A 60104-nucleotide genomic window follows, 5' to 3' on the forward strand; every position below is an offset into this window, starting at 1 on the left:
GGGCGGTGGAGCGGAAGGAATGGAGGGCGGAACAGACACATGCTCAGGAACAGACACATGCTCCGGCACAGGCACAGACACTTGCTCCGGCACAGGCACAGAGACATGCTCCGGCACAGGCACAGACACATGCTCCGGCACAGGCACAGACACAGGCTCCGGCACAGACACAGGCTCCGGCACAGACACAGGCTCCGGCACAGACACAGGCTCCGGCACAGACACAGGCTCCGGCACAGACACAGGCTCCGGCACAGACACAGGCTCCGGCACAGACACAGGCTCCGGCACAGACACAGGCTCTGGCACAGACACAGGAACAGACACCGGCTCAGGAACAGGAACAGACACCGGCTCAGACACCGGAACAGACACCGGCTCAGGAACCGGCTCAGGAACAGGAACAGACACCGGCTCAGGAACCGGCTCAGACACCGGCTCAGGAACTGGCTCAGGAACAGACACCGGCTCAGGAACCGGAACAGACACCGGCTCAGGGACAGGAACAGACACCGGCTCAGGGACAGGAACAGACACCGGCTCCGGCACAGACACAGGAACAGACACCGGCTCCGGCACAGACACAGGAACAGACACCGGCTCAGGGACAGGAACAGACACCGGCTCAGGGACAGGAACAGACACCGGCTCAGGGACAGGAACAGACACCGGCTCAGGGACAGGAACAGACACCGGCTCAGGGACAGGAACAGACACAGGCTCCGGCACAGACACAGGAACAGACACCGGCTCAGGGACAGGAACAGACACCGGCTCAGGGACAGGAACAGACACCGGCTCAGGGACAGGAACAGACACAGGCTCCGGCACAGACACAGGAACAGACACCGGCTCAGGGACAGGAACAGACACCGGCTCAGGGACAGGAACAGACACCGGCTCAGGGACAGGAACAGACACCGGCTCAGGGACAGGAACAGACACAGGCTCCGGCACAGAAAAAGGAACAGACACCAGCTCAGGGACAGGAACAGACACCGGCTCAGGGACAGGAACAGACACCGGCTCAGGGACCGGTTCAGGAACAGGAACAGACACCGGCTGAGGAACAGGAAGACACGAAGAGACTCAGGCTCGGCAGGGCTGACGCGAAGAGACTCCGGCTCGGCAGGCATGACACGAAGAGACTCAGGCTCGGCAATGCTGACGTGGAGCGCAGGCTCGGCAGGGCTGACGTGGACGGACTCAGACTTGGCAGGTACTGTGGGGTTGCAGGGCTCCTTGTCCGCCAAACCCACAGTAAAAGCTGAATCGCTCAATTGCAGGGCCAAGTTCATATACTGTCCAAGAGTCCAATGAGGATTGTGCAGAGGCATGCTTGAACCGAGCGGTTTAGATAATCCTCCCCGAAAAATATCATTAAGCATACCTCTTCCATGCAGGTCAGGTGAGCCAGCTCCAAAAAGTCAATTACATAATTCTCCATTGATCGATCTCCTTGACGGAGACGAATAAGTCTCACTGCTAGATCCATGTTGGTGAAGTTTTCTGTCACGAACCGCTCTGAGACACGAAGGTGAGATCCAATTGCAGCTTTATTAAAGGGCAATCCAGACACGTAATCCAATAAACAGGCAATGGGTCAAAACACAGGTAGACAGTCTAAACAAACAAAACAAAACAAAACAAAACAAAACAAAGCAAAACAAGACAGGCAGGGGTCAGAGGCAAGAGAATAATCCAAAGAACAGGCAAGAAATCCAAGAAACAAGAAAACCAGGAAAACATTCAGCATTGCAGTGTGACACTAAACAAAACTTCACAATGATAGAATGAACGAACAAGGAATAAATAGGCTGAAACTGACAAGGTGATGAGATACAGGTGAATGAAATACAGGTGAATACAATCAGTGATGATGAGTCCGGGCAGTGAGTTATGGGAAATGTAGTCTGTGAGTGAACAAGATAGTCTGGTGTGGAGTGCCCTCTGGTGGCTCTCATGGGCACTCCAGCTGGTGACCGTTACAGTAAAGCAGTAGGATTCGAAATACAAACAACTTGTTTAGTCGGTTCAGAGTCGATTCTTTCTTTTGGGAGACAATAACTTTATTTATCGTGCACTTTCGACTTTTCAACTTTGCAGAATGTTTACATTCACAAACAGCTATATTACACACTGCTTGAAGGGGAAAACAATATTTGAAAAGCCATAATAGGGACACTTTAAAAAAAAGCCCTAGGCCCTGTCTGGAGCCCTAGGCACTGCTTATACTGTTTTCTAGGCAACTTAACAGATCAGCCTTGTTTCCAGAGTGTAGTTCATCATGAGAGAGTGATGGAAGGTAGGCCTGATTTTCGTGTTTGAAGAAGTTTTCTAGGTTCCCATCACGGGTCTGACAGGTGATGTAGAGTGTGGAAAACAGTCATTTTTCAGTGAGTTTTGTCTTGGACTGTCCTCTTATTGGAGCTGTTGTAATAAGAGAGAGATTGTTCCTTTTCAAAGTGGTGGTGATGGGTTTTGTGCCCTGCATCTCTGTAACAAAGAGTTTGTACTGCTCTTGGCCCATCCTCTCTGCAACCCGAACAGCATCCACAACAGCTTGGTCTGCTAATTCTCTTGAGTCCAGCTTCAGAAGGTTGTTGCTGTCCTCTACGAAGGGGTTCCCATTTCCTCAATCACATCAACCAATTTTTGGCCTATTCATGATGTCTGTTTTCAGAGACACCCTTATTGCTGAACTCCATGGCATTTTCAAACTCATCAGTTAGACGAGACATTTCTGGTCCAGCACAGTCCAGCGACAGAGGGAATCCTGCTTTTGCATCAGACCAACTGCTCCTCAATCTCCCTTCATTGTAGCACTGTTTTGCTCATACGCTTGTGATTACATGAAAAATGCTTAATTTCATTCTGCATCTTCTCAGATACTGTGATTTCAGCTTTTGACTGCAGCTGAAGATTCAGAACGCGTGCATCAGTGTGACGTCACAGAGATTGAGCTTCATCTCTTCATGAGGGAAATAACTGGTACAACATCTAAAACCCCTGTCAAAAAATAAATAAATTTCTCTTTAATTTGTTTTTGTGTCTAAGCCCTTGTTATACTGTTAAGTTGATTGTAAATTGAATGCCATATTATATTTTAGGTCCTCTTAACCTCTTCATATTCGCTGGTCATGTTTTACCTGGTTTGATTTTAGGGCGACTAACCTTATAGTTTAGAACTGGGGCATTTAGCATTAAGGACCCACAGGGGACCTCATGAAGCTGGAAGGTGGGGGGCGCCCTAGATTCAGGGTTCCTACACATTTTCCATTTCAAAATTCCATACTTTTCCTGACTCAAATTTCCAAACCTCTCAGGTTTTATTAGAAATTTTCAGAAATTTTCAGACCATATTTAAAAAGTGCCCCCTATAATGCTTTTTCAAATATTCTGGTAACACTTTAAAATACGGATCCTTCGTTAATGAATAACTACACAGGAACAAATGAGTAACACAATATTAACAATCTAGTAAATACAGTTAACTAACAAGTAACTCTGATTAACGAATTAGTAAGTAATAGCACACAGATTTAAGTGGTAGTTCACTATTAACTAATCAATAACTACTATTTTTTAATACTTCACAGAGAACTACTGAATTTTTTTACAGATTTAAGTGGTAGTTCACTAATAACTAATCAATAACTACTATTTTTCAATACTTCCCAGAGAAATAATGAAAAAAATTCACAATTCATGCAAAACTAATTAATAACTAATGCAGGACAAATTACTAGCACTAGATTAACATTACTGCTAGATACTGTACACTAATTATAAATATGTAATAGCGTAGCAGACTTATGATTTGGGAAAGCTGTCAATAATTAGCCTATGCACTGCTGTCTTTTAGAGAACTATTCATAAACTAAATAATTTTTAAGAATTGTTTTTATAAATGCACTTGTCTGGAACACTTACCCTGTGGCCGATTTTCCGGCATTCCTCTGGACTGGCTTTGAATAACTAGACTCATCATGGTGAGTACTGGAACATACTGAGTCATCAGCCATCCAAATACCAGTTATTTTATTATAGCTTGAGTCATTTGAGACACTTGAGTCATTACTAGTTAGTTAACATGATCTTCACTTTAGAATACGGATCCAAATAGGGGTATGTAGTAACACTTGAGTCATTACTAGTTAGTTAACATGATCTTCACTTTAGAATACGGATCCAAATAATTAGTAGTTCCTATAGAGGTATGTAGTAACACTTGAGTCATTACTAGTTAGTTAACATGATCTTCACTTTAGAATACGGATCCAAATAGGGGTATGTAGTAACACTTGAGTCATTACTAGTTAGTTAACATGATCTTCACTTTAGAATACGGATCCAAATAATTAGTAGTTCCTATAGAGGTATGTAGTAACACTTGAGTCATTACTAGTTAGTTAACATGATCTTCACTTTAGAATACGGATCCAAATAATTTGTAAGTCCTATAAAAGTATGCATTAACACTTGAGTCATTACTAGTTATCATGATTCCATGCTGTAGTTACTAATGAAGAGTCAACCCGAAAGGGTAGAATCATCTAATCATTCACAGGATATATATACACACACATATTTATATATATATATATATATATATATATATATATATATATATATATATATACATATGAACAAAGAGACATACATAAAAACAATTTTGAGAGGTAGGTTAAATAATAAAATAACTGGTATTTGGATGGCTGATGACTCAGTATGTTCCAGTACTCACCATGATGAGTCTAGTTATTCAAAGCCAGTCCAGAGGAATGCCGGAAAATCGGCCACAGGGTAAGTGTTCCAGACAAGTGCATTTATAAAAACAATTTTTAAAAATTATTTAGTTTATGAATAGTTCTCTAAAAGACAGCAGTGCATAGGCTAATTATTGACAGCTTTCCCAAATCATAAGTCTGCTACGCTATTACATATTGATAATTAGTGTACAGTATCTAGCAGTAATGTTAATCTAGTGCTAGTAATTTTTCCTGCATTAGTTATTAAGTTTTGCATGAATTGTGAATTTTTTTCATTATTTCTCTGGGAAGTATTAAAAAATTGTAGTTATTGATTAGTTATTAGTGAACTACCACTTAAATCTGTAAAAAATTCAGTAGTTCTCTGGGAAGTATTAAAAAATAGTAGTTATTGATTAGTTAATAGTGAACTACCACTTAAATCTGTGTGCTATTACTTACTAATTCGTTAATCAGAGTTACTTGTTAGTTAACTGTAGTTACTAGATTGTTAACATTGTGTTACTCATTTGTTCCTGTGTAGTTATTCATTAACGAAGGATCCGTATTTTAAAGTGTTACCAATATTCTCTTTCATGCAGCTTTCTGCAAAGTTGAAAGAGCATGCGATAAATAAAGTAGTTTTTTCTCAAAAGAGAGAATTGACTCTGAACCGCCTTAACGAGTCAGCAGGAATTTAAATCTTACTTACATGACGACTACACGTCACTGGGTAACACATTTGCCTAATGCCCACCTATGTTTTATGTTGTCCGCCCGCAAACAACTTGACCCGCCCTCAAACGCTGTAGCTGGTTTGTGTTGTGTATGTCGAGAGGACGCTGTTTTCTGCTCTGCAAAAGCAAATTCTCTTTGTAAACCCTTTCAAAGGATGAGGATGTGAAGAGTCTGGTTAAAATTACCACAGCGATACAACAGCAGTATAACCTTTTGACGAATGCTTCTAAAATCTCCATGAGGTCTAAATGAGGTTTACACTTCTTTACAGTGTGTAATCGCTGAGGACTGAGGAAGCCTCCGGAGCTGAAGTTCAGTTATGGTAATAGGTGTTTAGCTTCCGACAGGCGCTGTAAGCGGTTGACCAATCACAACAGACTGGGCCATCTGGCCAATCAGAGCAGAGCAGGCAGTGGGAAGGAGGGATTTAAAGAGACTTAATCATCGGATGATTAGTTTGAGAATCATTGAAAAATGTGGTGATGTACAATGTATATTTTAAGAAAATTAAAGTGTTTGTTGTAGGAGAACTCCAAAGCAAAATTAGTATTTTCACCCCCAAAAACTGTTTTTAAGACAGTTTTTCATATCCTTTGCTGTAGTGTCAGTAGGAAATATCAGGTTACATTTCCAAACATTTATTTTGCCATTGTAATAATCCAGTGAGATTTTTATATGCATAAGGAGTCTGACAACAGCCGGTAATCCAGACAAAGATCTGATCTCACCTTCATCAAGTCCATCTGGGATTACATGAAGAAACAGAAAAAAACTACTAAGTCCAGAAGAACTGTGGCAACGTCTCCAAGACGCTTGAAACTTTCCTACAAAGCTACATGAAAAGCTATGTGCAAGTGTACCTGGACAACAGCTGTTTTAAACGCAAAGGGTGGCCACACCAAATATTGATTTGATTCAGTTAATAGAAGCTAATTGATAAATCAAATCTATTTATGACATTATTTTGGAAAGCATCCTTACTTTACAGCATTTTTACACAAGTGCCTAAAATGTCTCACAGTGCTGTAGCTTTGCAGGAAGGTTTCTTCAAGCATCTTGGAGACATTGCTGTAGTTCTTCTGGATTTAGTCTGTCTAAAACAATTTTTTTGGGGGTGAAAATACTAAAGTGCCTTAGACTTTTGCACAGTAGTGTATAAATACAGACTTTTGCATGCACACAAGAAACTTTTTCGTTACCTCGAGGAACTATTCACATGCGCACAGGATTTTTTTGCATGCTTACAATTTACAACTACACATTCAATTTCTAGTTTTATATACTACAACCCATGTCCTTTGTGCATCCCTGCCAGCTTACTATGAAGAAAAAGAAAGCAAATATGCACATGAATTAATAGAAATCTAGGCCATTCGCTCAAAATTTGACTTTCCTTAGAGTAATACCTCTAATATCAAGGCCTAATGTCCAATTTAATGTATCCTCTGTGGCAGAGGAGAAACCATGGCACAATATGGTTTTGTGCATTGTCCTATTTGCCAAATTTAAGGGTCTATCAAAAGACTGTTTTAACAGACTCTATGGCAGCCAAGAAACCACACCATGAAATGGGCTGATGGTGCAATAGGTGGCTCAGTGTGCATGGTCTATGCTAAGTTTAATGTTTTCTCATGCGCACACAAAAGTCTGCATATTTTTTATTTTTGCAAAGATCCTTTTAGTGGCTCTGTAATAGTGTAAAGAATATCATAAGAAACCCATGCATTTCATTTTTGCATAATTAAGTTGTGTTTGACAATCACTAAACAGCTGCCATGAAAACACAATTATAATTGTGTGTTCATTAAATTCTTAATTTATAGAACACTAAATATGGGCAATAGTCTGGAAATGCAAATATTTTTCCATACCTAGAAATCGCACACTGCAAGTCCCATACTTTTCTAAACTGCGTAGAAACCCTGTAGATTGCAACCAATATTTTCTTTCCAAAAATATTCACCCATGCCTACATTTACATTATACATGTGACATTCAACAAATCAAAGAGTACCATGGGGTTTGTACTTGAGCCAGAATACCATGTAAAGATCATGGTGAATTCCAGGATCATGATGCATATTTTAATAAGACAAAACAAAGAGTTACTTACAATCCAGTGTAGAAAACAAATGTCTTCTAGTGTTTGTCAATGAAGCTGCTGTGTGCGCTTGCTTAAACCCCTTCCCTGATATCATTAAATGCCAGTCTACTAACCATATCCTCAAACGTTGCTATACAATATACACATTTATTTGATTGTCCACAATTCACATGCCTTAATTCAATGCTTTATTAATTTGAGGAGTGTTTCAGAGAAAATTGAGATTGAATTTCAGAACAGTTTTGTAAAGATAAGATCAGAAAATGTAGTACAAACAAAGTCAATATGGATCAGGATAACAGGATCTCACAAATATAGGTCTTTGAGATTGAACAGGATGCATCGTTCCAGCAACGGTTAGCTGTATGGTGGAATAATGAAATCAGTTGATCATTACAGTGGTGTTCAACTTAAGGCATAGTGAAATCCAAACAAGTCATTTAATGTTACTGTATGATATGAAATTATAGGATTGCAAATTAGTTAAATGAGTGCACTCACAGGTCCAGTTGATCTCCAAACAGTTCTCAGGACCACCTGCATTGTTAGGTTCTCCAGAGCACCAGTTGGTATAGTCATAGACAGTTCCATCACTCCACAACCACTCTCCGTCCTAATAAGTGAAGAGAATGAATACAAAAAGTGCACTACTGTAGTCAGACGTAAGCCAATTAAGTTCAGCTTTGAAGTCAAACCATCTTCATTAGAAACTTTGCCTTTGATTGAAGCAGAAATTTCAGTTTAGACAAACAAATAGGTTTCTTTAGGGCACAAAAGTTTAACTTACTTGTACAGCATCATGAGCACCAACCCAAGTTTTTCTGGAAGAAGGCACCAGACTCAGCAGGAAATTATTCTCTGGTTGATCATGCACAGATGCGAGATTCGCACCAAAAGATTGACAGTTTCTCTGAAGAGACAGATTTGTCATTACATCTTATCTTTTTAGTAGAAAGCAGAAATGACTTTAAACATTTTAGTAATTTGCAAACAAAGAAACATTCCCACTTATATTAAGAGTATTTAATCTAAACTAACATTTAAATTAATCATTTGAGTCAGTAAACTTACATTGTACTTCCAATTTTTCCTTTTTAAATGCAAGCAATTAATACAGCTGTAATTAGATCTAGGATTACTCTGTTGACCCAGTGTTAACCCACCCTTAAACCTAACCATAAAACCTGTCCCTAACCTTACCCATATCCCAACTCAATAGCAGCAAAAGTGTTTAACAATACATTGTACCAAACTATTTAGATGTAGTTAAAGACACCTAATATAAGGTGTTGTCCAAATAACCTTGTTGTATAATACATTACCTCTGCTGTGATCCAGGGAACCGATTGAGAGAAGTACTTGTAGCACCGGCGTCCAAAATTTCTCCATCCACGTGGACATCTTCCTAAATCACGTGTGGATTCACTACCTAAATGTGGATTTTGTAATATTTAGCATTTTTATTTTATGTTAATTATATGCCAAAAAAGAATGTGTACTTTAACACTGAAAATCCTTCATTAATCATGCAAATATCAGTAAGTGGAATCTTGTACACTCCCATATTGCACTTAAACTGGCAAGGGTTTTTACAATTAAATGTTTTGGTTACCATCTGCATTCCCCATGGAGAAGATAACAAAAAGAAGCAGAAGACTTCTCAGCATTGCCATGATGAACCTGAAATGAACCTAAAAATGAATAAAGCTGGTAAAGTTAAATGTCTGCACTCAAATGCTGCACACTGTGGAATCTCAGTGTATTTTAAAGACAAAGCAAATGTTATTCAGTAGATTTCTGTTCCAAAAACTCACCTTACTTTTCAGATTGTTGTCTTCAGAATCTCAGAGAAAATGTTTGTTAAGTTCCAGAAAGAGCCCTGCGTTTTTAACTTACTTTACTAATTGGGCCTCATTTATCAATCTAACGTAGATCTGAGCGCAGAAATCATCTTAGGACAGGGTTCAGGTGTGATTCACTGAAACACTCGAATACAGCCAATCGAATGATCGGACGTTGATAAATGTGGCGCTAAAAACGTCATTTGAATATCATGCCCCTAAAAATTCACGGTTTAGAAACCCTAACTTCCTCATTATCTTCACCTGGAATGTTCCCATGACAACTCAGCACGGTGTCCATCAGCTGTTCTTAAAACAGAAATGTCTTAACACAACTGTTGCAAATAAATATAGCCATAATTTTATTTTATATATGCGTTATGTGTGTGTGAGAGAGAGAGTGTGTAGGCCTATTTCTCTGCTCTCAACTTTAAAACTTGCAACAGCATGTGAATATCTGGCACATTTACATGATGGAGTAAAGTGCTCATGTTAATTAACCCGAGCTTCAACTTTCCAGATTGTTCCAAAGAGATAGGCTAATGTCAGTTTGGTTTTGGGTTTTGTTTCTTGTTTCCAAATCATATATTGCTGAATAGGTGTTTATGAGTTATGACTAGGCAATCAAGTCAATATGAATCAAGTCATAATCAGTTATGAATCAAGTCAAGTCACATTTATTTATATAGCGCTTTTTACAATACAGATTGTTTCAAAGCAGCTTTACAGAGATAACAGGAAAATAATGCAACAAAGTTTGTTTCCAGAAGAAAATAGCGTTACAGTCCAGTTTAAGTAAGCTCAGTGATGTTTCATTTTTGTTGTAAAAAAGTTATTAATTTAGTTAATTTATATATATAATATAGCCGCTCTGGAGAAAACCGTGATGTCATAGTCCAGCTCAGTTCTCATATGGCTTTTGGTTAATGTGTTAAAGGGATAATTGTTTGGTTTGCATCAACATGTTGGGAATGATTTCTTGTTAAATTAATCTTTAATGCATTAAATAACTTGAATGAACACAAACAGTTTGTGTGAAGGCATGGAATTGGACTAGTTCTGGTGCAGCTTCCATGTTTTAAGCGACACTGCCACAAAAAAAACTACTAAGTCCAGAAGAACTGTGGCAACGTCTCCAAGACGCTTGAAACTTTCCTACAAAGCTACATGAAAAGCTATGTGCAAGTGTACCTGGAAAACAGCTGTTTTAAACGCAAAGGGTGGCCACACCAAATATTGATTTGATTCAGTTAATAGAAGCTAATTGATAAATCAAATCTATTTATGACATTATTTTGGAAAGCATCCTTACTTTACAGCATTTTTACACAAGTGCCTAAAATGTCTCACAGTGCTGTAGCTTTGCAGGAAGGTTTCTTCAAGCATCTTGGAGACATTGCTGTAGTTCTTCTGGATTTAGTCTGTCTAAAACAATTTTTTTGGGGGTGAAAATACTAAAGTGCCTTAGACTTTTGCACAGTAGTGTAGAAATACAGACTTTTGCATGCACACAAGAAACTTTTTCGTTACCTCGAGGAACTATTCACATGCGCACAGGATTTTTTTGCATGCTTACAATTTACAACTACACATTCAATTTCTAGTTTTATATAGGCTACTACAACCCATGTCCTTTGTGCATCCCTGCCAGCTTACTATGAAGAAAAAGAAAGCAAATATGCACATGAATTAATAGAAATCTAGGCCCATTCGCTCAAAATTTGACTTTCCTTAGAGTAATACCTCTAATATCAAGGCCTAATGTCCAATTGAATGTATCCTCTGTGGCGGAGGAGAAACCATGGCACAATATGGTTTTGTGCATTGTCCTATTTGCCAAATTTAAGGGTCTATCAAAAGACTGTTTTAACAGACTCTATGGCAGCCAAGAAACCACACCATGAAATGGGCTGATGGTGCAATAGGTGGCTCAGTGTGCATGGTCTATGCTAAGTTTAATGTTTTCTCATGCGCACACAAAAGTCTGCATATTTTTTATTTTTGCAAAGATCCTTTTAGTGGCTCTGTAATAGTGTAAAGAATATCATAAGAAACCCATGCATTTCATTTTTGCATAATTAAGTTGTGTTTGACAATCACTAAACAGCTGCCATGAAAACACAATTATAAGTGTTCATTAAATTCTTAATTTATAGAACACTAAATATGGCCAATAGTCTGGAAATGCAAATATTTTTCCATACCTAGAAATCACACACTGCAAGTCCCATACTTTTCTAAACTGCGTAGAAACCCTGTAGATTGCAACCAATATTTTCTTTCCAAAAATATTCACCCATGCCTACATTTACATTATACATGTGACATTCAACAAATCAAAGAGTACCATGGGGTTTGTACTTCAGCCAGAATACCATGTAAAGATCATGGTGAATTCCAGGATCATGATACATATTTTAAGACAAAACAAAGAGTTACTTACAATCCAGTGTAGAAAACAAATGTCTTCGTGTTTGTCAATGAAGCTGCTGTGTGCGCTTGCTTAAACCCCTTCCCTGATATCATTAAATGCCAGTCTACTAACCATATCCTCAAACGTTGCTATACAATATACACATTTATTTGATTGTCCACAATTCACATGCCTTAATTCAATGCTTTATTAATTTGAGGAGTGTTTCAGAGAAAATTGATATCGAATTTCAGAACAGTTTTGTAAAGATAAGATCAGAAAATGTAGTACAAACAAAGTCAATATGGATCAGGATAACGGGATCTCACAAATATAGGTCTTTGAGATTGAACAGGATGCATCGTTCCAGCAACGGTTAGCTGTATGGTGGAATAATGAAATCAGTTGATCATTACAGTGGTGTTCAACTTAAGGCATAGTGAAATCCAAACAAGTCATTTAATGTTACTGTATGATATGAAATTATAGGATTGCAAATTAGTTAAATGAGTGCACTCACAGGTCCAGTTGATCTCCAAACAGTTCTCAGGACCACCAGCATTGTTAGGTTCTCCAGAGCACCAGTTGGTATAGTCATACACAGTTCCATCACTCCACAACCACTCTCCGTCCTAATAAGGGCAGAGAATGAATACAAAAAGTGCACTACTGTAGTCAGACGTAAGCCAATTAAGGTCAGCTTTGAAGTCAAACCATCTTCATTAGAAACTTTGCCTTTGATTAAAGCAGAAATTTCAGTTTAGACAAACAAATAGGTTTCTTTAGGGCACAAAAGTTTAACTTACTTGTACAGCATCATGAGCACCAACCCAAGTTTTTCTGGAAGAAGGCACCAGACTCAGCAGGAAATTATTCTCTGGTTGATCATGCACAGATGCGAGATTCGCACCAAAAGATTGACAGTTTCTCTGAAGAGACAGATTTGTCATTACATCTTATCTTTTTAGTAGAAAGCAGAAATGACTTTAAACATTTTAGTAATTTGCAAACAAAGAAACATTCCCACTTATATTAAGAGTATTTAATCTATACTAACATTTAAATTAATCATTTGAGTCAGTAAACTTACATTGTACTTCCAATTTTTCCTTTTTAAATGCAAGCAATTAATACACCTGTAATTAGATCTAAGATTACTCTGTTGACCCAGTGTTAACCCACCCTTAAACCTAACCATACCATAAAACCTGTCCCTAACCTTACCCATATCCCAACTCAATAGCAGCAAAAGTGTTTAATACATTGTACCAAACTATTTAGATGTAGTTAGAGACACGTAATATAAGGTGTTGTCCAAATAACCTTGTTGTATAATACATTACCTCTGCTGTGATCCAGGGAACCGATTGAGAGAAGTACTTGTAGCACCGGCGTCCAAAATTTCTCCATCCACGTGGACATCTTCCTAAAGCACGTGCGGATTCACTACCTAAATGTGGATTTTGTAATATTTAGCATTTTTATTTTATGTTAATTATATGCCAAAAAAGAATGTGTACTTTAACACTGAAAATCCTTCATTAATCATGCAAATATCAGTAAGTGGAATCTTGTACATTCCCATATTGCACTTAAACTGGCAAGGGTTTTTACAATTAAATGTTTCGGTTACCATCTGAATTCCCCATGGAGAAGATAACAAAAAGAAGCAGAAGACTACTCAGCATTGCCATAATGAACCTGAAATGAACCTAAAAATAAATAAAGCAGGTAAAGTTAAATGTCTGCACTCAAATGCTGCACACTGTGGAATCTCAGTGTATTTTAAAGACAAAGCAAATGTTATTCAGTAGATTTCTGTTCCAAAAACTCACCTTACTTTTCAGATTGTTGTCTTCAGAATCTCAGAGAAAATGTTTGTTAAGTTCCAGAAAGAGCCCTGCGTTTTTAACTTACTTTACTAATTGGGCCTCATTTATCAATCTAACGTAGATCTGAGCGCAGAAATCATCTTAGGACAGGGTTCAGGTGTGATTCACTGAAACATTTGAATACAGCCAATCGAATGATCGGACGTTGATAAATGTGGCGCTAAAAACGCCATTTGAATATCATGCCCCTAAAAATTCACGGTTTAGAAACCCTAACTTCCTCATTATCTTCACCTGGAATGTTCCCATGACAACTCAGCACGGTGTCCATCAGCTGTTCTTAAAACAGAAATGTCTTAACACAACTGTTGCAAATAAATATAGCCATAATTTTATTTTATATATGCGTTATATGTGTGTGTGTGAGAGAGAGAGTGTGTAGGCCTATTTCTCTGCTCTCAACTTTAAAACTTGCAACAACATGTGAATATCTGGCACATTTACATGATGGAGTAAAGTGCTCATGTTAATTAACCCGCGCTTCAACTTTCCGGATTGTTCCAAAGAGATAGGCTAATGTCAGTTTGGTTTTGGGTTTTGTTTCTTGTTTCCAAATCATATATTGCTGAATAGGTGTTTATGAGTTATGACTAGGCTGCTATATGAATCAAGTCAAGTCACATTTATTTATATAGCGCTTTTTACAATACAGATTGTTTCAAAGCAGCTTTACAGAGATAACAGGAAAATAATGCAACAAAGTTTGTTTCCAGAAGAAAATAGCGTTACAGTCCAGTTTAAGTAAGCTCAGTGATGTTTCATTTTTGTTGTAAAAAAGTTATTAATTTAGTTAATTTATATATATAATATAGCCGCTCTGGAGAAAACCGTGATGTCATAGTCCAGCTCAGTTCTCATATGGCTTTTGGTTAATGTGTTAAAGGGAAAATTGTTTGGTTTGCATCAACATGTTGGGAATGATTTCTTGTTAAATTAATCTTTAATGCATTAAATAACTTGAATGAACACAAACAGTTTGTGTGAAGGCATGGAATTGGACTAGTTCTGGTGCAGCTTCCACGTTTTAACTGCCACAAAAAAAAACAAAAAAAAACAAACAAACAAACACAATACTCACATTTCCATTGTATATCTCATTCCACAAAACAAAACATGCAAATTAAGAAAATAATATTAATCTACATGTTTCATTCCACAAAACAAGCTCTGCAACTTAATGAAATAATATAAAATAATATAAACCTACTAAATTCTTATTATAAAGATTTATATATTATATACAGTCCGAGCGCAAGTCCGATGATGATACATTGGAGGAACGAGTTATTCAACCCGAACCTCCATTGCAAGGACAACTTGAGCAGGACGTTTCTCAGTGATACGCTGCTCAGTTATGGAACATTATGAGATGTTGCAGCTGTAATTCCTCACCATCAGCATTAACAAGTGTATGTCCATCAACAAACCCATGTGTATATTTCTAATTTATTGCAGTGCACATGCGGGAACTGTATCAATAACGGTGCCCAGCACTAATGTGAATCTTGCTCCATCTTTACTCAGAGGAGTAAGAGCGACAGACAATCTGCATTAATAGACACAGTTTTAGGTAATTGTGATATACCTAATCACGACTGATTAGCAGTTCTAAGCATTTCAGTAAGACAGTAATAACGTTAGTTATTGGACGATTATTGTGAGTTGCACAATATAAAACACAAAATTACGTATGTGGGCGGAGCCGCTGATCAGTTTCCAGCTGCAGCTGATCAATGCGCCTGCTGCAGCCGATTTACACACCCTATTTAAGCCTGTTTCACACGGGACGATTTTAAAATTGTCGGCTGATTTTCCAAATCTGAGAGAGCCCACACACGGCAATAAAAAAACATGGGTCTAACAGTTTTGGTTGTAGGCCTACAGTGTGTGGTGCACAGCCACACGGCAAAATCGACACATCACACACGAACCGATTTGACTCCTGAGCATTCCCCAGGGGGGCAGCGTTTCATATTATGTTGAAGCTTCCCTGGCGCCGCCATTGGCTATCAGACCATCACCTGCTGTTAGTGTCACAGGTTGACTCAGTATTTTGTTTGTTTTTGATCAGAGACATTTGGGCCTTACTGTGTGCAGTGTTATGTGTGATGGTGTTTACTGTGTGCATTAATATATTGGCACTCTGAATTGTAGTGGTTATCTACTGTGCATGTGCATCAAATTTGTAGTGGGTTTTGTTATTTCTTAATCTGCCCTGCTTGATTCTTTATAGACACCCATTTATGAACAAACCTGGCAACCCGTTTCCTGTTTTATTACTATGCCCATATTTGGACTGTGCTTCCTCCCCTGCTAATGAGACTTCATTAATTCATTAGAACTCGTCACCATGCCCCACCTTTCTGCCCATATTTGGACGACACTTCCTGTGATTTAAGTAACTTTATTATTGCCTCTGCATTGCTGCTGATGATGGCAATTAGTGACTAATTGTCTAACAGCTGGCCATGCCTAGTTTGAAGGAGATAAAAACTGGTTCTTTGGAACAGAGAGGGTTGGCTTGGTGACTGCTGATCTGCTGCCATTGTGTCCAATGCACTTCCCTGCTCTGCAAATGAAGCCCAGGTTCCCAGGCATCTCTATTTGACCACCGGGATACTGCAGCTGGATTTTCTCAACGCTCTCTAATATTGCCTAAAGGGCCGTAATTATATTTTATTACCACACATTGTGAATGTGTGTCCATTTTCTGTGGTGTTGGTGTTCATTGTGGTCGTTTGCTTTTAGCCCCAGCAATACCTATCTTATGGTTCCAGTGGCTGGCAGCGTCCTGAAGACTGTGGCTATCCTCGAACCTCCCTCAACGCTCTCTGATGTTGCCTGAAGGGCCGTAATTATATTTGATCGTACTACAGTGTAAGTGTGACCTGCTATCTGTGATGTTGGTGGTCATTCTTGGTGCTCTCTTCTAGCCTCTGGATTATTCATCTTGGGCTCCTGGGCCCAAGGTTGCTGTGAAGACTGCCTTGGTTACACCGGAATCTCCCTCAACGTCGATGTTTGCCGCTGAGAGTACCGTAACTTTCTCCTGTGGGTCGGACGACTGCTGTGACCTTCTGGACGTGTCCACTTGACTTTTTGGAGGGAGGACAGCTGGAGCGAACTGCTGGAGCGAACTGCTGTGAAGCCACCAAACCTTAACCTTTCTAAATGGCTTCAGAGACATCATTTTAGAGAACTTTCCCCTACGTAACACTATTTCTAGTTAGTACTTGCTGTCCCAATAAAGACTTTGTTGTATCCACACATTGACTGTCTGTTTTGTTCCTGTGGCTGGGACCTGATTTATTCTATTTAGCGTTGGTCACTAGGTGACATTAGCATCCCATTGACTCCCATTCATTTTGGCGTCACTTTGACAGCGAATAACTTTACATCTGAGGTGTTTAAAGACTCCATTTGTCCATTATTTATTTCTAAAGAAACACGAAAATGTATAAAAGGCTCCATTACCTTGTATCTTACGTTATGGCCCCGTAGAAGCAGTTTTTGTAAAAATAGGCTAACGATTGCGTCATACCAACGCGACTCTCTGTCGGCTGTCGCACAGTAGAGAGATTACCGTATGGACAGGAGGAGAAGCTCGCGCGCAATCGGGGGGACGTGGAGGCAAAATGGCAAAGTAATTAAACAGAATACTTAGCAAAAGTTTCTCCTGCTCCAAGCTCATGGACACCTCCTACTCACACTCTCCGTCTCTGCAAGTTTCGGAAGGGAATGATTCAGATTTCGCTTGGCACAGCTACTAGAAGACAGACGGGTTGCTCACGTCACATCTACGTCGTCAAGCTCAGTGTGAGTCTGCGCAGTACGCTCGACCATCATGAAGTTAGTGCTTCTAATTGACTTCACTTGCCTCCGTTGAATCCAATGGGGTCGCTGTGTCAAGTTTATGAGCATTCCCAGGTCAGACAGGAAATCTCGCAAAATCCCTCGAGATCAAACGTGACTTCAGAGTAAACAATCATGTCGGATGAAGAGGATGCAGTGGCGATAGTTTGTAGTTTGTTTTTAACAAAGGCTGCGTGCTCGTTTGTTCCCGGGGGACACCACACATGAGGAGAAATCGGGCCCAAAAAATCCCCGATTTGAGATCGGAGCGGTCCCGACGTCCTTCCGAGCAGACGAGAGCAGTCTTAACACACCACACACGGCAGGAATATCTGATCAGATTATTTTACGATAATCGTGGCATCCTTAAGATTGTCGGAAGGGGTGAATCGGGGCTAAAATCGGCCTAATTATCCTGCCGTGTGAACCAGGCTTTAGTCTCTCTGTTGTCACCTTGTCTTTGTTCGAGAGTTGTTGGATGTTCTGTGTGTTCCTGCCTGTTCCCGTGTTATCCTGCCTGTTTCCAGTGTGTTCCTGCCTTCATCTGAGCCTGTGTATTCGTCATCGTCCTGCACTCTGATCACCCGCGCCATTTCCTGGTTTCCAGTTTGTGTTTGTCATCTTCATCACCATCTTTCACCACCGGAGTTCTGGGCTGTCCCCAGCGTCCCTGTGCTGCCAAGTGTTATCTCTGGACATTATATCATTCATCGCTCACACCATCTCTGACCAGCTCTTCTTAATAAATATCTGTTTACACTTGCAATTGAATCTCTTCATCATTTCATCACACATACTTACAGGTTGTGATTCTGAAGAGCAAGCTGGTCCAAATAAACTTGGTACTGACCCATATTTCAAGAGCAAGCGTTTTGCAAATCCCGCATTGAAATCAGAATGAAGTTTGAGGGCTGGTCAAGTTGTTCGTGGGCGGACAACATACAACATAGGCGGGAATTATGCAAATATTTTTTTCTAGTGACGTACAGTAGAACCGTAAAGCAGTAGGATTCGAAATACAAACAACTTGTTTAGTCGGTTCAGAGTCGATTCTTTCTTTTGGGAGACAATAACTTTATTTATCGTGCACTTTCAACTTTATAACTTTGCAGAATGTTTACATTCACAAACAGCTTTATTACACACTGCTTGAAGGGGAAAACAATATTTGAAAAGCCATAATAGGGACACTTTAAAAAAAAGCCCTAGGCCCTGTCTGGAGCCCTAGGCACTGCTTATACTGTTTTCTAGGCAACTTAACAGATCAGCCTTGTTTCCAGAGCGTAGTCCACCATGAGAGAGTGATGGAAGGTAGGCCTGATTTTCGTGTTTGAAGAAGTTTTCTAGGTTCCCATCACGGGTCTGACAGGTGATGTAGAGTGTGGAAAACAGTCATTTTTCAGTGAGTTTTGTCTTGGACTGTCCTCTTATTGGAGCTGTTTTAATAAGAGAGAGATTGTTCCTTTTCAAAGGGGTGGTGATGGGTTTCGTGCCCTGCATCTCTGTAACAAAGAGTTTGTACTGCTCTTGGCCCATCCTCTCTGCAACCCGAACAGCATCCACAACAGCTTGGTCTGCTAATTCTCTTGAGTCCAGCTTCAGAAGGTTGTTGCTGTCCTCTACGAAGGGGTTCCCATTTCCTCGATCACATCAACCAATTTTTGGCCTTATTCTTGATGTCTGTTTTCAGAGACACCCTTATTGCTGAACTCCATGGCATTTTCAAACTCATCAGTTAGACAAGACACTTCTGGTCCAGCACAGTCCAACGACAGAGGGAATCCTGCTTTTGCATCAGATCAACTGCTCCTCAATCTCCCTTCATTGTAGCACTGTTTTGCTCATGCGCTTGTGATTGTTAATTAAGAGTACATGAAAAATGCTTAATTTCATTCTGTGTCTTCTCAGATACTGTGATTTCATTGTAATCCTTCTCACAATGTCATTGAATTAACCATTAACTATTCACCTGAACGGTTTATGATGCTGTATATGGTATCATTGTAATCATTCACCAACATAGGGGTAGACATCACATTTTACATGTTATCATGTTTGAATCGGGAGATATGATACAAAATACTAAATTTGGTCAAGGCGGAAAGCAAAATGGCCGCCACAACACGTTTTTGCGATGGCTCCATTTGTGAAAATGTTCAGGGCCACAAACTGTATAACTGTACCAAGATTCATGCTTTTATGAAAAAGTGAACATCATTTTCACATATCACCTGGACTAAAATACAAATGTACCATTTTGAGCTGATATAGGCTATTTATTAAAGAGTGTGGTTGTAGTTTCACTTCTAAAAACATTGAACATTAGTTTAAACAACAGTTCATGCAAATGTAGGGTTTTAAAGGTTAGAATGGCACATCCTACATAAAAAATGGCCTAGTTATGGACTTTTTAGCTGCAAATAAAGACATTTGAAATTGAAACCGTGACTGCAGCTGAAGATTCAGAACGCGTGCGTCAGTGTGACGTTACAGAGATTGAGCTTCATCTCTTCACGAGGGAAATAACTGGTACAACATCTAAAACCCCTGTCAAAAAAAAAAAAAAAAAAAAAAAAAATTTTTTTATATAACAATTTATATAATATTTTCCAAATACCCTTGTGATAATCTTGTATCCCTTGCTGGTTTGCTGTTTAGAAGGTTATTTTTTTGAGCCTGTGCAGATATGGTTTATTTTTTATTTCTGTTTAATTTGTTTTTGTGTCTAAGCCCTTGTTATACTGTTAAGTTGATTGTAAATTGAATGCCATATTATATTTTAGGTCCTCTTAACCTGGTTTGATTTTAGGGCGACCAACCTTATAGTTTAGAACTGGGGCATTTAGCATTAGGGACCCACAGGGGACCTCATGAAGCTGGAAGGTGGGGGGCGCCCTAGATTCAGGGTTCCTACACATTTTCCATTTCAAAATTCCATACTTTTCCAGACTAAAATTTCCAAACCTCTCTGTAGATTTTCAGACCATATTTAAAGTGCCCCCTATTATGCTTTTTCAAATATTCTCTTTCATGCAGCTTTCTGCAAAGTTATGAAGACGAAAGAGCATGCGATAAATAAAGTTGTTTTTTTCTCAAAAGAGAGAATTGACTCTGAACCGCCTAAACGAGTCAGCAGGAATTTGAATCTTACTTCCATGACGGCTACACGTCACTGGGTAACACATTTGCCTAATGCCCACCTAAGATTTATGTTGTCCGCCCGCAAACATCTTGACCCGCCCTCAAACGCTGTAGCTGGTTTGTGTTGTGTATGTCGAGAGGACGCTGTTTTCTGCTCTGCAAAAGCAAATTCTCTTTGTAAACCCTTTCAAAGGATGAGGATGTGAAGAGTCTGGTTAAAATTACCACAGCGATACAACAGCAGTATAACCTTTTGACGAATGCTTCTAAAATTTCCTCTTCTAAAATGAGGTTTACACTTCTTTACAGTGTGTAATCGCTGAGGACTGAGGAAGCCTCCGGAGCTGAAGTTCAGTTATGGTAATGGGTGTTTAGCTTCCGACAGGCGCTGTAAGCGGTTGACCAATCACAACAGACTGGGCCATCTGGCCAATCAGAGCAGAGCAGGCAGTGGGAAGGAGGGATTTAAAGAGACTTAATCATCGGATGATTAGTTTGAGAATCATTGAAAAATGTGGTGATGTACAATGTATATTTTAAGAAAATTAAAGTGTTTGTTGTAGGAGAACTCCAAAGCAAAATTAGTATTTTCACCCCCAAAAACTGTTTTTAAGACAGTTTTTCATATCCTTTGCTGTAGTGTCAGTAGGAAATATCAGGTTACATTTCCAAAGATTTATTTTGCCATTGTAATAATCCAGTGAGATTTTTATATGCATAAGGAGTCTGACAACAGCCGGTAATCCAGACAAAGATCTGATCTCACCTTCATCAAGTCCATCTGGGATTACATGAAGAAACAGAAAAAAACTACTAAGTCCAGAAGAACTGTGGCAACGTCTCCAAGACGCTTGAAACTTTCCTACAAAGCTACATGAAAAGCTATGTGCAAGTGTACCTGGACAACAGCTGTTTTAAACGCAAAGGGTGGCCACACCAAATATTGATTTGATTCAGTTAATAGAAGCTAACTGATCAATCAAATCTATTTATGACATTATTTTGGAAAGCATCCTTACTTTACAGCATTTTTACACAAGTGCCTAAAATGTCTCACAGTGCTGTAGCTTTGCAGGAAGGTTTCTTCAAGCATCTTGGAGACATTGCTGTAGTTCTTCTGGATTTAGTCTGTCTAAAACAATTTTTTGGGGGGTGAAAATACTAAAGTGCCTTAGACTTTTGCACAGTAGTGTATAAATACAGACTTTTGCATGCACACAAGAAACTTTTTCGTTACCTCGAGGAACTATTCACATGCGCACAGGATTTTTTTGCATGGTTACAATTTACAACTACACATTCAATTTCTAGTTTTATATACTACAACCCATGTCCTTTGTGCATCCCTGCCAGCTTACTATGAAGAAAAAGAAAGCAAATATGCACATGAATTAATAGAAATCTAGGCCCATTCGCTCAAAATTTGACTTTCCTTAGAGTAATACCTCTAATATCAAGGCCTAATGTCCAATTGAATGTATCCTCTGTGGCGGAGGAGAAACCATGGCACAATATGGTTTTGTGCATTGTCCTATTTGCCAAATTTAAGGGTCTATCAAAAGACTGTTTTAACAGACTCTATGGCAGCCAAGAAACCACACCATGAAATGGGCTGATGGTGCAATAGGTGGCTCAGTGTGCATGGTCTATGCTAAGTTGAATGTTTTTTCATGCGCACACAAAAGGCTGGATATTTTTTATTTTTGCAAAGATCCTTTTAGTGGCTCTGTAATAGTGTAAAGAATATCATAAGAAACCCATGCATTTCATTTTTGCATAATTAAGTTGTGTTTGACAATCACTAAACAGCTGCCATGAAAACACAATTATAAGTGTGTTCATTAAATTCTTAATTTATAGAACACTAAATATGGGCAATAGTCTGGAAATGCAAATATACTTGCACACTGCAAGTCCCATACTTTTCTAAACCCTGTAGATTGCAACCAATATTTTCTTTCCAAAAATATTCACCTATGCCTACATTTACATTATACATGTGACATTCAACAAATCAAAGAGTAACATGGGGTTTGTACTTGAGCCAGAATACCATGTAAAGATCATGGTGAATTCCAGGATCATGATACATATTTTATTAAGACAAAACAAAGAGTTACTTACAATCCAGTGTAGAAAACAAATGTCTTCTAGTGTTTGTCAATGAAGCTGCTGTGTGCGCTTGCTTAAACCCCTTCCCTGATATCATTAAATGCCAGTCTACTAACCATATCCTCAAACGTTGCTATACAATATACACATTTATTTGATTGTCCACAATTCACATGCCTTAATTCAATGCTTTATTAATTTGAGGAGTGTTTCAGAGAAAATTGATATCGAATTTCAGAACAGTTTTGTAAAGATAAGATCAGAAAATGTAGTACAAACAAAGTCAATATGGATCAGGATAACGGGATCTCACAAATATAGGTCTTTGAGATTGAACAGGATGCATCGTTCCAGCAACGGTTAGCTGTATGGTGGAATAATGAAATCAGTTGATCATTACAGTGGTGTTCAACTTAAGGCATAGTGAAATCCAAACAAGTCATTTAATGTTACTGTATGATATGAAATTATAGGATTGCAAATTAGTTAAATGAGTGCACTCACAGGTCCAGTTGATCTCCAAACAGTTCTCAGGACCACCAGCATTGTTAGGTTCTCCAGAGCACCAGTTGGTATAGTCATACACAGTTCCATCACTCCACAACCACTCTCCGTCCTAATAAGGGCAGAGAATGAATACAAAAAGTGCACTACTGTAGTCAGACGTAAGCCAATTAAGGTCAGCTTTGAAGTCAAACCATCTTCATTAGAAACTTTGCCTTTGATTAAAGCAGAAATTTCAGTTTAGACAAACAAATAGGTTTCTTTAGGGCACAAAAGTTTAACTTACTTGTACAGCATCATGAGCACCAACCCAAGTTTTTCTGGAAGAAGGCACCAGACTCAGCAGGAAATTATTCTCTGGTTGATCATGCACAGATGCGAGATTCGCACCAAAAGATTGACAGTTTCTCTGAAGAGACAGATTTGTCATTACATCTTATCTTTTTAGTAGAAAGCAGAAATGACTTTAAACATTTTAGTAATTTGCAAACAAAGAAACATTCCCACTTATATTAAGAGTATTTAATCTAAACTAACATTTAAATTAATCATTTGAGTCAGTAAACTTACATTGTACTTCCAATTTTTCCTTTTTAAATGCAAGCAATTAATACAGCTGTAATTAGATCTAAGATTACTCTGTTGACCCAGTGTTAACCCACCCTTAAACCTAACCATAAAACCTGTCCCTAACCTTACCCATATCCCAACTCAATAGCAGCAAAAGTGTTTAACAATACATTGTACCAAACTATTTAGATGTAGTTAAAGACACCTAATATAAGGTGTTGTCCAAATAACCTTGTTGTATAATACATTACCTCTGCTGTGATCCAGGGAACCGATTGAGAGAAGTACTTGTAGCACCGGCGTCCAAAATTTCTCCATCCACGTGGACATCTTCCTAAAGCACGTGCGGATTCACTACCTAAATGTGGATTTTGTAATATTTAGCATTTTTATTTTATGTTAATTATATGCCAAAAAAGAATGTGTACTTTAACACTGAAAATCCTTCATTAATCATGCAAATATCAGTAAGTGGAATCTTGTACATTCCCATATTGCACTTAAACTGGCAAGGGTTTTTACAATTAAATGTTTCGGTTACCATCTGAATTCCCCATGGAGAAGATAACAAAAAGAAGCAGAAGACTACTCAGCATTGCCATAATGAACCTGAAATGAACCTAAAAATAAATAAAGCAGGTAAAGTTAAATGTCTGCACTCAAATGCTGCACACTGTGGAATCTCAGTGTATTTTAAAGACAAAGCAAATGTTATTCAGTAGATTTCTGTTCCAAAAACTCACCTTACTTTTCAGATTGTTGTCTTCAGAATCTCAGAGAAAATGTTTGTTAAGTTCCAGAAAGAGCCCTGCGTTTTTAACTTACTTTACTAATTGGGCCTCATTTATCAATCTAACGTAGATCTGAGCGCAGAAATCATCTTAGGACAGGGTTCAGGTGTGATTCACTGAAACATTTGAATACAGCCAATCGAATGATCGGACGTTGATAAATGTGGCGCTAAAAACGCCATTTGAATATCATGCCCCTAAAAATTCACGGTTTAGAAACCCTAACTTCCTCATTATCTTCACCTGGAATGTTCCCATGACAACTCAGCACGGTGTCCATCAGCTGTTCTTAAAACAGAAATGTCTTAACACAACTGTTGCAAATAAATATAGCCATAATTTTATTTTATATATGCGTTATATGTGTGTGTGTGAGAGAGAGAGTGTGTAGGCCTATTTCTCTGCTCTCAACTTTAAAACTTGCAACAACATGTGAATATCTGGCACATTTACATGATGGAGTAAAGTGCTCATGTTATTAACCTTCAACTTTCCGGATTGTTCCAAAGAGATAGGCTAATGTCAGTTTGGTTTTGGGTTTTGTTTCTTGTTTCCAAATCATATATTGCTGAATAGGTGTTTATGAGTTATGACTAGGCTGCTATATGAATCAAGTCAAGTCACATTTATTTATATAGCGCTTTTTACAATACAGATTGTTTCAAAGCAGCTTTACAGAGATAACAGGAAAATAATGCAACAAAGTTTGTTTCCAGAAGAAAATAGCGTTACAGTCCAGTTTAAGTAAGCTCAGTGATGTTTCATTTTTGTTGTAAAAAAGTTATTAATTTAGTTAATTTATATATATAATATAGCCGCTCTGGAGAAAACCGTGATGTCATAGTCCAGCTCAGTTCTCATATGGCTTTTGGTTAATGTGTTAAAGGGAAAATTGTTTGGTTTGCATCAACATGTTGGGAATGATTTCTTGTTAAATTAATCTTTAATGCATTAAATAACTTGAATGAACACAAACAGTTTGTGTGAAGGCATGGAATTGGACTAGTTCTGGTGCAGCTTCCACGTTTTAACTGCCACAAAAAAAACAAAAAACAAACAAACAAACACAATACTCACATTTCCATTGTATATCTCATTCCACAAAACAAAACATGCAAATTAAGAAAATAATATTAATCTACATGTTTCATTCCACAAAACAAGCTCTGCAACTTAATGAAATAATATAAAATAATATAAACCTACTAAATTCTTATTATAAAGATTTATATATTATATACAGTCCGAGCGCAAGTCCGATGATGATACATTGGAGGAACGAGTTATTCAACCCAAACCTCCATTGCAAGGACAACTTGAGCAGGACGTTTCTCAGTGATACGCTGCTCAGTTATGGAACATTATGAGATGTTGCAGCTGTAATTCCTCACCATCAGCATTAACAAGTGTATGTCCATCAACAAACCCATGTGTATATTTCTAATTTATTGCAGTGCACATGCGGGAACTGTATCAATAACGGTGCCCAGCACTAATGTGAATCTTGCTCCATCTTTACTCAGAGGAGTAAGAGCGACAGACAATCTGCATTAATAGACACAGTTTTAGGTAATTGTGATATACCTAATCACGACTGATTAGCAGTTCTAAGCATTTCAGTAAGACAGTAATAACGTTAGTTATTGGACGATTATTGTGAGTTGCACAATATAAAACACAAAATTACGTATGTGGGCGGAGCCGCTGATCAGTTTCCAGCTGCAGCTGATCAATGCGCCTGCTGCAGCCGATTTACACACCCTATTTAAGCCTGTTTCACACGGGACGATTTTAAAATTGTCGGCTGATTTTCCAAATCTGAGAGAGCCCACACACGGCAATAAAAAAACATGGGTCTAACAGTTTTGGTTGTAGGCCTACAGTGTGTGGTGCACAGCCACACGGCAAAATCGACACATCACACACGAACCGATTTGACTCCTGAGCATTCCCCAGGGGGGCAGCGTTTCATATTATGTTGAAGCTTCCCTGGCGCCGCCATTGGCTATCAGACCATCACCTGCTGTTAGTGTCACAGGTTGACTCAGTATTTTGTTTGTTTTTGATCAGAGACATTTGGGCCTTACTGTGTGCAGTGTTATGTGTGATGGTGTTTACTGTGTGCATTAATATATTGGCACTCTGAATTGTAGTGGTTATCTACTGTGCATGTGCATCAAATTTGTAGTGGGTTTTGTTATTTCTTAATCTGCCCTGCTTGATTCTTTATAGACACCCATTTATGAACAAACCTGGCAACCCGTTTCCTGTTTTATTACTATGCCCATATTTGGACTGTGCTTCCTCCCCTGCTAATGAGACTTCATTAATTCATTAGAACTCGTCACCATGCCCCACCTTTCTGCCCATATTTGGACGACACTTCCTGTGATTTAAGTAACTTTATTATTGCCTCTGCATTGCTGCTGATGATGGCAATTAGTGACTAATTGTCTAACAGCTGGCCATGCCTAGTTTGAAGGAGATAAAAACTGGTTCTTTGGAACAGAGAGGGTTGGCTTGGTGACTGCTGATCTGCTGCCATTGTGTCCAATGCACTTCCCTGCTCTGCAAATGAAGCCCAGGTTCCCAGGCATCTCTATTTGACCACCGGGATACTGCAGCTGGATTTTCTCAACGCTCTCTAATATTGCCTAAAGGGCCGTAATTATATTTTATTACCACACATTGTGAATGTGTGTCCATTTTCTGTGGTGTTGGTGTTCATTGTGGTCGTTTGCTTTTAGCCCCAGCAATACCTATCTTATGGTTCCAGTGGCTGGCAGCGTCCTGAAGACTGTGGCTATCCTCGAACCTCCCTCAACGCTCTCTGATGTTGCCTGAAGGGCCGTAATTATATTTGATCGTACTACAGTGTAAGTGTGACCTGCTATCTGTGATGTTGGTGGTCATTCTTGGTGCTCTCTTCTAGCCTCTGGATTATTCATCTTGGGCTCCTGGGCCCAAGGTTGCTGTGAAGACTGCCTTGGTTACACCGGAATCTCCCTCAACGTCGATGTTTGCCGCTGAGAGTACCGTAACTTTCTCCTGTGGGTCGGACGACTGCTGTGACCTTCTGGACGTGTCCACTTGACTTTTTGGAGGGAGGACAGCTGGAGCGAACTGCTGGAGCGAACTGCTGTGAAGCCACCAAACCTTAACCTTTCTAAATGGCTTCAGAGACATCATTTTAGAGAACTTTCCCCTACGTAACACTATTTCTAGTTAGTACTTGCTGTCCCAATAAAGACTTTGTTGTATCCACACATTGACTGTCTGTTTTGTTCCTGTGGCTGGGACCTGATTTATTCTATTTAGCGTTGGTCACTAGGTGACATTAGCATCCCATTGACTCCCATTCATTTTGGCGTCACTTTGACAGCGAATAACTTTACATCTGAGGTGTTTAAAGACTCCATTTGTCCATTATTTATTTCTAAAGAAACACGAAAATGTATAAAAGGCTCCATTACCTTGTATCTTACGTTATGGCCCCGTAGAAGCAGTTTTTGTAAAAATAGGCTAACGATTGCGTCATACCAACGCGACTCTCTGTCGGCTGTCGCACAGTAGAGAGATTACCGTATGGACAGGAGGAGAAGCTCGCGCGCAATCGGGGGGACGTGGAGGCAAAATGGCAAAGTAATTAAACAGAATACTTAGCAAAAGTTTCTCCTGCTCCAAGCTCATGGACACCTCCTACTCACACTCTCCGTCTCTGCAAGTTTCGGAAGGGAATGATTCAGATTTCGCTTGGCACAGCTACTAGAAGACAGACGGGTTGCTCACGTCACATCTACGTCGTCAAGCTCAGTGTGAGTCTGCGCAGTACGCTCGACCATCATGAAGTTAGTGCTTCTAATTGACTTCACTTGCCTCCGTTGAATCCAATGGGGTCGCTGTGTCAAGTTTATGAGCATTCCCAGGTCAGACAGGAAATCTCGCAAAATCCCTCGAGATCAAACGTGACTTCAGAGTAAACAATCATGTCGGATGAAGAGGATGCAGTGGCGATAGTTTGTAGTTTGTTTTTAACAAAGGCTGCGTGCTCGTTTGTTCCCGGGGGACACCACACATGAGGAGAAATCGGGCCCAAAAAATCCCCGATTTGAGATCGGAGCGGTCCCGACGTCCTTCCGAGCAGACGAGAGCAGTCTTAACACACCACACACGGCAGGAATATCTGATCAGATTATTTTACGATAATCGTGGCATCCTTAAGATTGTCGGAAGGGGTGAATCGGGGCTAAAATCGGCCTAATTATCCTGCCGTGTGAACCAGGCTTTAGTCTCTCTGTTGTCACCTTGTCTTTGTTCGAGAGTTGTTGGATGTTCTGTGTGTTCCTGCCTGTTCCCGTGTTATCCTGCCTGTTTCCAGTGTGTTCCTGCCTTCATCTGAGCCTGTGTATTCGTCATCGTCCTGCACTCTGATCACCCGCGCCATTTCCTGGTTTCCAGTTTGTGTTTGTCATCTTCATCACCATCTTTCACCACCGGAGTTCTGGGCTGTCCCCAGCGTCCCTGTGCTGCCAAGTGTTATCTCTGGACATTATATCATTCATCGCTCACACCATCTCTGACCAGCTCTTCTTAATAAATATCTGTTTACACTTGCAATTGAATCTCTTCATCATTTCATCACACATACTTACAGGTTGTGATTCTGAAGAGCAAGCTGGTCCAAATAAACTTGGTACTGACCCATATTTCAAGAGCAAGCGTTTTGCAAATCCCGCATTGAAATCAGAATGAAGTTTGAGGGCTGGTCAAGTTGTTCGTGGGCGGACAACATACAACATAGGCGGGAATTATGCAAATATTTTTTTCTAGTGACGTACAGTAGAACCGTAAAGCAGTAGGATTCGAAATACAAACAACTTGTTTAGTCGGTTCAGAGTCGATTCTTTCTTTTGGGAGACAATAACTTTATTTATCGTGCACTTTCAACTTTATAACTTTGCAGAATGTTTACATTCACAAACAGCTTTATTACACACTGCTTGAAGGGGAAAACAATATTTGAAAAGCCATAATAGGGACACTTTAAAAAAAAGCCCTAGGCCCTGTCTGGAGCCCTAGGCACTGCTTATACTGTTTTCTAGGCAACTTAACAGATCAGCCTTGTTTCCAGAGCGTAGTCCACCATGAGAGAGTGATGGAAGGTAGGCCTGATTTTCGTGTTTGAAGAAGTTTTCTAGGTTCCCATCACGGGTCTGACAGGTGATGTAGAGTGTGGAAAACAGTCATTTTTCAGTGAGTTTTGTCTTGGACTGTCCTCTTATTGGAGCTGTTTTAATAAGAGAGAGATTGTTCCTTTTCAAAGGGGTGGTGATGGGTTTCGTGCCCTGCATCTCTGTAACAAAGAGTTTGTACTGCTCTTGGCCCATCCTCTCTGCAACCCGAACAGCATCCACAACAGCTTGGTCTGCTAATTCTCTTGAGTCCAGCTTCAGAAGGTTGTTGCTGTCCTCTACGAAGGGGTTCCCATTTCCTCGATCACATCAACCAATTTTTGGCCTTATTCTTGATGTCTGTTTTCAGAGACACCCTTATTGCTGAACTCCATGGCATTTTCAAACTCATCAGTTAGACAAGACACTTCTGGTCCAGCACAGTCCAACGACAGAGGGAATCCTGCTTTTGCATCAGATCAACTGCTCCTCAATCTCCCTTCATTGTAGCACTGTTTTGCTCATGCGCTTGTGATTGTTAATTAAGAGTACATGAAAAATGCTTAATTTCATTCTGTGTCTTCTCAGATACTGTGATTTCATTGTAATCCTTCTCACAATGTCATTGAATTAACCATTAACTATTCACCTGAACGGTTTATGATGCTGTATATGGTATCATTGTAATCATTCACCAACATAGGGGTAGACATCACATTTTACATGTTATCATGTTTGAATCGGGAGATATGATACAAAATACTAAATTTGGTCAAGGCGGAAAGCAAAATGGCCGCCACAACACGTTTTTGCGATGGCTCCATTTGTGAAAATGTTCAGGGCCACAAACTGTATAACTGTACCAAGATTCATGCTTTTATGAAAAAGTGAACATCATTTTCACATATCACCTGGACTAAAATACAAATGTACCATTTTGAGCTGATATAGGCTATTTATTAAAGAGTGTGGTTGTAGTTTCACTTCTAAAAACATTGAACATTAGTTTAAACAACAGTTCATGCAAATGTAGGGTTTTAAAGGTTAGAATGGCACATCCTACATAAAAAATGGCCTAGTTATGGACTTTTTAGCTGCAAATAAAGACATTTGAAATTGAAACCGTGACTGCAGCTGAAGATTCAGAACGCGTGCGTCAGTGTGACGTTACAGAGATTGAGCTTCATCTCTTCACGAGGGAAATAACTGGTACAACATCTAAAACCCCTGTCAAAAAAAAAAAAAAAAAAAAAAAAATTTTTTTATATAACAATTTATATAATATTTTCCAAATACCCTTGTGATAATCTTGTATCCCTTGCTGGTTTGCTGTTTAGAAGGTTATTTTTTTGAGCCTGTGCAGATATGGTTTATTTTTTATTTCTGTTTAATTTGTTTTTGTGTCTAAGCCCTTGTTATACTGTTAAGTTGATTGTAAATTGAATGCCATATTATATTTTAGGTCCTCTTAACCTGGTTTGATTTTAGGGCGACCAACCTTATAGTTTAGAACTGGGGCATTTAGCATTAGGGACCCACAGGGGACCTCATGAAGCTGGAAGGTGGGGGGCGCCCTAGATTCAGGGTTCCTACACATTTTCCATTTCAAAATTCCATACTTTTCCAGACTAAAATTTCCAAACCTCTCTGTAGATTTTCAGACCATATTTAAAGTGCCCCCTATTATGCTTTTTCAAATATTCTCTTTCATGCAGCTTTCTGCAAAGTTATGAAGACGAAAGAGCATGCGATAAATAAAGTTGTTTTTTTCTCAAAAGAGAGAATTGACTCTGAACCGCCTAAACGAGTCAGCAGGAATTTGAATCTTACTTCCATGACGGCTACACGTCACTGGGTAACACATTTGCCTAATGCCCACCTAAGATTTATGTTGTCCGCCCGCAAACATCTTGACCCGCCCTCAAACGCTGTAGCTGGTTTGTGTTGTGTATGTCGAGAGGACGCTGTTTTCTGCTCTGCAAAAGCAAATTCTCTTTGTAAACCCTTTCAAAGGATGAGGATGTGAAGAGTCTGGTTAAAATTACCACAGCGATACAACAGCAGTATAACCTTTTGACGAATGCTTCTAAAATTTCCTCTTCTAAAATGAGGTTTACACTTCTTTACAGTGTGTAATCGCTGAGGACTGAGGAAGCCTCCGGAGCTGAAGTTCAGTTATGGTAATGGGTGTTTAGCTTCCGACAGGCGCTGTAAGCGGTTGACCAATCACAACAGACTGGGCCATCTGGCCAATCAGAGCAGAGCAGGCAGTGGGAAGGAGGGATTTAAAGAGACTTAATCATCGGATGATTAGTTTGAGAATCATTGAAAAATGTGGTGATGTACAATGTATATTTTAAGAAAATTAAAGTGTTTGTTGTAGGAGAACTCCAAAGCAAAATTAGTATTTTCACCCCCAAAAACTGTTTTTAAGACAGTTTTTCATATCCTTTGCTGTAGTGTCAGTAGGAAATATCAGGTTACATTTCCAAAGATTTATTTTGCCATTGTAATAATCCAGTGAGATTTTTATATGCATAAGGAGTCTGACAACAGCCGGTAATCCAGACAAAGATCTGATCTCACCTTCATCAAGTCCATCTGGGATTACATGAAGAAACAGAAAAAAACTACTAAGTCCAGAAGAACTGTGGCAACGTCTCCAAGACGCTTGAAACTTTCCTACAAAGCTACATGAAAAGCTATGTGCAAGTGTACCTGGACAACAGCTGTTTTAAACGCAAAGGGTGGCCACACCAAATATTGATTTGATTCAGTTAATAGAAGCTAACTGATCAATCAAATCTATTTATGACATTATTTTGGAAAGCATCCTTACTTTACAGCATTTTTACACAAGTGCCTAAAATGTCTCACAGTGCTGTAGCTTTGCAGGAAGGTTTCTTCAAGCATCTTGGAGACATTGCTGTAGTTCTTCTGGATTTAGTCTGTCTAAAACAATTTTTTGGGGGGTGAAAATACTAAAGTGCCTTAGACTTTTGCACAGTAGTGTATAAATACAGACTTTTGCATGCACACAAGAAACTTTTTCGTTACCTCGAGGAACTATTCACATGCGCACAGGATTTTTTTGCATGGTTACAATTTACAACTACACATTCAATTTCTAGTTTTATATACTACAACCCATGTCCTTTGTGCATCCCTGCCAGCTTACTATGAAGAAAAAGAAAGCAAATATGCACATGAATTAATAGAAATCTAGGCCCATTCGCTCAAAATTTGACTTTCCTTAGAGTAATACCTCTAATATCAAGGCCTAATGTCCAATTGAATGTATCCTCTGTGGCGGAGGAGAAACCATGGCACAATATGGTTTTGTGCATTGTCCTATTTGCCAAATTTAAGGGTCTATCAAAAGACTGTTTTAACAGACTCTATGGCAGCCAAGAAACCACACCATGAAATGGGCTGATGGTGCAATAGGTGGCTCAGTGTGCATGGTCTATGCTAAGTTGAATGTTTTTTCATGCGCACACAAAAGGCTGGATATTTTTTATTTTTGCAAAGATCCTTTTAGTGGCTCTGTAATAGTGTAAAGAATATCATAAGAAACCCATGCATTTCATTTTTGCATAATTAAGTTGTGTTTGACAATCACTAAACAGCTGCCATGAAAACACAATTATAAGTGTGTTCATTAAATTCTTAATTTATAGAACACTAAATATGGGCAATAGTCTGGAAATGCAAATATACTTGCACACTGCAAGTCCCATACTTTTCTAAACCCTGTAGATTGCAACCAATATTTTCTTTCCAAAAATATTCACCTATGCCTACATTTACATTATACATGTGACATTCAACAAATCAAAGAGTAACATGGGGTTTGTACTTGAGCCAGAATACCATGTAAAGATCATGGTGAATTCCAGGATCATGATACATATTTTATTAAGACAAAACAAAGAGTTACTTACAATCCAGTGTAGAAAACAAATGTCTTCTAGTGTTTGTCAATGAAGCTGCTGTGTGCGCTTGCTTAAACCCCTTCCCTGATATCATTAAATGCCAGTCTACTAACCATATCCTCAAACGTTGCTATACAATATACACATTTATTTGATTGTCCACAATTCACATGCCTTAATTCAATGCTTTATTAATTTGAGGAGTGTTTCAGAGAAAATTGATATCGAATTTCAGAACAGTTTTGTAAAGATAAGATCAGAAAATGTAGTACAAACAAAGTCAATATGGATCAGGATAACGGGATCTCACAAATATAGGTCTTTGAGATTGAACAGGATGCATCGTTCCAGCAACGGTTAGCTGTATGGTGGAATAATGAAATCAGTTGATCATTACAGTGGTGTTCAACTTAAGGCATAGTGAAATCCAAACAAGTCATTTAATGTTACTGTATGATATGAAATTATAGGATTGCAAATTAGTTAAATGAGTGCACTCACAGGTCCAGTTGATCTCCAAACAGTTCTCAGGACCACCAGCATTGTTAGGTTCTCCAGAGCACCAGTTGGTATAGTCATACACAGTTCCATCACTCCACAACCACTCTCCGTCCTAATAAGGGCAGAGAATGAATACAAAAAGTGCACTACTGTAGTCAGACGTAAGCCAATTAAGGTCAGCTTTGAAGTCAAACCATCTTCATTAGAAACTTTGCCTTTGATTAAAGCAGAAATTTCAGTTTAGACAAACAAATAGGTTTCTTTAGGGCACAAAAGTTTAACTTACTTGTACAGCATCATGAGCACCAACCCAAGTTTTTCTGGAAGAAGGCACCAGACTCAGCAGGAAATTATTCTCTGGTTGATCATGCACAGATGCGAGATTCGCACCAAAAGATTGACAGTTTCTCTGAAGAGACAGATTTGTCATTACATCTTATCTTTTTAGTAGAAAGCAGAAATGACTTTAAACATTTTAGTAATTTGCAAACAAAGAAACATTCCCACTTATATTAAGAGTATTTAATCTAAACTAACATTTAAATTAATCATTTGAGTCAGTAAACTTACATTGTACTTCCAATTTTTCCTTTTTAAATGCAAGCAATTAATACAGCTGTAATTAGATCTAGGATTACTCTGTTGACCCAGTGTTAACCCACCCTTAAACCTAACCATAAAACCTGTCCCTAACCTTACCCATATCCCAACTCAATAGCAGCAAAAGTGTTTAACAATACATTGTACCAAACTATTTAGATGTAGTTAAAGACACCTAATATAAGGTGTTGTCCAAATAACCTTGTTGTATAATACATTACCTCTGCTGTGATCCAGGGAACCGATTGAGAGAAGTACTTGTAGCACCGGCGTCCAAAATTTCTCCATCCACGTGGACATCTTCCTAAAGCACGTGCGGATTCACTACCTAAATGTGGATTTTGTAATATTTAGCATTTTTATTTTATGTTAATTATATGCCAAAAAAGAATGTGTACTTTAACACTGAAAATCCTTCATTAATCATGCAAATATCAGTAAGTGGAATCTTGTACATTCCCATATTGCACTTAAACTGGCAAGGGTTTTTACAATTAAATGTTTCGGTTACCATCTGAATTCCCCATGGAGAAGATAACAAAAAGAAGCAGAAGACTACTCAGCATTGCCATAATGAACCTGAAATGAACCTAAAAATAAATAAAGCAGGTAAAGTTAAATGTCTGCACTCAAATGCTGCACACTGTGGAATCTCAGTGTATTTTAAAGACAAAGCAAATGTTATTCAGTAGATTTCTGTTCCAAAAACTCACCTTACTTTTCAGATTGTTGTCTTCAGAATCTCAGAGAAAATGTTTGTTAAGTTCCAGAAAGAGCCCTGCGTTTTTAACTTACTTTACTAATTGGGCCTCATTTATCAATCTAACGTAGATCTGAGCGCAGAAATCATCTTAGGACAGGGTTCAGGTGTGATTCACTGAAACATTTGAATACAGCCAATCGAATGATCGGACGTTGATAAATGTGGCGCTAAAAACGCCATTTGAATATCATGCCCCTAAAAATTCACGGTTTAGAAACCCTAACTTCCTCATTATCTTCACCTGGAATGTTCCCATGACAACTCAGCACGGTGTCCATCAGCTGTTCTTAAAACAGAAATGTCTTAACACAACTGTTGCAAATAAATATAGCCATAATTTTATTTTATATATGCGTTATATGTGTGTGTGTGAGAGAGAGAGTGTGTAGGCCTATTTCTCTGCTCTCAACTTTAAAACTTGCAACAACATGTGAATATCTGGCACATTTACATGATGGAGTAAAGTGCTCATGTTATTAACCTTCAACTTTCCGGATTGTTCCAAAGAGATAGGCTAATGTCAGTTTGGTTTTGGGTTTTGTTTCTTGTTTCCAAATCATATATTGCTGAATAGGTGTTTATGAGTTATGACTAGGCTGCTATATGAATCAAGTCAAGTCACATTTATTTATATAGCGCTTTTTACAATACAGATTGTTTCAAAGCAGCTTTACAGAGATAACAGGAAAATAATGCAACAAAGTTTGTTTCCAGAAGAAAATAGCGTTACAGTCCAGTTTAAGTAAGCTCAGTGATGTTTCATTTTTGTTGTAAAAAAGTTATTAATTTAGTTAATTTATATATATAATATAGCCGCTCTGGAGAAAACCGTGATGTCATAGTCCAGCTCAGTTCTCATATGGCTTTTGGTTAATGTGTTAAAGGGAAAATTGTTTGGTTTGCATCAACATGTTGGGAATGATTTCTTGTTAAATTAATCTTTAATGCATTAAATAACTTGAATGAACACAAACAGTTTGTGTGAAGGCATGGAATTGGACTAGTTCTGGTGCAGCTTCCACGTTTTAACTGCCACAAAAAAAACAAAAAACAAACAAACAAACACAATACTCACATTTCCATTGTATATCTCATTCCACAAAACAAAACATGCAAATTAAGAAAATAATATTAATCTACATGTTTCATTCCACAAAACAAGCTCTGCAACTTAATGAAATAATATAAAATAATATAAACCTACTAAATTCTTATTATAAAGATTTATATATTATATACAGTCCGAGCGCAAGTCCGATGATGATACATTGGAGGAACGAGTTATTCAACCCAAACCTCCATTGCAAGGACAACTTGAGCAGGACGTTTCTCAGTGATACGCTGCTCAGTTATGGAACATTATGAGATGTTGCAGCTGTAATTCCTCACCATCAGCATTAACAAGTGTATGTCCATCAACAAACCCATGTGTATATTTCTAATTTATTGCAGTGCACATGCGGGAACTGTATCAATAACGGTGCCCAGCACTAATGTGAATCTTGCTCCATCTTTACTCAGAGGAGTAAGAGCGACAGACAATCTGCATTAATAGACACAGTTTTAGGTAATTGTGATATACCTAATCACGACTGATTAGCAGTTCTAAGCATTTCAGTAAGACAGTAATAACGTTAGTTATTGGACGATTATTGTGAGTTGCACAATATAAAACACAAAATTACGTATGTGGGCGGAGCCGCTGATCAGTTTCCAGCTGCAGCTGATCAATGCGCCTGCTGCAGCCGATTTACACACCCTATTTAAGCCTGTTTCACACGGGACGATTTTAAAATTGTCGGCTGATTTTCCAAATCTGAGAGAGCCCACACACGGCAATAAAAAAACATGGGTCTAACAGTTTTGGTTGTAGGCCTACAGTGTGTGGTGCACAGCCACACGGCAAAATCGACACATCACACACGAACCGATTTGACTCCTGAGCATTCCCCAGGGGGGCAGCGTTTCATATTATGTTGAAGCTTCCCTGGCGCCGCCATTGGCTATCAGACCATCACCTGCTGTTAGCATCCCATTGACTCCCATTCATTTTGGCGTCACTTTGACAGCGAATAACTTTACATCTGAGGTGTTTAAAGACTCCATTTGTCCATTATTTATTTCTAAAGAAACACGAAAATGTATAAAAGGCTCCATTACCTTGTATCTTACGTTATGGCCCCGTAGAAGCAGTTTTTGTAAAAATAGGCTAACGATTGCGTCATACCAACGCGACTCTCTGTCGGCTGTCGCACAGTAGAGAGATTACCGTATGGACAGGAGGAGAAGCTCGCGCGCAATCGGGGGGACGTGGAGGCAAAATGGCAAAGTAATTAAACAGAATACTTAGCAAAAGTTTCTCCTGCTCCAAGCTCATGGACACCTCCTACTCACACTCTCCGTCTCTGCAAGTTTCGGAAGGGAATGATTCAGATTTCGCTTGGCACAGCTACTAGAAGACAGACGGGTTGCTCACGTCACATCTACGTCGTCAAGTACGCTCGACCATCATGAAGTTAGTGCTTCTAATTGACTTCACTTGCCTCCGTTGAATCCAATGGGGTCGCTGTGTCAAGTTTATGAGCATTCCCAGGTCAGACAGGAAATCTCGCAAAATCCCTCGAGATCAAACGTGACTTCAGAGTAAACAATCATGTCGGATGAAGAGGATGCAGTGGCGATAGTTTGTAGTTTGTTTTTAACAAAGGCTGCGTGCTCGTTTGTTCCCGGGGGACACCACACATGAGGAGAAATCGGGCCCAAAAAATCCCCGATTTGAGATCGGAGCGGTCCCGACGTCCTTCCGAGCAGACGAGAGCAGTCTTAACACACCACACACGGCAGGAATATCTGATCAGATTATTTTACGATAATCGTGGCATCCTTAAGATTGTCGGAAGGGGTGAATCGGGGCTAAAATCGGCCTAATTATCCTGCCGTGTGAACCAGGCTTCAGTCTCTCTGTTGTCACCTTGTCTTTGTTCGAGAGTTGTTGGATGTTCTGTGTGTTCCTGCCTGTTCCCGTGTTATCCTGCCTGTTTCCAGTGTGTTCCTGCCTTCATCTGAGCCTGTGTATTCGTCATCGTCCTGCACTCTGATCACCCGCGCCATTTCCTGGTTTCCAGTTTGTGTTTGTCATCTTCATCACCATCTTTCACCACCGGAGTTCTGGGCTGTCCCCAGCGTCCCTGTGCTGCCAAGTGTTATCTCTGGACATTATATCATTCATCGCTCACACCATCTCTGACCAGCTCTTCTTAATAAATATCTGTTTACACTTGCAATTGAATCTCTTCATCATTTCATCACACATACTTACAGGTTGTGATTCTGAAGAGCAAGCTGGTCCAAATAAACTTGGTACTGACCCATATTTCAAGAGCAAGCGTTTTGCAAATCCCGCATTGAAATCAGAATGAAGTTTGAGGGCTGGTCAAGTTGTTCGTGGGCGGACAACATACAACATAGGCGGGAATTATGCAAATATTTTTTTCTAGTGACGTACAGTAGAACCGTAAAGCAGTAGGATTCGAAATACAAACAACTTGTTTAGTCGGTTCAGAGTCCATTCTTTCTTTTGGGAGACAATAACTTTATTTATCGTGCACTTTCAACTTTATAACTTTGCAGAATGTTTACATTCACAAACAGCTTTATTACACACTGCTTGAAGGGGAAAACAATATTTGAAAAGCCATAATAGGGACACTTTAAAAAAAAGCCCTAGGCCCTGTCTGGAGCCCTAGGCACTGCTTATACTGTTTTCTAGGCAACTTAACAGATCAGCCTTGTTTCCAGAGCGTAGTCCACCATGAGAGAGTGATGGAAGGTAGGCCTGATTTTCGAGTTTGAAGAAGTTTTCTAGGTTCCCATCACGGGTCTGACAGGTGATGTAGAGTGTGGAAAACAGTCATTTTTCAGTGAGTTTTGTCTTGGACTGTCCTCTTATTGGAGCTGTTTTAATAAGAGAGAGATTGTTCCTTTTCAAAGGGGTGGTGATGGGTTTCGTGCCCTGCATCTCTGTAACAAAGAGTTTGTACTGCTCTTGGCCCATCCTCTCTGCAACCCGAACAGCATCCACAACAGCTTGGTCTGCTAATTCTCTTGAGTCCAGCTTCAGAAGGTTGTTGCTGTCCTCTACGAAGGGGTTCCCATTTCCTCGATCACATCAACCAATTTTTGGCCTTATTCTTGATGTCTGTTTTCAGAGACACCCTTATTGCTGAACTCCATGGCATTTTCAAACTCATCAGTTAGACAAGACACTTCTGGTCCAGCACAGTCCAACGACAGAGGGAATCCTGCTTTTGCATCAGATCAACTGCTCCTCAATCTCCCTTCATTGTAGCACTGTTTTGCTCATGCGCTTGTGATTGTTAATTAAGAGTACATGAAAAATGCTTAATTTCATTCTGTGTCTTCTCAGATACTGTGATTTCATTGTAATCCTTCTCACAATGTCATTGAATTAACCATTAACTATTCACCTGAACGGTTTATGATGCTGTATATGGTATCATTGTAATCATTCACCAACATAGGGGTAGACATCACATTTTACATGTTATCATGTTTGAATCGGGAGATATGATACAAAATACTAAATTTGGTCAAGGCGGAAAGCAAAATGGCCGCCACAACACGTTTTTGCGATGGCTCCATTTGTGAAAATGTTCAGGGCCACAAACTGTATAACTGTACCAAGATTCATGCTTTTATGAAAAAGTGAACATCATTTTCACATATCACCTGGACTAAAATACAAATGTACCATTTTGAGCTGATATAGGCTATTTATTAAAGAGTGTGGTTGTAGTTTCACTTCTAAAAACATTGAACATTAGTTTAAACAACAGTTCATGCAAATGTAGGGTTTTAAAGGTTAGAATGGCACATCCTACATAAAAAATGGCCTAGTTATGGACTTTTTAGCTGCAAATAAAGACATTTGAAATTGAAACCGTGACTGCAGCTGAAGATTCAGAACGCGTGCGTCAGTGTGACGTTACAGAGATTGAGCTTCATCTCTTCACGAGGGAAATAACTGGTACAACATCTAAAACCCCTGTCAAAAAAAAAAAAAAAAAATAAATAATTTTTTTATATAACAATTTATATAATATTTTCCAAATACCCTTGTGATAATCTTGTATCCCTTGCTGGTTTGCTGTTTAGAAGGTTATTTTTTTGAGCCTGTGCAGATATGGTTTATTTTTTATTTCTGTTTAATTTGTTTTTGTGTCTAAGCCCTTGTTATACTGTTAAGTTGATTGTAAATTGAATGCCATATTATATTTTAGGTCCTCTTAACCTGGTTTGATTTTAGGGCGACCAACCTTATAGTTTAGAACTGGGGCATTTAGCATTAGGGACCCACAGGGGACCTCATGAAGCTGGAAGGTGGGGGGCGCCCTAGATTCAGGGTTCCTACACATTTTCCATTTCAAAATTCCATACTTTTCCAGACTAAAATTTCCAAACCTCTCTGTAGATTTTCAGACCATATTTAAAGTGCCCCCTATTATGCTTTTTCAAATATTCTCTTTCATGCAGCTTTCTGCAAAGTTATGAAGACGAAAGAGCATGCGATAAATAAAGTTGTTTTTTTCTCAAAAGAGAGAATTGACTCTGAACCGCCTAAACGAGTCAGCAGGAATTTGAATCTTACTTCCATGACGGCTACACGTCACTGGGTAACACATTTGCCTAATGCCCACCTAAGATTTATGTTGTCCGCCCGCAAACATCTTGACCCGCCCTCAAACGCTGTAGCTGGTTTGTGTTGTGTATGTCGAGAGGACGCTGTTTTCTGCTCTGCAAAAGCAAATTCTCTTTGTAAACCCTTTCAAAGGATGAGGATGTGAAGAGTCTGGTTAAAATTACCACAGCGATACAACAGCAGTATAACCTTTTGACGAATGCTTCTAAAATTTCCTCTTCTAAAATGAGGTTTACACTTCTTTACAGTGTGTAATCGCTGAGGACTGAGGAAGCCTCCGGAGCTGAAGTTCAGTTATGGTAATGGGTGTTTAGCTTCCGACAGGCGCTGTAAGCGGTTGACCAATCACAACAGACTGGGCCATCTGGCCAATCAGAGCAGAGCAGGCAGTGGGAAGGAGGGATTTAAAGAGACTTAATCATCGGATGATTAGTTTGAGAATCATTGAAAAATGTGGTGATGTACAATGTATATTTTAAGAAAATTAAAGTGTTTGTTGTAGGAGAACTCCAAAGCAAAATTAGTATTTTCACCCCCAAAAACTGTTTTTAAGACAGTTTTTCATATCCTTTGCTGTAGTGTCAGTAGGAAATATCAGGTTACATTTCCAAAGATTTATTTTGCCATTGTAATAATCCAGTGAGATTTTTATATGCATAAGGAGTCTGACAACAGCCGGTAATCCAGACAAAGATCTGATCTCACCTTCATCAAGTCCATCTGGGATTACATGAAGAAACAGAAAAAAACTACTAAGTCCAGAAGAACTGTGGCAACGTCTCCAAGACGCTTGAAACTTTCCTACAAAGCTACATGAAAAGCTATGTGCAAGTGTACCTGGACAACAGCTGTTTTAAACGCAAAGGGTGGCCACACCAAATATTGATTTGATTCAGTTAATAGAAGCTAACTGATCAATCAAATCTATTTATGACATTATTTTGGAAAGCATCCTTACTTTACAGCATTTTTACACAAGTGCCTAAAATGTCTCACAGTGCTGTAGCTTTGCAGGAAGGTTTCTTCAAGCATCTTGGAGACATTGCTGTAGTTCTTCTGGATTTAGTCTGTCTAAAACAATTTTTTGGGGGGTGAAAATACTAAAGTGCCTTAGACTTTTGCACAGTAGTGTATAAATACAGACTTTTGCATGCACACAAGAAACTTTTTCGTTACCTCGAGGAACTATTCACATGCGCACAGGATTTTTTTGCATGGTTACAATTTACAACTACACATTCAATTTCTAGTTTTATATACTACAACCCATGTCCTTTGTGCATCCCTGCCAGCTTACTATGAAGAAAAAGCAAATATGCACATGAATTAATAGAAATCTAGGCCCATTCGCTCAAAATTTGACTTTCCTTAGAGTAATACCTCTAATATCAAGGCCTAATGTCCAATTGAATGTATCCTCTGTGGCGGAGGAGAAACCATGGCACAATATGGTTTTGTGCATTGTCCTATTTGCCAAATTTAAGGGTCTATCAAAAGACTGTTTTAACAGACTCTATGGCAGCCAAGAAACCACACCATGAAATGGGCTGATGGTGCAATAGGTGGCTCAGTGTGCATGGTCTATGCTAAGTTGAATGTTTTTTCATGCGCACACAAAAGGCTGGATATTTTTTATTTTTGCAAAGATCCTTTTAGTGGCTCTGTAATAGTGTAAAGAATATCATAAGAAACCCATGCATTTCATTTTTGCATAATTAAGTTGTGTTTGACAATCACTAAACAGCTGCCATGAAAACACAATTATAAGTGTGTTCATTAAATTCTTAATTTATAGAACACTAAATATGGGCAATAGTCTGGAAATGCAAATATACTTGCACACTGCAAGTCCCATACTTTTCTAAACCCTGTAGATTGCAACCAATATTTTCTTTCCAAAAATATTCACCTATGCCTACATTTACATTATACATGTGACATTCAACAAATCAAAGAGTAACATGGGGTTTGTACTTGAGCCAGAATACCATGTAAAGATCATGGTGAATTCCAGGATCATGATACATATTTTATTAAGACAAAACAAAGAGTTACTTACAATCCAGTGTAGAAAACAAATGTCTTCTAGTGTTTGTCAATGAAGCTGCTGTGTGCGCTTGCTTAAACCCCTTCCCTGATATCATTAAATGCCAGTCTACTAACCATATCCTCAAACGTTGCTATACAATATACACATTTATTTGATTGTCCACAATTCACATGCCTTAATTCAATGCTTTATTAATTTGAGGAGTGTTTCAGAGAAAATTGATATCGAATTTCAGAACAGTTTTGTAAAGATAAGATCAGAAAATGTAGTACAAACAAAGTCAATATGGATCAGGATAACGGGATCTCACAAATATAGGTCTTTGAGATTGAACAGGATGCATCGTTCCAGCAACGGTTAGCTGTATGGTGGAATAATGAAATCAGTTGATCATTACAGTGGTGTTCAACTTAAGGCATAGTGAAATCCAAACAAGTCATTTAATGTTACTGTATGATATGAAATTATAGGATTGCAAATTAGTTAAATGAGTGCACTCACAGGTCCAGTTGATCTCCAAACAGTTCTCAGGACCACCAGCATTGTTAGGTTCTCCAGAGCACCAGTTGGTATAGTCATACACAGTTCCATCACTCCACAACCACTCTCCGTCCTAATAAGGGCAGAGAATGAATACAAAAAGTGCACTACTGTAGTCAGACGTAAGCCAATTAAGGTCAGCTTTGAAGTCAAACCATCTTCATTAGAAACTTTGCCTTTGATTAAAGCAGAAATTTCAGTTTAGACAAACAAATAGGTTTCTTTAGGGCACAAAAGTTTAACTTACTTGTACAGCATCATGAGCACCAACCCAAGTTTTTCTGGAAGAAGGCACCAGACTCAGCAGGAAATTATTCTCTGGTTGATCATGCACAGATGCGAGATTCGCACCAAAAGATTGACAGTTTCTCTGAAGAGACAGATTTGTCATTACATCTTATCTTTTTAGTAGAAAGCAGAAATGACTTTAAACATTTTAGTAATTTGCAAACAAAGAAACATTCCCACTTATATTAAGAGTATTTAATCTATACTAACATTTAAATTAATCATTTGAGTCAGTAAACTTACATTGTACTTCCAATTTTTCCTTTTTAAATGCAAGCAATTAATACACCTGTAATTAGATCTAAGATTACTCTGTTGACCCAGTGTTAACCCACCCTTAAACCTAACCATACCATAAAACCTGTCCCTAACCTTACCCATATCCCAACTCAATAGCAGCAAAAGTGTTTAATACATTGTACCAAACTATTTAGATGTAGTTAGAGACACGTAATATAAGGTGTTGTCCAAATAACCTTGTTGTATAATACATTACCTCTGCTGTGATCCAGGGAACCGATTGAGAGAAGTACTTGTAGCACCGGCGTCCAAAATTTCTCCATCCACGTGGACATCTTCCTAAAGCACGTGCGGATTCACTACCTAAATGTGGATTTTGTAATATTTAGCATTTTTATTTTATGTTAATTATATGCCAAAAAAGAATGTGTACTTTAACACTGAAAATCCTTCATTAATCATGCAAATATCAGTAAGTGGAATCTTGTACATTCCCATATTGCACTTAAACTGGCAAGGGTTTTTACAATTAAATGTTTCGGTTACCATCTGAATTCCCCATGGAGAAGATAACAAAAAGAAGCAGAAGACTACTCAGCATTGCCATAATGAACCTGAAATGAACCTAAAAATAAATAAAGCAGGTAAAGTTAAATGTCTGCACTCAAATGCTGCACACTGTGGAATCTCAGTGTATTTTAAAGACAAAGCAAATGTTATTCAGTAGATTTCTGTTCCAAAAACTCACCTTACTTTTCAGATTGTTGTCTTCAGAATCTCAGAGAAAATGTTTGTTAAGTTCCAGAAAGAGCCCTGCGTTTTTAACTTACTTTACTAATTGGGCCTCATTTATCAATCTAACGTAGATCTGAGCGCAGAAATCATCTTAGGACAGGGTTCAGGTGTGATTCACTGAAACATTTGAATACAGCCAATCGAATGATCGGACGTTGATAAATGTGGCGCTAAAAACGCCATTTGAATATCATGCCCCTAAAAATTCACGGTTTAGAAACCCTAACTTCCTCATTATCTTCACCTGGAATGTTCCCATGACAACTCAGCACGGTGTCCATCAGCTGTTCTTAAAACAGAAATGTCTTAACACAACTGTTGCAAATAAATATAGCCATAATTTTATTTTATATATGCGTTATATGTGTGTGTGTGAGAGAGAGAGTGTGTAGGCCTATTTCTCTGCTCTCAACTTTAAAACTTGCAACAACATGTGAATATCTGGCACATTTACATGATGGAGTAAAGTGCTCATGTTATTAACCCGCGCTTCAACTTTCCGGATTGTTCCAAAGAGATAGGCTAATGTCAGTTTGGTTTTGGGTTTTGTTTCTTGTTTCCAAATCATATATTGCTGAATAGGTGTTTATGAGTTATGACTAGGCTGCTATATGAATCAAGTCAAGTCACATTTATTTATATAGCGCTTTTTACAATACAGATTGTTTCAAAGCAGCTTTACAGAGATAACAGGAAAATAATGCAACAAAGTTTGTTTCCAGAAGAAAATAGCGTTACAGTCCAGTTTAAGTAAGCTCAGTGATGTTTCATTTTTGTTGTAAAAAAGTTATTAATTTAGTTAATTTATATATATAATATAGCCGCTCTGGAGAAAACCGTGATGTCATAGTCCAGCTCAGTTCTCATATGGCTTTTGGTTAATGTGTTAAAGGGAAAATTGTTTGGTTTGCATCAACATGTTGGGAATGATTTCTTGTTAAATTAATCTTTAATGCATTAAATAACTTGAATGAACACAAACAGTTTGTGTGAAGGCATGGAATTGGACTAGTTCTGGTGCAGCTTCCACGTTTTAACTGCCACAAAAAAAAACAAAAAAAAAACAAACACAATACTCACATTTCCATTGTATATCTCATTCCACAAAACAAAACATGCAAATTAAGAAAATAATATTAATCTACATGTTTCATTCCACAAAACAAGCTCTGCAACTTAATGAAATAATATAAAATAATATAAACCTACTAAATTCTTATTATAAAGATTTATATATTATATACAGTCCGAGCGCAAGTCCGATGATGATACATTGGAGGAACGAGTTATTCAACCCGAACCTCCATTGCAAGGACAACTTGAGCAGGACGTTTCTCAGTGATACGCTGCTCAGTTATGGAACATTATGAGATGTTGCAGCTGTAATTCCTCACCATCAGCATTAACAAGTGTATGTCCATCAACAAACCCATGTGTATATTTCTAATTTATTGCAGTGCACATGCGGGAACTGTATCAATAACGGTGCCCAGCACTAATGTGAATCTTGCTCCATCTTTACTCAGAGGAGTAAGAGCGACAGACAATCTGCATTAATAGACACAGTTTTAGGTAATTGTGATATACCTAATCACGACTGATTAGCAGTTCTAAGCATTTCAGTAAGACAGTAATAACGTTAGTTATTGGACGATTATTGTGAGTTGCACAATATAAAACACAAAATTACGTATGTGGGCGGAGCCGCTGATCAGTTTCCAGCTGCAGCTGATCAATGCGCCTGCTGCAGCCGATTTACACACCCTATTTAAGCCTGTTTCACACGGGACGATTTTAAAATTGTCGGCTGATTTTCCAAATCTGAGAGAGCCCACACACGGCAATAAAAAAACATGGGTCTAACAGTTTTGGTTGTAGGCCTACAGTGTGTGGTGCACAGCCACACGGCAAAATCGACACATCACACACGAACCGATTTGACTCCTGAGCATTCCCCAGGGGGGCAGCGTTTCATATTATGTTGAAGCTTCCCTGGCGCCGCCATTGGCTATCAGACCATCACCTGCTGTTAGTGTCACAGGTTGACTCAGTATTTTGTTTGTTTTTGATCAGAGACATTTGGGCCTTACTGTGTGCAGTGTTATGTGTGATGGTGTTTACTGTGTGCATTAATATATTGGCACTCTGAATTGTAGTGGTTATCTACTGTGCATGTGCATCAAATTTGTAGTGGGTTTTGTTATTTCTTAATCTGCCCTGCTTGATTCTTTATAGACACCCATTTATGAACAAACCTGGCAACCCGTTTCCTGTTTTATTACTATGCCCATATTTGGACTGTGCTTCCTCCCCTGCTAATGAGACTTCATTAATTCATTAGAACTCGTCACCATGCCCCACCTTTCTGCCCATATTTGGACGACACTTCCTGTGATTTAAGTAACTTTATTATTGCCTCTGCATTGCTGCTGATGATGGCAATTAGTGACTAATTGTCTAACAGCTGGCCATGCCTAGTTTGAAGGAGATAAAAACTGGTTCTTTGGAACAGAGAGGGTTGGCTTGGTGACTGCTGATCTGCTGCCATTGTGTCCAATGCACTTCCCTGCTCTGCAAATGAAGCCCAGGTTCCCAGGCATCTCTATTTGACCACCGGGATACTGCAGCTGGATTTTCTCAACGCTCTCTAATATTGCCTAAAGGGCCGTAATTATATTTTATTACCACACATTGTGAATGTGTGTCCATTTTCTGTGGTGTTGGTGTTCATTGTGGTCGTTTGCTTTTAGCCCCAGCAATACCTATCTTATGGTTCCAGTGGCTGGCAGCGTCCTGAAGACTGTGGCTATCCTCGAACCTCCCTCAACGCTCTCTGATGTTGCCTGAAGGGCCGTAATTATATTTGATCGTACTACAGTGTAAGTGTGACCTGCTATCTGTGATGTTGGTGGTCATTCTTGGTGCTCTCTTCTAGCCTCTGGATTATTCATCTTGGGCTCCTGGGCCCAAGGTTGCTGTGAAGACTGCCTTGGTTACACCGGAATCTCCCTCAACGTCGATGTTTGCCGCTGAGAGTACCGTAACTTTCTCCTGTGGGTCGGACGACTGCTGTGACCTTCTGGACGTGTCCACTTGACTTTTTGGAGGGAGGACAGCTGGAGCGAACTGCTGGAGCGAACTGCTGTGAAGCCACCAAACCTTAACCTTTCTAAATGGCTTCAGAGACATCATTTTAGAGAACTTTCCCCTACGTAACACTATTTCTAGTTAGTACTTGCTGTCCCAATAAAGACTTTGTTGTATCCACACATTGACTGTCTGTTTTGTTCCTGTGGCTGGGACCTGATTTATTCTATTTAGCGTTGGTCACTAGGTGACATTAGCATCCCATTGACTCCCATTCATTTTGGCGTCACTTTGACAGCGAATAACTTTACATCTGAGGTGTTTAAAGACTCCATTTGTCCATTATTTATTTCTAAAGAAACACGAAAATGTATAAAAGGCTCCATTACCTTGTATCTTACGTTATGGCCCCGTAGAAGCAGTTTTTGTAAAAATAGGCTAACGATTGCGTCATACCAACGCGACTCTCTGTCGGCTGTCGCACAGTAGAGAGATTACCGTATGGACAGGAGGAGAAGCTCGCGCGCAATCGGGGGGACGTGGAGGCAAAATGGCAAAGTAATTAAACAGAATACTTAGCAAAAGTTTCTCCTGCTCCAAGCTCATGGACACCTCCTACTCACACTCTCCGTCTCTGCAAGTTTCGGAAGGGAATGATTCAGATTTCGCTTGGCACAGCTACTAGAAGACAGACGGGTTGCTCACGTCACATCTACGTCGTCAAGCTCAGTGTGAGTCTGCGCAGTACGCTCGACCATCATGAAGTTAGTGCTTCTAATTGACTTCACTTGCCTCCGTTGAATCCAATGGGGTCGCTGTGTCAAGTTTATGAGCATTCCCAGGTCAGACAGGAAATCTCGCAAAATCCCTCGAGATCAAACGTGACTTCAGAGTAAACAATCATGTCGGATGAAGAGGATGCAGTGGCGATAGTTTGTAGTTTGTTTTTAACAAAGGCTGCGTGCTCGTTTGTTCCCGGGGGACACCACACATGAGGAGAAATCGGGCCCAAAAAATCCCCGATTTGAGATCGGAGCGGTCCCGACGTCCTTCCGAGCAGACGAGAGCAGTCTTAACACACCACACACGGCAGGAATATCTGATCAGATTATTTTACGATAATCGTGGCATCCTTAAGATTGTCGGAAGGGGTGAATCGGGGCTAAAATCGGCCTAATTATCCTGCCGTGTGAACCAGGCTTTAGTCTCTCTGTTGTCACCTTGTCTTTGTTCGAGAGTTGTTGGATGTTCTGTGTGTTCCTGCCTGTTCCCGTGTTATCCTGCCTGTTTCCAGTGTGTTCCTGCCTTCATCTGAGCCTGTGTATTCGTCATCGTCCTGCACTCTGATCACCCGCGCCATTTCCTGGTTTCCAGTTTGTGTTTGTCATCTTCATCACCATCTTTCACCACCGGAGTTCTGGGCTGTCCCCAGCGTCCCTGTGCTGCCAAGTGTTATCTCTGGACATTATATCATTCATCGCTCACACCATCTCTGACCAGCTCTTCTTAATAAATATCTGTTTACACTTGCAATTGAATCTCTTCATCATTTCATCACACATACTTACAGGTTGTGATTCTGAAGAGCAAGCTGGTCCAAATAAACTTGGTACTGACCCATATTTCAAGAGCAAGCGTTTTGCAAATCCCGCATTGAAATCAGAATGAAGTTTGAGGGCTGGTCAAGTTGTTCGTGGGCGGACAACATACAACATAGGCGGGAATTATGCAAATATTTTTTTCTAGTGACGTACAGTAGAACCGTAAAGCAGTAGGATTCGAAATACAAACAACTTGTTTAGTCGGTTCAGAGTCGATTCTTTCTTTTGGGAGACAATAACTTTATTTATCGTGCACTTTCAACTTTATAACTTTGCAGAATGTTTACATTCACAAACAGCTTTATTACACACTGCTTGAAGGGGAAAACAATATTTGAAAAGCCATAATAGGGACACTTTAAAAAAAAGCCCTAGGCCCTGTCTGGAGCCCTAGGCACTGCTTATACTGTTTTCTAGGCAACTTAACAGATCAGCCTTGTTTCCAGAGCGTAGTCCACCATGAGAGAGTGATGGAAGGTAGGCCTGATTTTCGTGTTTGAAGAAGTTTTCTAGGTTCCCATCACGGGTCTGACAGGTGATGTAGAGTGTGGAAAACAGTCATTTTTCAGTGAGTTTTGTCTTGGACTGTCCTCTTATTGGAGCTGTTTTAATAAGAGAGAGATTGTTCCTTTTCAAAGGGGTGGTGATGGGTTTCGTGCCCTGCATCTCTGTAACAAAGAGTTTGTACTGCTCTTGGCCCATCCTCTCTGCAACCCGAACAGCATCCACAACAGCTTGGTCTGCTAATTCTCTTGAGTCCAGCTTCAGAAGGTTGTTGCTGTCCTCTACGAAGGGGTTCCCATTTCCTCGATCACATCAACCAATTTTTGGCCTTATTCTTGATGTCTGTTTTCAGAGACACCCTTATTGCTGAACTCCATGGCATTTTCAAACTCATCAGTTAGACAAGACACTTCTGGTCCAGCACAGTCCAACGACAGAGGGAATCCTGCTTTTGCATCAGATCAACTGCTCCTCAATCTCCCTTCATTGTAGCACTGTTTTGCTCATGCGCTTGTGATTGTTAATTAAGAGTACATGAAAAATGCTTAATTTCATTCTGTGTCTTCTCAGATACTGTGATTTCATTGTAATCCTTCTCACAATGTCATTGAATTAACCATTAACTATTCACCTGAACGGTTTATGATGCTGTATATGGTATCATTGTAATCATTCACCAACATAGGGGTAGACATCACATTTTACATGTTATCATGTTTGAATCGGGAGATATGATACAAAATACTAAATTTGGTCAAGGCGGAAAGCAAAATGGCCGCCACAACACGTTTTTGCGATGGCTCCATTTGTGAAAATGTTCAGGGCCACAAACTGTATAACTGTACCAAGATTCATGCTTTTATGAAAAAGTGAACATCATTTTCACATATCACCTGGACTAAAATACAAATGTACCATTTTGAGCTGATATAGGCTATTTATTAAAGAGTGTGGTTGTAGTTTCACTTCTAAAAACATTGAACATTAGTTTAAACAACAGTTCATGCAAATGTAGGGTTTTAAAGGTTAGAATGGCACATCCTACATAAAAAATGGCCTAGTTATGGACTTTTTAGCTGCAAATAAAGACATTTGAAATTGAAACCGTGACTGCAGCTGAAGATTCAGAACGCGTGCGTCAGTGTGACGTTACAGAGATTGAGCTTCATCTCTTCACGAGGGAAATAACTGGTACAACATCTAAAACCCCTGTCAAAAAAAAAAAAAAAAAAAAAAAATTTTTTTTATATAACAATTTATATAATATTTTCCAAATACCCTTGTGATAATCTTGTATCCCTTGCTGGTTTGCTGTTTAGAAGGTTATTTTTTTGAGCCTGTGCAGATATGGTTTATTTTTTATTTCTGTTTAATTTGTTTTTGTGTCTAAGCCCTTGTTATACTGTTAAGTTGATTGTAAATTGAATGCCATATTATATTTTAGGTCCTCTTAACCTGGTTTGATTTTAGGGCGACCAACCTTATAGTTTAGAACTGGGGCATTTAGCATTAGGGACCCACAGGGGACCTCATGAAGCTGGAAGGTGGGGGGCGCCCTAGATTCAGGGTTCCTACACATTTTCCATTTCAAAATTCCATACTTTTCCAGACTAAAATTTCCAAACCTCTCTGTAGATTTTCAGACCATATTTAAAGTGCCCCCTATTATGCTTTTTCAAATATTCTCTTTCATGCAGCTTTCTGCAAAGTTATGAAGACGAAAGAGCATGCGATAAATAAAGTTGTTTTTTTCTCAAAAGAGAGAATTGACTCTGAACCGCCTAAACGAGTCAGCAGGAATTTGAATCTTACTTCCATGACGGCTACACGTCACTGGGTAACACATTTGCCTAATGCCCACCTAAGATTTATGTTGTCCGCCCGCAAACATCTTGACCCGCCCTCAAACGCTGTAGCTGGTTTGTGTTGTGTATGTCGAGAGGACGCTGTTTTCTGCTCTGCAAAAGCAAATTCTCTTTGTAAACCCTTTCAAAGGATGAGGATGTGAAGAGTCTGGTTAAAATTACCACAGCGATACAACAGCAGTATAACCTTTTGACGAATGCTTCTAAAATTTCCTCTTCTAAAATGAGGTTTACACTTCTTTACAGTGTGTAATCGCTGAGGACTGAGGAAGCCTCCGGAGCTGAAGTTCAGTTATGGTAATGGGTGTTTAGCTTCCGACAGGCGCTGTAAGCGGTTGACCAATCACAACAGACTGGGCCATCTGGCCAATCAGAGCAGAGCAGGCAGTGGGAAGGAGGGATTTAAAGAGACTTAATCATCGGATGATTAGTTTGAGAATCATTGAAAAATGTGGTGATGTACAATGTATATTTTAAGAAAATTAAAGTGTTTGTTGTAGGAGAACTCCAAAGCAAAATTAGTATTTTCACCCCCAAAAACTGTTTTTAAGACAGTTTTTCATATCCTTTGCTGTAGTGTCAGTAGGAAATATCAGGTTACATTTCCAAAGATTTATTTTGCCATTGTAATAATCCAGTGAGATTTTTATATGCATAAGGAGTCTGACAACAGCCGGTAATCCAGACAAAGATCTGATCTCACCTTCATCAAGTCCATCTGGGATTACATGAAGAAACAGAAAAAAACTACTAAGTCCAGAAGAACTGTGGCAACGTCTCCAAGACGCTTGAAACTTTCCTACAAAGCTACATGAAAAGCTATGTGCAAGTGTACCTGGACAACAGCTGTTTTAAACGCAAAGGGTGGCCACACCAAATATTGATTTGATTCAGTTAATAGAAGCTAACTGATCAATCAAATCTATTTATGACATTATTTTGGAAAGCATCCTTACTTTACAGCATTTTTACACAAGTGCCTCAAATGTCTCACAGTGCTGTAGCTTTGCAGGAAGGTTTCTTCAAGCATCTTGGAGACATTGCTGTAGTTCTTCTGGATTTAGTCTGTCTAAAACAATTTTTTGGGGGGTGAAAATACTAAAGTGCCTTAGACTTTTGCACAGTAGTGTATAAATACAGACTTTTGCATGCACACAAGAAACTTTTTCGTTACCTCGAGGAACTATTCACATGCGCACAGGATTTTTTTGCATGGTTACAATTTACAACTACACATTCAATTTCTAGTTTTATATACTACAACCCATGTCCTTTGTGCATCCCTGCCAGCTTACTATGAAGAAAAAGAAAGCAAATATGCACATGAATTAATAGAAATCTAGGCCCATTCGCTCAAAATTTGACTTTCCTTAGAGTAATACCTCTAATATCAAGGCCTAATGTCCAATTGAATGTATCCTCTGTGGCGGAGGAGAAACCATGGCACAATATGGTTTTGTGCATTGTCCTATTTGCCAAATTTAAGGGTCTATCAAAAGACTGTTTTAACAGACTCTATGGCAGCCAAGAAACCACACCATGAAATGGGCTGATGGTGCAATAGGTGGCTCAGTGTGCATGGTCTATGCTAAGTTGAATGTTTTTTCATGCGCACACAAAAGGCTGGATATTTTTTATTTTTGCAAAGATCCTTTTAGTGGCTCTGTAATAGTGTAAAGAATATCATAAGAAACCCATGCATTTCATTTTTGCATAATTAAGTTGTGTTTGACAATCACTAAACAGCTGCCATGAAAACACAATTATAAGTGTGTTCATTAAATTCTTAATTTATAGAACACTAAATATGGGCAATAGTCTGGAAATGCAAATATACTTGCACACTGCAAGTCCCATACTTTTCTAAACCCTGTAGATTGCAACCAATATTTTCTTTCCAAAAATATTCACCTATGCCTACATTTACATTATACATGTGACATTCAACAAATCAAAGAGTAACATGGGGTTTGTACTTGAGCCAGAATACCATGTAAAGATCATGGTGAATTCCAGGATCATGATACATATTTTATTAAGACAAAACAAAGAGTTACTTACAATCCAGTGTAGAAAACAAATGTCTTCTAGTGTTTGTCAATGAAGCTGCTGTGTGCGCTTGCTTAAACCCCTTCCCTGATATCATTAAATGCCAGTCTACTAACCATATCCTCAAACGTTGCTATACAATATACACATTTATTTGATTGTCCACAATTCACATGCCTTAATTCAATGCTTTATTAATTTGAGGAGTGTTTCAGAGAAAATTGATATCGAATTTCAGAACAGTTTTGTAAAGATAAGATCAGAAAATGTAGTACAAACAAAGTCAATATGGATCAGGATAACGGGATCTCACAAATATAGGTCTTTGAGATTGAACAGGATGCATCGTTCCAGCAACGGTTAGCTGTATGGTGGAATAATGAAATCAGTTGATCATTACAGTGGTGTTCAACTTAAGGCATAGTGAAATCCAAACAAGTCATTTAATGTTACTGTATGATATGAAATTATAGGATTGCAAATTAGTTAAATGAGTGCACTCACAGGTCCAGTTGATCTCCAAACAGTTCTCAGGACCACCAGCATTGTTAGGTTCTCCAGAGCACCAGTTGGTATAGTCATACACAGTTCCATCACTCCACAACCACTCTCCGTCCTAATAAGGGCAGAGAATGAATACAAAAAGTGCACTACTGTAGTCAGACGTAAGCCAATTAAGGTCAGCTTTGAAGTCAAACCATCTTCATTAGAAACTTTGCCTTTGATTAAAGCAGAAATTTCAGTTTAGACAAACAAATAGGTTTCTTTAGGGCACAAAAGTTTAACTTACTTGTACAGCATCATGAGCACCAACCCAAGTTTTTCTGGAAGAAGGCACCAGACTCAGCAGGAAATTATTCTCTGGTTGATCATGCACAGATGCGAGATTCGCACCAAAAGATTGACAGTTTCTCTGAAGAGACAGATTTGTCATTACATCTTATCTTTTTAGTAGAAAGCAGAAATGACTTTAAACATTTTAGTAATTTGCAAACAAAGAAACATTCCCACTTATATTAAGAGTATTTAATCTATACTAACATTTAAATTAATCATTTGAGTCAGTAAACTTACATTGTACTTCCAATTTTTCCTTTTTAAATGCAAGCAATTAATACACCTGTAATTAGATCTAAGATTACTCTGTTGACCCAGTGTTAACCCACCCTTAAACCTAACCATACCATAAAACCTGTCCCTAACCTTACCCATATCCCAACTCAATAGCAGCAAAAGTGTTTAATACATTGTACCAAACTATTTAGATGTAGTTAGAGACACGTAATATAAGGTGTTGTCCAAATAACCTTGTTGTATAATACATTACCTCTGCTGTGATCCAGGGAACCGATTGAGAGAAGTACTTGTAGCACCGGCGTCCAAAATTTCTCCATCCACGTGGACATCTTCCTAAAGCACGTGCGGATTCACTACCTAAATGTGGATTTTGTAATATTTAGCATTTTTATTTTATGTTAATTATATGCCAAAAAAGAATGTGTACTTTAACACTGAAAATCCTTCATTAATCATGCAAATATCAGTAAGTGGAATCTTGTACATTCCCATATTGCACTTAAACTGGCAAGGGTTTTTACAATTAAATGTTTCGGTTACCATCTGAATTCCCCATGGAGAAGATAACAAAAAGAAGCAGAAGACTACTCAGCATTGCCATAATGAACCTGAAATGAACCTAAAAATAAATAAAGCAGGTAAAGTTAAATGTCTGCACTCAAATGCTGCACACTGTGGAATCTCAGTGTATTTTAAAGACAAAGCAAATGTTATTCAGTAGATTTCTGTTCCAAAAACTCACCTTACTTTTCAGATTGTTGTCTTCAGAATCTCAGAGAAAATGTTTGTTAAGTTCCAGAAAGAGCCCTGCGTTTTTAACTTACTTTACTAATTGGGCCTCATTTATCAATCTAACGTAGATCTGAGCGCAGAAATCATCTTAGGACAGGGTTCAGGTGTGATTCACTGAAACATTTGAATACAGCCAATCGAATGATCGGACGTTGATAAATGTGGCGCTAAAAACGCCATTTGAATATCATGCCCCTAAAAATTCACGGTTTAGAAACCCTAACTTCCTCATTATCTTCACCTGGAATGTTCCCATGACAACTCAGCACGGTGTCCATCAGCTGTTCTTAAAACAGAAATGTCTTAACACAACTGTTGCAAATAAATATAGCCATAATTTTATTTTATATATGCGTTATATGTGTGTGTGTGAGAGAGAGAGTGTGTAGGCCTATTTCTCTGCTCTCAACTTTAAAACTTGCAACAACATGTGAATATCTGGCACATTTACATGATGGAGTAAAGTGCTCATGTTATTAACCCGCGCTTCAACTTTCCGGATTGTTCCAAAGAGATAGGCTAATGTCAGTTTGGTTTTGGGTTTTGTTTCTTGTTTCCAAATCATATATTGCTGAATAGGTGTTTATGAGTTATGACTAGGCTGCTATATGAATCAAGTCAAGTCACATTTATTTATATAGCGCTTTTTACAATACAGATTGTTTCAAAGCAGCTTTACAGAGATAACAGGAAAATAATGCAACAAAGTTTGTTTCCAGAAGAAAATAGCGTTACAGTCCAGTTTAAGTAAGCTCAGTGATGTTTCATTTTTGTTGTAAAAAAGTTATTAATTTAGTTAATTTATATATATAATATAGCCGCTCTGGAGAAAACCGTGATGTCATAGTCCAGCTCAGTTCTCATATGGCTTTTGGTTAATGTGTTAAAGGGAAAATTGTTTGGTTTGCATCAACATGTTGGGAATGATTTCTTGTTAAATTAATCTTTAATGCATTAAATAACTTGAATGAACACAAACAGTTTGTGTGAAGGCATGGAATTGGACTAGTTCTGGTGCAGCTTCCACGTTTTAACTGCCACAAAAAAAAACAAAAAAAAAACAAACACAATACTCACATTTCCATTGTATATCTCATTCCACAAAACAAAACATGCAAATTAAGAAAATAATATTAATCTACATGTTTCATTCCACAAAACAAGCTCTGCAACTTAATGAAATAATATAAAATAATATAAACCTACTAAATTCTTATTATAAAGATTTATATATTATATACAGTCCGAGCGCAAGTCCGATGATGATACATTGGAGGAACGAGTTATTCAACCCGAACCTCCATTGCAAGGACAACTTGAGCAGGACGTTTCTCAGTGATACGCTGCTCAGTTATGGAACATTATGAGATGTTGCAGCTGTAATTCCTCACCATCAGCATTAACAAGTGTATGTCCATCAACAAACCCATGTGTATATTTCTAATTTATTGCAGTGCACATGCGGGAACTGTATCAATAACGGTGCCCAGCACTAATGTGAATCTTGCTCCATCTTTACTCAGAGGAGTAAGAGCGACAGACAATCTGCATTAATAGACACAGTTTTAGGTAATTGTGATATACCTAATCACGACTGATTAGCAGTTCTAAGCATTTCAGTAAGACAGTAATAACGTTAGTTATTGGACGATTATTGTGAGTTGCACAATATAAAACACAAAATTACGTATGTGGGCGGAGCCGCTGATCAGTTTCCAGCTGCAGCTGATCAATGCGCCTGCTGCAGCCGATTTACACACCCTATTTAAGCCTGTTTCACACGGGACGATTTTAAAATTGTCGGCTGATTTTCCAAATCTGAGAGAGCCCACACACGGCAATAAAAAAACATGGGTCTAACAGTTTTGGTTGTAGGCCTACAGTGTGTGGTGCACAGCCACACGGCAAAATCGACACATCACACACGAACCGATTTGACTCCTGAGCATTCCCCAGGGGGGCAGCGTTTCATATTATGTTGAAGCTTCCCTGGCGCCGCCATTGGCTATCAGACCATCACCTGCTGTTAGTGTCACAGGTTGACTCAGTATTTTGTTTGTTTTTGATCAGAGACATTTGGGCCTTACTGTGTGCAGTGTTATGTGTGATGGTGTTTACTGTGTGCATTAATATATTGGCACTCTGAATTGTAGTGGTTATCTACTGTGCATGTGCATCAAATTTGTAGTGGGTTTTGTTATTTCTTAATCTGCCCTGCTTGATTCTTTATAGACACCCATTTATGAACAAACCTGGCAACCCGTTTCCTGTTTTATTACTATGCCCATATTTGGACTGTGCTTCCTCCCCTGCTAATGAGACTTCATTAATTCATTAGAACTCGTCACCATGCCCCACCTTTCTGCCCATATTTGGACGACACTTCCTGTGATTTAAGTAACTTTATTATTGCCTCTGCATTGCTGCTGATGATGGCAATTAGTGACTAATTGTCTAACAGCTGGCCATGCCTAGTTTGAAGGAGATAAAAACTGGTTCTTTGGAACAGAGAGGGTTGGCTTGGTGACTGCTGATCTGCTGCCATTGTGTCCAATGCACTTCCCTGCTCTGCAAATGAAGCCCAGGTTCCCAGGCATCTCTATTTGACCACCGGGATACTGCAGCTGGATTTTCTCAACGCTCTCTAATATTGCCTAAAGGGCCGTAATTATATTTTATTACCACACATTGTGAATGTGTGTCCATTTTCTGTGGTGTTGGTGTTCATTGTGGTCGTTTGCTTTTAGCCCCAGCAATACCTATCTTATGGTTCCAGTGGCTGGCAGCGTCCTGAAGACTGTGGCTATCCTCGAACCTCCCTCAACGCTCTCTGATGTTGCCTGAAGGGCCGTAATTATATTTGATCGTACTACAGTGTAAGTGTGACCTGCTATCTGTGATGTTGGTGGTCATTCTTGGTGCTCTCTTCTAGCCTCTGGATTATTCATCTTGGGCTCCTGGGCCCAAGGTTGCTGTGAAGACTGCCTTGGTTACACCGGAATCTCCCTCAACGTCGATGTTTGCCGCTGAGAGTACCGTAACTTTCTCCTGTGGGTCGGACGACTGCTGTGACCTTCTGGACGTGTCCACTTGACTTTTTGGAGGGAGGACAGCTGGAGCGAACTGCTGGAGCGAACTGCTGTGAAGCCACCAAACCTTAACCTTTCTAAATGGCTTCAGAGACATCATTTTAGAGAACTTTCCCCTACGTAACACTATTTCTAGTTAGTACTTGCTGTCCCAATAAAGACTTTGTTGTATCCACACATTGACTGTCTGTTTTGTTCCTGTGGCTGGGACCTGATTTATTCTATTTAGCGTTGGTCACTAGGTGACATTAGCATCCCATTGACTCCCATTCATTTTGGCGTCACTTTGACAGCGAATAACTTTACATCTGAGGTGTTTAAAGACTCCATTTGTCCATTATTTATTTCTAAAGAAACACGAAAATGTATAAAAGGCTCCATTACCTTGTATCTTACGTTATGGCCCCGTAGAAGCAGTTTTTGTAAAAATAGGCTAACGATTGCGTCATACCAACGCGACTCTCTGTCGGCTGTCGCACAGTAGAGAGATTACCGTATGGACAGGAGGAGAAGCTCGCGCGCAATCGGGGGGACGTGGAGGCAAAATGGCAAAGTAATTAAACAGAATACTTAGCAAAAGTTTCTCCTGCTCCAAGCTCATGGACACCTCCTACTCACACTCTCCGTCTCTGCAAGTTTCGGAAGGGAATGATTCAGATTTCGCTTGGCACAGCTACTAGAAGACAGACGGGTTGCTCACGTCACATCTACGTCGTCAAGCTCAGTGTG

General features: G+C 39.1%; 6 protein-coding genes across 12 annotated transcripts; all 6 read right to left on the minus strand.

Moving 5' to 3' along the window:
- Nucleotides 1–7764: 7764 nt before the first annotated feature.
- LOC311304348 (ladderlectin-like) lies at nucleotides 7765–9589 on the minus strand. 2 transcript variants are annotated; one of them, XM_084431306.1, is made up of 6 exons: nucleotides 9408–9589; nucleotides 9206–9284; nucleotides 8916–9022; nucleotides 8381–8503; nucleotides 8095–8206; nucleotides 7765–7954 (listed from the first exon to the last, which is right to left on the minus strand). In XM_084431306.1, exons 2-6 carry the CDS (start codon nucleotides 9264–9266, stop codon nucleotides 7884–7886), a joined length of 474 nt encoding a protein of 157 aa, XP_084287432.1. In that variant the 5' UTR covers nucleotides 9267–9284; nucleotides 9408–9589; the 3' UTR covers nucleotides 7765–7883. The 2 variants fall into 2 exon arrangements, with proteins under 2 accessions (XP_084287432.1, XP_084287433.1); XM_084431307.1 differs by having other exon boundaries at nucleotides 9413–9449.
- Nucleotides 9590–11958: 2369 nt separating this feature from the next.
- LOC311303177 (ladderlectin-like) lies at nucleotides 11959–13863 on the minus strand. 2 transcript variants are annotated; one of them, XM_084429485.1, is made up of 6 exons: nucleotides 13683–13863; nucleotides 13481–13559; nucleotides 13191–13297; nucleotides 12654–12776; nucleotides 12368–12479; nucleotides 11959–12227 (listed from the first exon to the last, which is right to left on the minus strand). In XM_084429485.1, exons 2-6 carry the CDS (start codon nucleotides 13539–13541, stop codon nucleotides 12157–12159), a joined length of 474 nt encoding a protein of 157 aa, XP_084285611.1. In that variant the 5' UTR covers nucleotides 13542–13559; nucleotides 13683–13863; the 3' UTR covers nucleotides 11959–12156. The 2 variants fall into 2 exon arrangements, with proteins under 2 accessions (XP_084285611.1, XP_084285612.1); XM_084429486.1 differs by having other exon boundaries at nucleotides 13688–13746.
- A 9076-nt stretch (nucleotides 13864–22939) lies between these two features.
- LOC311304089 (ladderlectin-like) lies at nucleotides 22940–24897 on the minus strand. 2 transcript variants are annotated; one of them, XM_084430955.1, is made up of 6 exons: nucleotides 24662–24897; nucleotides 24460–24538; nucleotides 24170–24276; nucleotides 23635–23757; nucleotides 23349–23460; nucleotides 22940–23208 (listed from the first exon to the last, which is right to left on the minus strand). In XM_084430955.1, exons 2-6 carry the CDS (start codon nucleotides 24518–24520, stop codon nucleotides 23138–23140), a joined length of 474 nt encoding a protein of 157 aa, XP_084287081.1. In that variant the 5' UTR covers nucleotides 24521–24538; nucleotides 24662–24897; the 3' UTR covers nucleotides 22940–23137. The 2 variants fall into 2 exon arrangements, with proteins under 2 accessions (XP_084287081.1, XP_084287082.1); XM_084430956.1 differs by having other exon boundaries at nucleotides 24667–24725.
- Nucleotides 24898–33907: 9010 nt separating this feature from the next.
- On the minus strand, nucleotides 33908–35865 carry LOC311303188 (ladderlectin-like). 2 transcript variants are annotated; one of them, XM_084429498.1, is made up of 6 exons: nucleotides 35630–35865; nucleotides 35428–35506; nucleotides 35138–35244; nucleotides 34603–34725; nucleotides 34317–34428; nucleotides 33908–34176 (listed from the first exon to the last, which is right to left on the minus strand). In XM_084429498.1, the coding sequence occupies exons 2-6, from the start codon at nucleotides 35486–35488 to the stop codon at nucleotides 34106–34108; spliced, it is 474 nt and encodes a 157-aa protein (XP_084285624.1). In that variant the 5' UTR covers nucleotides 35489–35506; nucleotides 35630–35865; the 3' UTR covers nucleotides 33908–34105. The 2 variants fall into 2 exon arrangements, with proteins under 2 accessions (XP_084285624.1, XP_084285625.1); XM_084429499.1 differs by having other exon boundaries at nucleotides 35635–35693.
- Nucleotides 35866–43540: 7675 nt separating this feature from the next.
- On the minus strand, nucleotides 43541–45500 carry LOC311304021 (ladderlectin-like). 2 transcript variants are annotated; one of them, XM_084430825.1, is made up of 6 exons: nucleotides 45265–45500; nucleotides 45063–45141; nucleotides 44773–44879; nucleotides 44236–44358; nucleotides 43950–44061; nucleotides 43541–43809 (listed from the first exon to the last, which is right to left on the minus strand). In XM_084430825.1, exons 2-6 carry the CDS (start codon nucleotides 45121–45123, stop codon nucleotides 43739–43741), a joined length of 474 nt encoding a protein of 157 aa, XP_084286951.1. In that variant the 5' UTR covers nucleotides 45124–45141; nucleotides 45265–45500; the 3' UTR covers nucleotides 43541–43738. The 2 variants fall into 2 exon arrangements, with proteins under 2 accessions (XP_084286951.1, XP_084286952.1); XM_084430826.1 differs by having other exon boundaries at nucleotides 45270–45328.
- A 9012-nt stretch (nucleotides 45501–54512) lies between these two features.
- Nucleotides 54513–56472, minus strand: LOC311304349 (ladderlectin-like). Of its 2 annotated transcripts, none has more exons than XM_084431308.1 (6): nucleotides 56237–56472; nucleotides 56035–56113; nucleotides 55745–55851; nucleotides 55208–55330; nucleotides 54922–55033; nucleotides 54513–54781 (listed from the first exon to the last, which is right to left on the minus strand). In XM_084431308.1, the coding sequence occupies exons 2-6, from the start codon at nucleotides 56093–56095 to the stop codon at nucleotides 54711–54713; spliced, it is 474 nt and encodes a 157-aa protein (XP_084287434.1). In that variant the 5' UTR covers nucleotides 56096–56113; nucleotides 56237–56472; the 3' UTR covers nucleotides 54513–54710. The 2 variants fall into 2 exon arrangements, with proteins under 2 accessions (XP_084287434.1, XP_084287435.1); XM_084431309.1 differs by having other exon boundaries at nucleotides 56242–56300.
- Nucleotides 56473–60104: the final 3632 nt, after the last annotated feature.

The sequence above is a fragment of the Rutilus rutilus genome (genome assembly GCF_951802725.1).
Source record: "Rutilus rutilus genome assembly, chromosome: 14".
NCBI classification, from domain to species: domain Eukaryota; kingdom Metazoa; phylum Chordata; class Actinopteri; order Cypriniformes; family Leuciscidae; genus Rutilus; species Rutilus rutilus.

Bases quoted from the DNA above. Each gene is read 5' to 3' on its own strand.
- LOC311303188 (XM_084429498.1), bottom strand. From the start codon at position 35,488: ATGGCAATGCTGAGTAGTCTTCTGCTTCTTTTTGTTATCTTCTCCATG. The intron at 35,245-35,427 runs GTAACCGAAACA...ATCCACATTTAG, and splicing joins CTCCATGGGGAATTCAGATG to GTAGTGAATCCGCACGTGCT. The intron at 34,726-35,137 runs GTAATGTATTAT...CTGTCTCTTCAG, and splicing joins TTCCCTGGATCACAGCAGAG to AGAAACTGTCAATCTTTTGG.
- LOC311304349 (XM_084431308.1), bottom strand. From the start codon at position 56,095: ATGGCAATGCTGAGTAGTCTTCTGCTTCTTTTTGTTATCTTCTCCATG. The intron at 55,852-56,034 runs GTAACCGAAACA...ATCCACATTTAG, and splicing joins CTCCATGGGGAATTCAGATG to GTAGTGAATCCGCACGTGCT. The intron at 55,331-55,744 runs GTAATGTATTAT...CTGTCTCTTCAG, and splicing joins TTCCCTGGATCACAGCAGAG to AGAAACTGTCAATCTTTTGG.
- LOC311303177 (XM_084429485.1), bottom strand. From the start codon at position 13,541: ATGGCAATGCTGAGTAGTCTTCTGCTTCTTTTTGTTATCTTCTCCATG. The intron at 12,777-13,190 runs GTAATGTATTAT...CTGTCTCTTCAG, and splicing joins TTCCCTGGATCACAGCAGAG to AGAAACTGTCAATCTTTTGG. The intron at 12,228-12,367 runs GTGAGTGCACTC...TCCACCATACAG, and splicing joins TTTGGAGATCAACTGGACCT to CTAACCGTTGCTGGAACGAT.
- LOC311304348 (XM_084431306.1), bottom strand. From the start codon at position 9,266: ATGGCAATGCTGAGAAGTCTTCTGCTTCTTTTTGTTATCTTCTCCATG. The intron at 9,023-9,205 runs GTAACCAAAACA...ATCCACATTTAG, and splicing joins CTCCATGGGGAATGCAGATG to GTAGTGAATCCACACGTGAT. The intron at 8,504-8,915 runs GTAATGTATTAT...CTGTCTCTTCAG, and splicing joins TTCCCTGGATCACAGCAGAG to AGAAACTGTCAATCTTTTGG.
- LOC311304021 (XM_084430825.1), bottom strand. From the start codon at position 45,123: ATGGCAATGCTGAGTAGTCTTCTGCTTCTTTTTGTTATCTTCTCCATG. The intron at 44,062-44,235 runs GTAAGTTAAACT...TGCCCTTATTAG, and splicing joins GTGCTCATGATGCTGTACAA to GACGGAGAGTGGTTGTGGAG. The intron at 43,810-43,949 runs GTGAGTGCACTC...TCCACCATACAG, and splicing joins TTTGGAGATCAACTGGACCT to CTAACCGTTGCTGGAACGAT.
- LOC311304089 (XM_084430955.1), bottom strand. From the start codon at position 24,520: ATGGCAATGCTGAGTAGTCTTCTGCTTCTTTTTGTTATCTTCTCCATG. The intron at 23,758-24,169 runs GTAATGTATTAT...CTGTCTCTTCAG, and splicing joins TTCCCTGGATCACAGCAGAG to AGAAACTGTCAATCTTTTGG. The intron at 23,461-23,634 runs GTAAGTTAAACT...TGCCCTTATTAG, and splicing joins GTGCTCATGATGCTGTACAA to GACGGAGAGTGGTTGTGGAG.